The sequence below is a fragment of the Gavia stellata genome, chromosome 30 (genome assembly GCF_030936135.1).
Source record: "Gavia stellata isolate bGavSte3 chromosome 30, bGavSte3.hap2, whole genome shotgun sequence".
NCBI lineage: Eukaryota > Metazoa > Chordata > Aves > Gaviiformes > Gaviidae > Gavia > Gavia stellata.
The window spans coordinates 2,195,579-2,256,526 of NC_082623.1; the positions used below are offsets into that span (position 1 = coordinate 2,195,579).

Consider the following 60,948-nt stretch of genomic DNA (forward strand, 5'->3'; position numbering starts at 1 on the left):
AGCCTCCTGATTCTGCTGAGTGACACCGGCGGCGTGACCCTGGGGTCTGTGGGCAGCTACTGGAACAGCCACCCCTGTGTCCCAGGTGTCCCCAGCACGCTGTCCCGGCACATGGCCACAGGGCACGGCACAGGGATGGCGGGGCGGGGGGGACACAGCCACCCACGGCGGGGATGTCCCTCTCAGCGTGACATGGAGTGTGTGCCCTCCCCAGGCACTGGGAAAGGCAGAAGGAAAAGGATGGATGGTGGGGGTGTTCATCAGCTCCCCAGCATGTAGGTTTGGGGGTTTCTTAAGTTAAAGGATGGGCTGGTCAAGACAAATTACAGCTCCTGCATGTTGTACTGAGCATTTACCCCGAATCCTCCCCAAATCCCAGATCTTGAGGGAAGCCAAGTTGTAGCTGCATGCATTCAGCCTGCAAGGGCAAATTATTCTAAACCCTTTTCTAAGGATAACCTACCCTTCCATCCCCCCATCACCTGCACAAATCGATGTCCTCTCCCTTGCTGGGGAAAGGAGTTGACCTTATTTCCAGCTGTCCCTCCTCCAGAGCAATGAGGAAGGTGACACAGTTTGGAGATCCAGCTGTGGCATGCAGCGTATGCGCTGGTGCTTTGGGCTCCGTTAGAGCATCCTGCAAGATGCTCTAATCTAGGAAGGGTGAAATTTTCAGCACCCATTGTCTTCTGCAATGAGCTCTTCTAAAAAGCTGACTTGCTATTAAAGCACCCAAAAAGAGCTTCACGCTATTAAAAATTCTTGCCCCTGGTAAAAGACTGCTCTGAAATACCGAGAGCCTAAGTTTAGCCATTTCTTGGGAAATGTCCCCCAAACCGTGTCCCCAAGGCACAGACTAAATCCATTCTTGTTTGACAAAGAGTTTAAGAAAATGATCTGGGCTCCCCCACATCTGGTTCAGTGTCTGTACAAAACACAGATTTAAAGGCCAGCAGGAAGGCTTTCCATTGTGTTAAAACAACTTCTTGCCCTGTAATTCCCACATCAAGCCTGGTTTGCAGCAGAGCTGGAGGAGATGTTTAATGTTACACCTCAACTCAGCGCAAAATTTCCACTACTTTTTCCATTCCCTCTTTACTCCACGGCTGAGTTTATTTGCTACATCCTACAGACACTCCCATAAAGAGCCCTGTAACTGCTGCAGAAGACAGTCTTTGAACTGCAAATCTTAAGGCCTCAGCTCAAAACATGATGGAAATGGAGCCACCATTTAAAAGAAGGAGAGAAGAGGAGGAGCATCTCCCTGCCAAGTATTTTAGCACTTGAGCCTGCCGGATAGAGACACACGGCTTAGCCCAGCTTTATATTAATTCTTTTTGAGATGCAGATTTTGAATGAAAAATGCAATTTTGCTTAGGAACAAAACTTTATCTCCGCAAGCCAGCCAAGGGAGACACTGTGCCACAGCCCTCAGCACCATCCTGGAGCAAACACAGCAATCGAGCACGGCCATCTGAGGTCGAAGAGTTTGTTTCTTATCCTATTTTAACACCAACTGGATCCAGGTGGTGGAAAGGCAGAACAAATGCAGTTGGTCAAAGCTGTTGATTTAATTTCTATTTGTCTCCTTCAGTTTTGTTGGCTGCTGAATCTATTACTTTTGATACATCCCACGAAGACGTTGCACTGCTCTTCTCAGGAAGCGCTTCTCTGCATTATCCAAGCAGAGCAAGCTCAGCAGTGGCCAAATCCTTTCTGGTTCTGGCATTAATCCCCACTCTCTCCATTTTACCCAATAATCTCTGTGTTGCTCTATTTATACTGCTCTGCTGACCTCCAGCTACACAGGCTCTCCTGCACTCCCCGTCTACGAAAGCCAGGGATTAGGCTTGTGAATTTTTCAGTCGTGCAGGCGTACACCCAGGTGATGTGTTAAAAATCCTGGCTTCAGATTCATAATCTCATTTGTCCCTTTTTTTTTTCCTGTTTTCTGAGACAGTGAAAAATTGTGTGAGCTGTGGGGTTTGGGGGACAAACTGCCACAGTGGCTCCCAGCCCCATCTGCAAAGGTGGGCACCCAGGAGCGATGCTGGGGACAAAGACCTGAGGATCCCCAGCGTGGCCTTTTCGCTCCTCATCTCAGACTGACCCGACCATAAATATATGCAGAGAAAATAAGAGGAAAAAAGACTATTTTTAGCTATCACTGGGCGGATGGGAAGGTTTACTTCTGAGGCTCAAAGACCAGCCTTTGTGGATCTAGGGACTGGAGCTCAGCTGAGCGTAACGGGTTCATCCAGAAAACCTGCTGCCCTTGGTTATTAGCTCTGCTTTAATACAGATGCTACAGGACTCGGCTCTCTGCCTTGCTGGTCAGGAAGTCTGTCCTCGGGGAGGCTGTGAAGACACAGAGACACCCAGCCTGGTCCCTTGACCTGCACATTTAGACACCTCCCTACACACACACACGATCCCCATCTCCTTCTCTGAAGCAACATGCAGAGCCCAAACGCCTCTCGACTTCTGCTCATGTGCCTGGGGGGGGGGTGTGCGTGACAAGCATGGAGATGTTTTCCAGAAAGCAGAAAACCTCACAGATTTCCCCAAGTCTTCCCCCAGCCGCCTTCAGCTCCCAACCAGACTCTCTTACAGAGCCGCATGCATTAAAATCAGATGCAAATCTCCCCGCTGCAGAAATATTCGACTGATACGAGCCTTTGTTCCTTCCCAGGCATAATTGCAATTTGAGGAATGCTCTCCTCTAAGAGAAATGTCTATTTAACCTCCGCATTATCTAGAGGTGGTTAAACTCCATATGTCCATCTGCAGCAGCTGATAGGGAAACACTGAAGGAAGCTGATACCATCTTTCATTTCTCATCGGTAACCCCATGGCTAGCCTGCTGCCAGCCGCCTTATTTTCCATTGTACAATGCACCAGCTGCTTCCTTCCGGGTCCTAACAGCCCACTTTTATATCTGTTCAAAGCCTGTCATTTCTACCAACATCATTAACGACAAGATTTGGGACAAAACGTTTTGCACCTTGGGTTTTTGTCTGTTTTATAGTCACAGCTGAGAGAAGGAGGCTTGTTTTTTGCTTTGCAAAGGAAGCTGCTAGGAGAATGACAAGCCTTTGTTCTTCCTAGGGCGCTCGGAGAATTGGCACTTCCAGAATTCAAGTCCTTAGGAGGCCATTCAGACCCAAGGCTGTTAAGAAAATTGATTATGAATTCCATTAAGCAAGTCAAGACGAACCGAAGCTGGCACCGTTGATTGCCAGCCCTGCTTGCCTCGAACCAACACTCCCAAAAGCCTGAGAGATCCAGGCACCAGCTTTGAGAAAAACCCTTTCTGCAAAGTTCAGCAGAATAGCTCCGACACAGAAACGCAGGGCCAAGCCTTTGGCTCCCGCATCTGTGATACGTCTATGATAGTCATGCAGTGTCAGGCAGCCTGGCTGTGGTAGAGCCTCCACCCAAACTCATTTATCCCTTCCCAGATTAACAAAACATCTTGTAAACTCTCTAGCAAGAGCTGGAAAATGAAGGGCAGCAAACAAGCAAACCCACCACCCCCGTCCTCAGTAGCAAGTCTGGCACTGGGATGAAGATGGGGCACTGAATGGCATAAACTGACTGCAGCGGAGGCCCCAAGCTCCTGCCATGGACCCCACCCCGAGGAGAGGTTGTCCCTCCTTGCCGCAGGTCCTGGCTGACCACGACATGTGCCCATAACTGCTGGAGAGCTTTTCTGGAGAGCTTGGAAAGCACTGCATCACCGCCAGCATCCAACATGCATCCCTAGCATGGTAAGGAGACACCTCTGGGCCTTTTACCAGTCCTGCATGCAATGGGACAACCTCTTCTTCTGTGGGCTGACGATGGTAACCCCCACCACAGGAACAGCAGAGCGTATCCACCCTTACTCCATACCCAAAAGCCCTCCAACAGGCTCTGCCACCCACTGGGTCAGGTCGTGCCTACACACCTACTGAAAGACCACTTTTCTTCCAAAAAGCTACAGTTGAAAGCGCTAACCTTGCTTCAGAGATAGGAAATTGAGGCACAAGGTTTCCTCCAGCAGCCTTATCTCAGGCACTACGAGCAGATCTCTCGCATCTGACCTCCATGTCCCTGCCACTAAACCACGGGCACTTCTCAGCCCAGCAAGGCACACGCTTACAGCTGCCAGTGGAGCTGAACAGCGGCTCGTTTTGGTTGCCTTTGCACAAGGATGGCTGGATTCTCCCCACTTCCATTGCTCATGCTGCAGCAGGATCTATTCCCAACCCAAGCGCCTGGCCAACATCATCTCACCAGGTGAGATGTGATGGGGGATGTGTGACGCACCAGCATGCCTCTATTTTAAGGTGCTGCTGTGCAACTGCTGGAGAGGTGTTTTTCTTTCTCCAAATCCTCAGCGGTGTGAACATGGCATCAGGGAGAAAGTGGAGACGGCCACCCCATCAGAGTGCAGTCACGCGTTTAGCTGTGCAACAGGAACAATGCTTACATTTTCAACCTGAGTCATCACAGACACACAGAGAAAGCAGCCTTCCCTTCCCATCCCATCCCATTCCATCCCATCCCATTCCATCCCATCCCATCCCATCCCATCCCATCCCATCCCATCCCATCCCATCAAGCCTGGGGTGTGGAGAAGAGCTTGGGATGGGAGAGCTGATGATTTCTCAGGGGTGAGAGAAGCGAGTGCCCAGTAACATGCAAACCTCCAACACCCCTCAGTGTCACCGGTGCCTGATGACAGCATCTTCAACCACTTCTATCCCTGGAGATCACCACCCAAAACTGCTCGCTAGGCAAGAGCAGATCTCAGTGCCCAGCTCGGAGGTGACTGCTCCCATCCCCGTTCCAGCGGCTCTGTTTGTCTTTCTACCCACCCTGCCAACTTACACACCCGGGCGCACAGCTGAACTCACGGAGGGGAAAGGTATGTACCCCACCAGCGCTGCCATGAGAAGACACATTGTGCTCAGCTCCCTCCTGGCCGGGAGTTATTTGCCTTCTGGCATTTGGGAGGGTTATTAATACAGAAGCAAAACTAAGCAGACAATAAACCCACAGTGCCAGAGCAGCAGCACATGTTGTTTCAGGAAACTTAAAAATCCTGTCAACAGAGACTTCAGCCCAGCAGTGGCTAACCCTGGTCTGTTAAGCATGGTTGTGTTTATTTTTAATGATAATTCTTCTATTAAATCTGCAGTGATTGGGGATTGCGGAGACAGGAAAGTAAAAAAAGGGGACATTGAACCTGGAAGCCCAGGCAGGGATCTCTGCTGTTTTCCTTATCCTCATCAAAATAATCCTAAGAACAAGAAAAATCTTGTCTCCCCGGCAGCCCATCCTTTCATTTGCGGGCGGGAATCTACATACCCTTTGGCAGACCCGGCACAGCTAAGGAGAAAGCCCTATACACTGACCTGCCTCTAATAACTAAGTAAAACCCCATTTATGGGATTAGCTCAGCTAATCCCCGGTAAATGCAGTTTTGTTGCACTGTTTGGATTCAGACAACAACCAAGCATAAAAACCAGGACAAAAAGCAGAAGTCCCAACAGGGAGAGGCTGGGAGAGCAGGTGACGGTAAACACTAAAATCCAGCAAGCAACTAAAAATTGAGCCTAGGGGAGTATCGGTGGTAGCTGAAGGTAGTTGAGGGAAGGTGTCAGGGTTATTGCCTTTACATCTCGTTGTGCATTTAACTCTGTGACACCCTCACAGAGCAAGAGAAATGGATCTGAGGGCTTCATTCTAGCTTGGACTGGAGCCAAAGCCCACCAGAAATAAGTCAGATGGGGCTGTTGCACATAACGATATGCTTCCCCACCTCTTCGTGGCACACTTCGATGGCAAAACCCAGCAACGCTCAGTAGCCCTGGTGCAGCTGCTGCTGCTAGTGAGAATGAAGTGAACAACTTGGCTGACGGACCAGACACGCCGGGGATGTCTCCAGTCCCCCTCTACATGCTCCAACGCCTCCTGCTCCCTGCCGTACCCCAAGACGCGCTTCCCCCGTAAGGAAACCCGCAGCAACGGGTGCTCCTTCCCCATCTCAACACCCAGAGTCTCAAAATGGAAAGAGCGTGACGCCATCCAGTGCAGCCGCGGCCACATGAAGAATGCAAATCCCTTCCGCAGGCACGGCTGAACGTGTTTCAAACCCCACGAGACCTCACGCCAGACAGTGCTTTCCTTTCAGGCCTGCGGCAACTGATTCTCTTGCTTTAATGTGAACTGACATAATTTTTTTTTTTCCCCAGGTACACTGCCTGTCTTTTCCTCTCTCTTTCTGGTTTCTTGATCGTTGCAAAGCTGTCAGCCTCATCCCGCTCCGCGCCAGGGGCTGGCCCAGCTGTTTGGGGAGAGCAGAGCTCTGCAATACCAGGGCATATGGGGGATTTTCATAGGAGGGAGAGCTACAAGGTGCTGTTTTCTTCCCTTTAATTGCAAGAGGGGAGTCATCCCCTGCTCCCTTCTTTCCCACAGTGACAGCTTTTCATGGGGACTATGTATTTCCATAGCACCTTGCACAGGGACACCACGAATCACAGCTAGATCCAAAAACAAATCCAGACCCTACAGATTTTAATGCAAAATAGGGTGCTGAATAGCGGAGAGACACTGCAATACTCTGCTGTTGCAGCTGTGGAGGTGCAGGGCTACACACAACAACCCAAGACTCATGACCTGTACGGCTTGAGATTTATTTTGAAGACAAACACCTCTCCCAGCTCCCATCCTCTGTGCCACGTCCCTTCTCAGCAGCAACAGCCTGGTGAGCTCAGACTCAGCATGCCAGATGGAGGACCTTCAGGCGAGCAAGCATGGTTGGATTTAATGTGCTGAACAACCGTGTAGAAATCCTGGGCCCAGATCCTACATCTGCTCTGGTAGCCCAACAGTGCCTGCAGCCAGCCTCCGCAGGGTTCCCTGCATGTAGGGAATCCTGGCACGACACCGATACCCAGGGTGGCAAGAGAAAACAGAGCTCGGGCAGAGAAATCAAGCTATTCCCCTAAAAACACCTTGGGGACGTACTATCGTAGCCTTGGAGCTGATTTAAGTGACACGTGGGGCCACCAGCCAACATCAAGGCCATAAAACAGGGCTGGGTTGCTGCTCTGCTCTGGCAGAGGCTGCGTATCAGCGCTGCGACACAGGTGGCACAGCCAGGCTTGGATAAGGCTAAAATAGCCCCGTGCTCCTCACCCTGCTTTATGGCAGTGTGCCGCAGACCCCCCAAACCACACCTGCAGCACCAGCGAGCATCCGAGCCACCACCAACACCTGCGTTTTTGTGCTCTATGTATACATTTTCTAGTCCACTGCAGCAGGGCAGAAAAGTCCCAGGAACTCCAGGTCTGGCGTCCTTCCAGCGCGCCGGGAGACCCGTCGCGAAGGGAGGGCAATGGAGTTGCTGTGGATGCCGAGCGTGGCAGGATCCTTGATGCAAGCTACAGCGTGCTATCTTTAGAAGGAACACATGCTACACTCAATTCCTTCTGCTCTATTTCCTCCATGAAACCCTTCATGGTGCACGCTCGCAGGGGCGCAGAGGGAGGAGGGGGCTCTCCGTGTCCCACAGCTAGTGCTAACAAGACCAGTCAATGAGCACCAGGCAGGTTGGCATTTAAGCTACGATACCGTAATGCATCTCCTCCTGCTGAGGAATTTATCATCACTTTACCGTGAGCCACGGGAACACGTCATTCCAGTGGGGCACGGAACAGAGCAGCCTTCTGCGCAGCCACCCTCACCACCCACGGCCAGCTCCGGGGGCAGGAAGACTGGTGTAAGCCCTGGTGCAAAGAGTATATAGGATCCATCCTCAAACTCATAGTCCAGCATCCAGACTCATCCAAGTCTAGGAGCTGGTGACTTCCATCCTTTTATATGCTCACAAATGTCAACCTTTTAGTAACACCTATACAAGCGTGCCCTACGGAAGTCTGTAGGGTCAGTAGGTCTCTGCATGAAAGAACTTCCCAGGAAATCATATCATCAGCTTGGGGTGGGTGCCATTAAGTGAGGTCCTTCCAGCAAGTTTCTACATCCTTGGTAGAGATGCGTTTCAACACCCTTCGGCTGGGGTCCAACCTCTGCTTCCTGGCGGAGTGTTTTCACTGCTAGACTTTGCTATAAATGGGACAAAAGGGTATTGCCTGCCTTGCAGAGCCTGCAGGAAAAGTGCTGATGGTTTTTGTGGGATTTGGGTGTGATCACAGCCTTCTACCTCATGGTCCTCCTGAGAGTTAGTCATACAGTGCCCTGGTTTACAAACCCCAAAGAGGTCAATGCAACAGAGAAGCCCTGAGCTCAGACCAGCAAAGACAGCTTCACCATTTCCCCTAGATTTCACGGCTTCCACGCTTTATGGGAATCTGTCCCCAAAACCCGTATCAAGAGTAAATGGCAAGCATTTGCACCACCTGGGAAGGGGGACAGGAAAAAGAAACTCCCTTCTGGGAGACAAATTAAACCCTAGTGCAGCCCCAAAGGAGAAACAGGAGTGAAGAGACACCCTGCCCACATGCTCCCATCTCTGAAAGTCTTCTCAGTCTGACCCCACCTCCAGGGGTTACAATCTAGCCAAACCACGTGAAGTAGAAAGAAAAATGTTTGGCAAGGAGTCGGAGGCTGCTCTTCTGGGCTGCCAAACCTCATCAGAGCTGCCTGCGGGCAAAGCGGGGCTCTGCCACCTCCGTGCAGCGTTGCACACAGCCACCCACCAGCCCCACCGCGGCTCCAGGGCAGGAGGAAAATAGGCTGCCAGATGAGGTGAGCAGAAACTGCCCAATACACTTGGCTCCTGATAGACCCAAGGCAGGATTTTTAACAGCAAGACCATTATCTCTATTTAAAAAAAAACTAAATAGAGAGACAGGTCATTTATTGTCTTCAGTGAATTTAAGCACAATCAATACCGCACTGGTGTGTGATTTATCAGAGGGGTGACAAGGCTGTCACCCGTAATAACCTTGCCCGTCGTGTGCTGACAGTCACCCAAGGCGGGAGCGAGCGTGCAACCCCTGCTCAGGCAGGGCTGGCGGACGCAAGGCTGACTGGCGAGGCAGCTCGGATGACTTCTGGGCCATTGCATCAGCAGAGGGGATGCAATCATGGGAGCTTATTGCAGTGAGAGAGCGGCTCGGCAGAGTTTAAACTCCTCTTCTGCAAGACGTTGCTCATTGCGAGGTGTCAGCTCCTGTTTACTTTGCAGGGGTTAAGTGAGGGGGAAGGCAGGAATCCTGTACATGGATCCAAACTGCCCCACTCTGGGGAAGGAGCAGCATCCATCCTCAGTCCTGGCCAAGAGGGAATTTGTCTCCTCTGCTCCCCAAAGTTGTGCACATAGAAGGAGTGCAGGGGGCTTAGCAGTTCTCCTGCTCTCTGGGCATCTGGAGCACAATACACCCCATTTCTCACTGAACCCAGGAGGGATGGAGAAAAGCACAAGGCTCCTTGCAGATATTTATTTTTCCTTTCTAAGAGGAACAAGAACAAAAAAGCCCCAGCAGTCTCCTGCAGCATGCAGCCCAGCAGACCCACTGGCCAGGCAAGCAATTAACACATTGTCAAGGAAGCAGGACAACAGCCCTAATGACTGCAACTGCAGAGCAGCCTCCGGCTTCTTCCCTTTTGTTTTGGAGCCAAAGGAAAACAGAGGAAGGAGTCACTCGCCCTGTAGGCCAAAGGTCCAATTCCACTTGACCCGCATCAACACAAAGCAGCCTGATGCACCCTGATCACCAAGCTGAAATGGATGTAAGGTGGTTGTGACCAGGCAGCTAGGGGCTAGAGGCATGAGGCTAGAGGAGCTCTCCTCTGTCTCTGCTCTGCCAGGGGATGTTAGAAAAGGCCACTCTGTCATCCCAAAATGTTCAGCTGTGCCTCCAGCCAAGCAGGGTTGCCCTGACATTTCTTGCAGCTTCCTCCACCCACCACCAGAACTCCAAAGGGATGAAAACAAAGTCTGAAGGTAGGAGGAGAGGAATCATTTCTCGAGGCAATTCTACTGAAAATTACTTAGGGAGTTCTGGTTTCAAATCTCTTCTGGCACTGCGGAAAGCAGACAGCAGACCTGTTCTCCTGGGGGATACCCAGCGCCTGCCAAAACTCTTTTTGCAGAAGGCATCTCGACCCACTTTGTTGCTGGTTTTAGTGCCACGACCCTGCTCCATCTGACACAGAAACCCAGCTGGGAATGGAGTTTCAAACTGTGATTTTCAATCTCTGCAGGAATAAAGAGATTTTGGACAGCTTTGCAGGGCCTCAGCACCATTTGCAGGCAACATCAGGAGCAGGATGAGGCAGGGCTCACACCAGGGCCGGTGCTCTGACCCTCTGCACCCCAGTAATAATAAAAATCAAAGAATTACAGAGCCACAGAGGGACGCGTTAAGCCACTGAGAGAGGGGAGGTCACAACCCAGGGCTGGCTTTTTAGATGGCACCGCAGCGAGTTTGGCTCCTTCTGCCCAGGAACGCACTTGAACTTGGCTGAAACAAGGAGGAGAAATGAAACAGGGGGGAGGGGGGTGCTTAATTAAATATTCATATGAAAAAGCATTACTCTCCTTCATAAATAACAAAAATGTGTTCCTCCTCAATTAATATGCATCACTACTAACTTCTCTAATGAAGCCAAGCTCTATCCCAGGAACCGAACACTAATGCTTTCTGTCAGCAACACGCAGCAGCACTCTGAGATTATTTTTCAGTCATTTTTTTCCTGATTTTCCTCCCAAGGTGGTAGTTCTCAGCTTGTGTCTGTCCTGAACAGCACAAGCTAAGGACCCATAGCCACAATATATAAGAACATCGCGCTAGAAATACAGGAGCAATCCCACTGCACCAGGCAGTGCTACCCGTCCCTGGTGGGTTGGGTTTTTTTCTTAACTAGAAGTATAAGCAATCCCTCTTGCTGGCCTATATTTGGATATGTACAGACATGAAAAGAGGAAGACACGGAAATCCCCCCGCGGGAAGAGGCTGATACCAGAAAAGATGATGGCTGAGGGTGGGCAAACGTACCCTGTATTTCCCTTTTTGCCAGCCTACGGGTGGATGATTAGAGGATGATGATACTGAAGTCCATACCCCGACACGGTGTAAACCACCTCAAGGCAGAGCTGAGCTCCACCTTGCACCACTCGAGACCCTTGCGGAGGGGGTCTTGGGACGCGCCCGGGGCAGTTGCGGGCCTGTACCTGAATGCAGATGGATTTTGCGGATTATGGTTCAGCTGAGACTCTGCTTCATGTCTCACTACAGGCCCTTCAGAAAGGTCCTTAACCAGTTGCTTGCTTGAATCCTTGCTCTGCATCTTCCACATTAGCTACACGGTCTCTCCCAGAGTCCTCTCTGATTGCGTGGTTCTGCCCTTTCACAAAAGGCTAGTACACTGTACTTGCTGCCTCTAGCAGCTCTTTGCCCCCACCACACAACACAGCCAGCCGACACCACCGTCTCTCACCTCCCTAGCTGCCGTATGTCACCGCCTGACTTCAATCACTGTCATTTGCAGCTTGTGCTAACGGGGCAGGCTGTGAACCGTGGCAGCGGGATGCAGACACGTGTGAGCACTAAGCTGTCCCTCCTGCAGGGACAGTCACCTCCAGGCAGCCAGAAAGGTAGCTCCTTCCAGAGCACCAGCAAGATTCAGCAGAGCTGGGCTGTCAAAGTCTTTAAGCCCTGGAGATCAGAGCTGCTCCACATAGGTTCATTGATGTCTCCTTAAACCACCCTAAAACCTCCCTGAGTGCAACTCGCAGGGAAAACTGCAGCATCTCTCCTGCCAGTCACAAATTCCCATTGCTTTGGCTGCAGGGAGTTGACTTTGACAGACATCAAGCCGGTAAGCCATGTCCAACAGCACACTGCCATCCTATCTCAGGGTCATTTGCTCTCCACTTCCATAGCTGTTCTGTCCACCCTCTCCAGAACCCCCAAAAACGATTGACATATGTGATTTTAATGACACATTCCTAGCTCCCCTCTGTGTCCAACTGCAGGCAGGAGGCAGAGCGCCAAATGCCAGCACTAATAGTCCTTCCAAAGGGGAAATCTGGGGTCTTTGTAGTCAAAGAGCAGATGATGGACCCCATGCAGCCTGAAGCCCATAAGCAACTTCTGAATCTGCCATGCTGGTGCCATCCTCCTCCTCTCTCAACTCCTGCCCCAGGGAGGAGAGCCACAAAGAGGGGGCAGAGAGGACTGCAGGAGCCAGACCAGCTCACAGCAGCTTTGGAGATGAGTATTTGAGTGAGTTTTCCCATTTAAACCCTCAAAATCAGGCTTGCGTAGCCAAAGAGTGAGGCACAAGCCTAACTCCTACTGACAGTGCACACTACATGGTGCTTACGACACCACAGTGCCAGAGATTGTACAAATAAACAAAAATATAGTCACTGGTTTAAAACCTCCTTACACAGGTCCCATTCAGGAGGGCCTGGAATTGATGGATCCTAAATTTTCTTTCACCAGGCTGACCAAACCGTTGTATCTGCTTGAGAGACGACGCGATGTTACACAGTAGAAGAGCCAAGAGCAATACTTCTAATCCTGCATTAACAAACATGACTCACCCATTTATTTTCACTGGTATGTTCATGGTTATTTTAAGCTTTGTCTAAAGAATGCCAGCTACTGTATAATAACTGGAATGAAAGATGGCAGTGTTTTTATTTTGCTTTACAACTAAAGATTTATTTTTAGTTCCTTTAAAAAAAACCTGAAAAGTGACACTGGCCTGTAAATTATTTTAAATGCTTTGGCACTGATTTCCTAAAGCAGATCCGCGTGAGCAAGTCCCACTCCAGGCTAGAGCCATTGCTGGGGAAAACTGGTGGCCCAGGTGCCACCAGACCTGGATCCAGCTCTGCGCTTCCCTGGGAGTTAACCTGGCTGCCAGGACATCCCAGGCAAATCCCACCTCACAGATGAGGGTTTAAGAGCTAAGACTTCGCTTTGCAGGATGCTTAGTTCGTGCCCAGGTCCAAAGAGCCCTGCTGCGTTTCCCCAGCCTCCTCCCAGCACTTAAGCAGGGTAAGATTAATGCTTGGCGTGCTGGATCCATCCTTGCACTGCTTGCCGTTGTGCTGGTTTGCAACCTGGAGTGCTCCCCGCACTGCCATGTGGGGTTACACCATAAGCTCATTTTGGGCAGTCATCTGCTCCCGTGGCGAGCAGGTGAGTGTTGTCTAGGGGTTACAGGCAACGGGGAGGATTCAAGTCAGGACTCCCACGCACTGTTCCTATAGACAAATCAATAGAGGGGAGCAAGAATATCCAGAGCCTGAGGTTGTCTCCTCCACTTCAAAAGTGGGGAAAAAAGGAAAACAACACAAAACACCCATCCCAGCCCCAGAGAAACCCATTACCAAGTAGTTAGAGCCCAAGGTTCAATGAGCTAGTTAGAGGAGTGAAAAATCAGCACTCACAGCTTCCTTCTCCTTGTCAAGATTCAAAGATGCTCACTTGACCCCTGGCGCTGGAAGAAGGGCTGCCTGGGGCTTGGTCACGGCCTGGAGGAGAGGACAAGCTGGGACTGCTGGCTGCTTCATCCTGTGGTGCCAGACTAAGGCCACAGCATCACTCTGTGCCTCAGTTTCACCAGCGAGGCTTGTTGCCCGGATGTCAGACGCTCGATACCTGTCTGACAGGAGCCAGAGAAACACGGGGTTAGGCGCCTGTTCGCATGGGTGATGACTTTAGTTCTGCACAATAAATTCCTCTTACGGCATCCTTGGTGCTGGTAAATGTGGAGCTCCCCAGGGCCAAGGCTGGTTGCTTTGACCTGGCCACAGCAGGGTTTTCCCTAGGTCAGATCTAAGCAAAGCAAAGAGCAGCGGTCCTGAGAGCCGCGGTGCACACGCGAGGTGATGGGTCTCCCTGGACACTCCCCCATGCACACCTGGTTGGTGCTCTGCATGCAGGTGTGAACATACACCTTCTCCCTCCATCACACCAATTTCCAGGCCAGTGCATTGGTGTAAGCTGCAATTCCTGTTTGGGAACTGCTGGAAACGGGAAAAGCAGCGTGTTTGGAACAAGAGGGGCTGAACTTCATTCGAGTGAGGGAACAGCTAGCCACACAACTGAGTCCAACCATCCCTTCTCCAACCTCCCACAACCTTGAGTAAACACCCTCCTTTCTCCTTTCCACCTTCCCCATACTTGTATCTGGAATAAATCCCCCTTTGCAATTGGGGATGGATCCTGGTGCGCTCCCCAGGAGACAGAGGGATGAGGGTAGCTGTGACTCTGCTCATACGAAATACACAACTGTTCACACAGGGTGCTCACAGCAGGGATGCTTCTCTTGTTTTTGCTCTCTGCTACATGTTTACGCCAGCTTTCCTGGCAAATCTGCAACACGCTTTTGCCTCCCAGCAGACCAGAGCATCCCTAAGAATTTTCCATCAGAAAGTCACTGTCAGGCTCCCAGAGCCACACACGTTTCCGCAGCTGTTTTCTGCCCTCTTGTGAAGCTCTGCAGAAATCCACGACTAGAGCTCTGCAAACCCACGCTCCCGTGCTAGCTTGTTTCCCGGGCAGAGACATGAAGAGATGGTGACTGTCCCCAACTTACATTGCTAAAGATTTCCTGAGCGTGAATGAAGGGCTTTAAGGACCATCACCTCTCCTTAAAAAGAGCATTGCTACCAGTTCTGCAACAACCCACACCAGGCTCAACCCCATTTTATCCTGCAATTGATCACTTTTTAAAGCCCTGAGCCAGGAGATTCCCCCTTGCGCTGCTGGCCTTGGCTGAGACAAAGCTCTTGCTCTCTCCATGCAGCCTAGCCCAGGGCTTCGCTAGGATCCCATGGGATTAAAGACTGATCAGTCCATTGATTATAAAAAGCCTGAGCATGTCTGTGTCCTCTTCCTACCAGGTGCACCAGCCAGCATTTTGCAGGGCTCATCCCTCCCTCCCCCTTTCATGACCTGATTTTGGGTATTGCCTTCACGGGACACCAGGATTTGGTGGCTTATCCCAGGGGATATGGCCGGGAAAGGGCAGGGATGCAGCAAGCAGCCTGGGGCTCGGCATGTTCCTGCCTGCTAAAGATGAAAAGTTATTTGTCCAGAAGGAGCAGGAACCTTTGGCTCTAATCCACATTTGGTGCCAGTGTGGGCTGTACCAGCATGGCCCAAATTTCCACTTCAAACCCATTTCTCTCCCATTGGCTGCATGCAGGGACAGAAGGGATGTGACTCATCCAGAAACCGAGACAAACCAGGGACAGAAGGGGAGCTGCGCTGCCTTGCTGTGCACATTGCCCTCCAAGCACACCCCCCTCCCCTCCACCTGAAACCCCACCGCCCCACCATCTGATCAACAAGTCATTTTCTTGTTCAGAGAAAATGGTACATCTTGCACCAACCCAGCCCAGCCAGATGGATCCCTCTGTAAATCCATAGCTGCAACTCCCCTTGTGCCTACAACCTGCAGTGCCCCTCCTTTACAACAGGGAAACTGAGGCACAAAAAGGGCTGTGACTTGAAAACACCGAGCCCTGTTAGAGACCAGAGGATTCACCACACGCCCTGGCTACAAAAGCCACCCCAGCTCAAACTCTGCACAGCAATTGGTATTCTCCTCCTTCCCAGAAGTGTCAGTGACAGATGCCAAAGTCTCCCTCGGGCCCCTTTCATCTTCCCAAGGCATTTAATGCTCTCATATAGATCGTTACTGGTCTTATCAATTACTTGACTTTAGCATGATGACGCAATACAAAATACATGTTGCAGAGCCCGCTGGCTTTTAAATGCCACAGACATAAGGAGAACAAACTCCATTTGGTCTCCTCCAATCATTTGTCACTGCCATTGCAGGACTGTTTCTTAAAATGTAGGGTTTTATTCTGGATTGTGTGATTGCTTCCAACGGCATGACACCACCGTGCCGAGTCTTTTCCCCTTCCAAGAGCTGCTTTTCATCGCTTGGGCTCTGAACCACGCAGGTGCTGCCGGGGAGCTGCTTGTATTGACACCGGACCCATCCCAAAAGCTGACAATCAGCACGATCCAGTGTGTCCGGAGCCACGCGCCAGATGGCACGGCCACCCCGCTCCATTCCCAGACAAACACTCAGCAACTTGCAGCCCAACCCGCTTTGACAAGTAAGACAGGAGGAAGGTCAAGCCATCTGTTTGCTGAGAGCTCAGTGCCATATTTAAGTACAAAGCATTTAAAGACTGGAAAGCTGATCTTAGACTTCCCTGTAATTGCTTTAGTCTTGCTTCTACAGAGTCTCCAGGAGCTTGCAATCGCTTTGAGTGCTAAAGCTGAACAGCCAGAACTAAGGAAGCACCCAACACCTACAACAAGCAGCAAGAGAGTTGTCCTTACCAAACTGATGCTCCCTCAGTGAAGCATTGTGCCACAAGATAGAGCCACACCTGACTGTATGCCCAGAACAGGAAAAAAGACTCAGTTATTTCTCATTATTTAAGTTTCTGAAGCCCTTATTTCTAAAATATTTTGAATTCTCCCTACAGTTTCCATCCTTCCCAGTGCAAAGCAGCTGGTGCCTTTCATCACAAGCAGCTGCATTTTGTAAGACTGCAACTCTTGCCAAGTGTTTCAGGGGAGCCCCAAGACACATGGGCCCATCTACTCAGGCTTATTAATTCCTCCTGCAAACAAGGAGACCTTACTTTTTGAAACCTAGAACTCCTACACACCTAAACCCTATCTTGAGTCCCCAGTTTGATGTCTTGGCTGACACTGCTTTGAAGAGGACAGCTGGACTACACAACCCTCCGCTGAGATCTCTCAGCGTGATTTTTCCTGCTTTCTGTTGTTTCTAGCTCTAAGTAAGAAAAACCCTAAGAAGCTGTTTCAGGCTTACAAGTCTGTTTGCTCATTTGCCATCAAGGAAAGCAGCTACAATATGCAGACAGCAGCTACAATACGCAGAGAAAGGTCAAGCAAAGCTTCCTTTGCTCCCCCAGGCCCTGCAGGCCCCTTGGTGTCCCTGGGACCCTCCAAGAGCTGATGCGCACCCCCGGCCTGCAGCTTGCCCTGCCCGCACCTGCTGCAGGGTGCTTCAGACTTACATCTCATTCTACCTACGATACACACAGAGCAGCCTAAGAGTAAGACCTGACATCTTAAAAAAAAAAAAGACAGAAAAAAAAGAGGAGACGAGGCCCAGCTCCACGGGCGCACACCCCCCGCCCACACGGCTCATCGCCTCAGCGAGGCGCGGCTGCCCCCGCCCGGCCCTTTATCCCGCGCGAGGGGGCGGGGCCTCCCGCGCTCACCCTTGCCCTTCTCCAACATGGCGTGCCCGGCAAACGCTGGCGTTGCGCATGCGCGCACCGGGAGCCTTTAAAAATGCGAGGGGAGGGGGTAGTGAGATTTTTTTGATACGAGTGGATTTTTTTGGCGTCGTATTTAATTCTCTCTGTGGGGTGATGTGGAGCTGGAAGGGGACGGGAAGGGGAAAAGGAGGGAGGTGTACTGGTGTGAGGGCTGCGTGACGTCAGTGCGGCAGGCGCGAGGCTGGGCGGGCGGTGTGTGAGGGAGGGGCGCGCGGAGGGCGGCCCCAGCCCGGCCGCTCCCCGCCAGGGGCGCGGGGCTGCCCGGCTCCTCCGGGGGCAGGCCGGGGACAGGCCTGGCCTCACACCGGGCCCGACTCTGTTAGTGCGCTGAGGCGGGGCCCTCACCCCTCCATCGGGTTGTGCCGCTGAGCTGCGCCCTGAGGGCCCCTTCAGCGGTCTCGGCCCTTGGAGGGGGTTAACTGACCCCTCAGTCAGTCCTGGGCGGGCGGCTCTGAGGTACCCGCAAGTGCCAGGTCACAAATCACAGAATCACTAAGATTGGAAAAGACCTGTAAGATCATCAAGTCCAACCATCACCCCAACACCACCATGCCCACTAAACCATGTCCTGCAGTGCCACGTCCACACGTTCCTTGAACACCTCCAGTGATGGTGACTCCACCACCTCCCTGGGCAGCCTCTTCCGGTGCTTCACCACTCTCCCAGTAAAGACATTTTTCCTAATATCCAGCCTGAACCTCCCCTGGTGCAACTTGAGGCCATTTCCTCTTGTTCTGTCACTCTTCACTTGGGAGAAGAGACCAACACCCACCTCACCACAACCCCCTTTCAGGCAGTTGTAGAGATCGATGAGGTCTCCCCTCAGCCTCCTCTTCTCCAGACTGATCAACCCCAGCTCCCTCAGCCGCTCCTCATCAGACTTGTGCTCCAGACCCCTCACCAGCTCCATCGCCCTTCTCTGGACATGCTCCAGCACCTCAATGTCCTTCTTGGAGTGAGGGGCCCAAAACTGAACACAGCATTCGAGGTGCGGCCTCACCAGCGCCGAGTACAGAGGCACGATCACCTCCCTACTCCTGCTGCCCACACCATTTCTGATACAGGCCAGGATGCCGTTGGCCTTCTTGGCCACCTGGGCACACTGCTGGCTCATATTCAGCCGGCTGTTGACCAACACCCCCAGGTCCTTTTCTGTGGAGCAGCTTTCCAGCCACTCGTCCCCAAACCTGTAGCGCTGCATGGGGTTGTTGTGACCAAAGTGCAGGACCCGGCACTTGGCCTTGTTGAACCTCATACAATTGACCTCCATCCTAGACTGTGTCTGAGGCAAATGTCAAAGCAAAAGGTCTCGTCACTAATGCCCACCATGTGCTGGTGCTCCCAAATCATGGAGGAGTTCGGGTGTCCTGATTTCTTGGCTTCTTTCTTAAACGGCTGCCATTGTTGGCAGAACATGCGAAATGCCCCAGTAAAGATGAGGAGGGTTTTCTGCAAGTTGTGGTTTTTCTCTTCAGAGCTTGAGATACCCTTTTTGTTAAACTGCCTGCGTCAGATGTTCAGAGTCTGCCTCAGGGCCTGTAGGTTTCTGCATTTTTGCACTGATGAGGGTCTTTAAACTTCTAAGTGGCAAAGTCTACCTTTTCCTTGGGCTTTTCGCCTTCGTGTGGCTGCTGCCCTGCTGTCCTGGGTGGCAATAGCAATCCTACAGCCAAGAGCGCTGAAAAGCTCCTTAGCGGTGTGGGCATAAGCGCAAGAGGATGAACACATCAGAAAGGTTGAGTGTGACTCTGGCTGCCTTTTGATGGGGAAGCAGCTCTTCCCAGGTCTTGTCCCCTGCCTAAAAAGAGGGGATGATGTCACCTTGCTCTGATATCATGTAACATCTACTACTAAGGTATCTTACTAGTGTAACAGGGTGATCTTACGGGTGTGCTAAGGCTAAAGAATCTCTGCTAGCCTGACATGAAGCAGTGCCTGCCCTAACTTCCTCAGACTGGAGAAGATCTGCTTCAAACATCTTGTCCTCAAAGCCCCATGTGGACAGGGAAAAGATCTACAACAGACTCAGTCTCGCTGCAGCGGTCCGTTCGTCTGCAAGCACCATTTGCTACAGCCTTTGCCTGCAGCCGTAGGACACCTGTGAAGTCAGTGGTTTTCATCACGATTAGGACAGTTCATCTGGCTGCTCTAGACAGTGACGTCATGTCATGTGCCTGGATGAGATACTTGTCACATGAACAGGGGAAGGGTTTCTCTAATGGTAAACATAGTATAGACTGAAGGTTTGTATGCCACATTCCTGTTATAAGGAAAAAAAATGCAAGTTGGGGTACATCTGGGAGCTGCTAAAGTCACAGAAATACCAATGTTAAGGCAAGGTCTAGGATGGATCATTAATCCTTTTGTTTTCCCTTTCCTACTTATAATAAAGGCTGTCGGTGAAATCAGTAGCAAAAATGTTGATCATGTCAATCCTGGTAAAACCAGTGTTTTGGAAGGAGGGCAGGCAGATGGGAGCATGGTCTCTGGGACCCCTGTCAGCCTTTTCTGGTGAAGCAGTGAGTGATTTGTTTTCAAGTCAGTGCTGTGTGCTGATACAACACTTGAGCTGGCTAAGAGGTAGGCGAGGTACGCAGGGTGAGCAAGGCACATGTTGCCAAGCTGGGAGAAACAGCATTTCCCCCAACATGGGCAAGTTCAGACCACTGTCAGAGCCACACCTTTTGTTCGTTGTCTTGTTTTAGTGCACTAAGCTGGGGAGGTGCCAAGGAAACTCCTTGATTTATCACTTTACAGACTGTTTAGATGCAAATAAACAAAAAAATGTTCAGCTTCCATGAAGGTGAAAAAGAGACACTGATTTTTGCCAAGATTAGACTCTTAGATGAGAATATTTCAACCCAAAATAAAACTGTTATCTTGAATTTCTACTGTGATTTCTTTCTCCACCCCAATCCTTTAATTTTTCTCCCGCTGTAGCTGTAGGGAATGCCCAGTTTCCCTGTTTTGGACCCTACGGCATCACAGGTTGCTTCTGATTATTCACAGAAGCAGCAAGGCAATGGAGCATAGGCTTGCATGTGGGGAAGCGGGACACAAGCTGTAGGCAAGGCTGATGAATCCTTTGGTGTTGGGACGGTCTTGCTAATGTAAATGTTAAACCAAAGCCAGAACTTGCACCCTTTTGTCCAGAAGTGTGAGCAGAGGATACAGCCTCGGCTAGTCCCCACTGACCCCAAGAGAGAGGAGTCTGTCCCTGTTCTGGAAATCTTGCAGGAGCTTTGCTTTACTGGCAAGCCATGAGCCCTCTCTAGCTCAACATCTTGCAGTCAATAAAAGTGCCTTTTGCTTCAAGGTTCAAAATTCTTCATGGTCCTGCACAGGGTTTGTCCCTGCCAGGGATCTTCCAACTGTCATGGGGCTTTTAGATTAGAGTTGGGCACTGCTACAAGTGTAGCTGCATTAGGAAATTTTGGGAGGTGACTCAGTGCACAGCTTGGATGCACTCAGCCCCTCCTGACCTCTGCCTCTTACCCTGAACATCCTGCCTAGCTAAAAGCTTCCTCATCCAGGGTGATGCGTTTAGAGTAGCCAGACACTGCCGTCTAAGGGGAATGAATTTGTGTTATACATGGCTGAGTGAAAAAACATTCAGGACATGGCTTTTCCTTTTTTTCTCAGTTGCTGGAGATGATATTTCTGGACGTCCAGTGGTCTGTGTGGGAAGCAACACACCTACAACTCACAGCTAGTTAAATCCCGTAAGGCACAGCAGTTCCAGCTCTTCTGCTGCACATGTAATGTAATGTGTCGACATACCTGCTAGTGCTTGACAAGCCTGACAAATTGCACATCTGATTCAAAGCAGTGAGGTGGTTCATTGTCACACAGAAATTAATTCCTCAAAGTCTTTCTCTTGAAATGACTTGCATATCACCGTATGTGGGTTAGGAACACCACTGGATTCCCAGAACAGTGCAGCCCTGAGGTCACAGCTTTGTCATTCCAGAAGATCTGTGAAAGAAACGTTTTGGTCTGGTGTCAGCACAACACCAAAATATGCTACTTCGGGGAGTCCAGATAATGTCTTGGCATCTGTCAGCCTGTTCCCTGCTGTGTCCTTACTAGGCTGCTGGGTCAGCTTCTGGTTCATTTTAATGCCATAGGAGGAAAATCCTATTTTGGGTATTGCCCTGTATTGTCAGTCATTTTGCGAATGCACATGGATTCCTTTGTTTCATTTGGCTGCTTGAAGTGGTGCTTCAAACTGGCCCACCCTGGATGGCCAGTTTGCTCAAGGCCAAGCTTGGCTTTGTCCAAAGCTGGGATGAAGAACTGAGAGACAAACGAGCAGGGTCCCTCTGCTAGGAGCTGTTTCTGACCCAGTGACGGAGACATGACACATGCCAAAGAGTATGAGGGTGTTTGGCCTGGTAAAACAACAGACCTAAAACTCAGAGCATCGTGCAAGGGTGCACACGATCTGTATCCCATCCCAGTGCAGGGTAGAGAAGGGCCGAGAAACAGCTTATGCGTTTCCACAGCAGGATTTTGCAATTACTGTTTATGCCATCTGGGTCACTCCTTTCCATATCACCTGGATTTCTCATCCATTGGTGAGGCCTGGATACCTCTCACTCTGACACAAAGCCCACCCACGGCTGTGTAAACAGGTTTGCAATTTATTTTTTTGCTCCTTCCTCCTTTTGAAAGACACCAGGGACAGTTTGAGGGTTTGAAAGAGAGGGAGTACAGTACAGTACTGACAGTACCTGCTAGTGATGGAGTAAGCAGGTGGAGACTTGGCTTCTCTTAACTTTTCCACTATAAACATTATTTACTTCTTGGTGCTACAAGATTGGGTAAGAAGTTAAACCAAATGGATTTAGAAACTATCTCAATAATGCCGAGATGCGATTACGACTAAAACATAGCCTGTGTGGCCTGATCCGTGGTTTTGGCTTGCTATTTGAGTAATACAGTTGTCTAGCTGTGTTTGGAAAGCAGCGCAATCATGTGTCCCATTTCTAGCTCCCTGCCCATGCTGCTGGCTGAGGGGAGGAGGGTTTGAACCCAAGGCTTGAAGCAGTGGGAATGTTGCTGCTTCTGCAAGGCTGGCTCTATTTTTTTGCCCTTGTCCTGGAGTTGGGCGTCAAAGTTTCCCTTAATCTCAAGAGCTTCCTTTGCATGGTTCACCTGTGGGTTTCAAATGCCACATCCCTCTTGCACCCGATAAACAACACAGAGCAGCTTCTGGAATTGACTCTTCTCATTGCAGTTCATTCTTAGGGGTTCCTTACAGTAAAGGAAAATTATTTCCAGTGCATTTGTTCTCTTGACTAAGCGCAGAATATGTTTATTCCTCTCTTCTTGAGTATTCAGTTTTTCTTTCCTCTTTTTCCTTTGCAGTTCAGCAGTGGTATCTGCAACACTTATGCAAGGTGTGCACAAGGCACTTAGTGGCTTGACTTCTGGGTGGAGCTGGGTGGTGACATACACTGCTCCCACGTGGAATTGTGTCTGGATTAACACTGTGCCAATGGTGCTCAGACAACAAGAGTTTGGGGTTTAGTGGAGACTACAGCACTGTAAGCAGCAGCATGTCCAGCACAGCTGCTACCTGATCACCAGGGTTGCTTTTCAGCCCCCTTGCACAGATCAGGGCTGCATCCAGCCACAAAACTCACCCAGCACTACCTCAACACACAGCAAGAGGGAGAGAAGCATCTTCTAGGTGGTTCTGGAAGCCCTTTTACCTGAAGACATTGGGTAGATTTCCGTGTATCTCAGAGAAATATGTCCAAGTTCTTACTGTTTGCGTTGGACAGCTGTTTCTGCTCTTGCCCAGCTTTCAGTGCTGCTTTTCCCTGTAGCGGTTTCCCAATGTCTCCCCTAGCTGCGAGGCTAAGAAGGTTTTGCGTTTCAGGATGGATAATCAATAGATCACTGTGTTAGACTTTTTTCCCCCTCTTTACTCCTTTATTGACCTGTTGCTCTACTGAAACCTCAGCCATTTAGGAAGCAGATTAAGTCACGAGTTGTTACCTGGACTCTGTATTTTTACCCTTTTGTAAGCAAACTCAAACCCTGAAATTGTGAAACTAGGAGAACAACTTGGGTTGTGATTTCTTTAATAATCCGATCACCTTCTCCACTGCCTGGGATGGGGTTTTGTAACCTGTAACAAATGGGGCAAGACAATTTTGAGCAGCATCTTGCAAGACTCTTGTATACCGGGGAATATTTGCTGATTCCTACCTCCCAAGAGGCTGGAAACTTAGGCTGGGACCCCAGGGTACCACTAAAGCAGGTCACCAGCTTGGGGAAGTAGCTTTTCTCACTTCTGAGGCCCTGCTGACCGACCCTGGGCTGCTTCCCCAACACATCAGTGTGACATGTGGCCCTCACATTGCCTGGGACTTCAGCAACTAAGAAGCACACCTTAGAAACACACTGCAATGTAGTAATTTTATTTTAATGAGTGGCCTTGGGTATTAAGACATCACGTCATCCACTTCTGCCCACTGCTGTAGTTTCACTGGACGTTTGGGTTAGAGATCAATGTCAAACAGAGATATAAGGCAGCAAGAGTGTGGTCAGAAACAGAAGCGGGTTGGGAACAGCCACAGCTAAGTGTTGGCTGGCTGCAGAAAAAACCTCCAAACCTGTCCTGGGCAGCTGCTTTCTTGTGGCTTGAGTGCTTGGTGCTAGCAGAGGTGATGAAGATAAATGGGAATGAGCGAAGACCTTTGTCTATCCTGTTTAGAGGCTGCGGTTTTTTGCTAGTATATGAATCTGGAGTGTTAGCTGCTTTGCGGGAATTGTCGCCTGGCATACTGAACTCTGCATCCAAGATCTATGGGGCATCTTCAGGATCGGTTCTAGCTACATTTGCATTGTGTGAGTGTGATATAGGTAAGGGCTATGTGCTTCCATTTATTCTGTGTCTAAAGAGATTGAATGTCTAGAAATTTTGGAGTTGCAATAGATCATTTTCTTAATTATCTTTCATCAGTGGTTAATTCCTTAGAATTTTACTTTATTGACTTCTTTAAGAGTGGAAAACATGGGTAAATTAATCAGCACAGAGAAAATAGACTAGATATAGTTATTAAATAAGTCACTGCATCTTATTAATTTGAATTAATGGTAGGCATATCTAATATAAGAAGCAGAAGTTCCCTCCCTAATAAGGCATTTGTGGCTGTTGGCAGATTCCCAAAACACAGAGGGGAAAGAAAATATTGAATATGGAGAGGATCAGTGTTGCTGTTGTATGAACTAAAAATATAATCACAGAGCTGAGAAATACATTAGGGGCCATAGATGCAGAGTCAACAGGAGGAAATGTTACGCAAAGACTTCCTGTCAATTTTCCCCCATATCTCCAAAAATTTTTAAGACATCTTGTGGAAGAAATTGAGAGAAATGGGAGAGGAAAAGAAGATATTTTTGCTTCCTACAATATTGAAGGTCCTTGGAAAATCTGGGTCCACCCATGAGAGCTTCAGCCCTCATCAAAATAATGGCTTTTTATGAGCATTTACCAGCATGGTAAAATGCCCCTTTACCAGGTGGAAGTGCAGCCCACAAAGTACATAAATAATAATATAAGGGATGTGGAATGATTGCTTTGCTTTGCTTTAGAGGAGATGAAGCTGTCCATCATCAGTGCTCTGCAAACCTCTTCCTGGGGGTTTTGTCTCCTTGGACGAAAAATCTTTAAAGCCTTAAAGGAGGTCTTAAACAAACATCTGCCTATGAACGCTCACCAGCTGGTATCTGGAAGGCTGCATGTTATCCTCACCCGTGTGCATGACTGGAGAAGCGTGACGGTTTCAGAGTTCGACTCAAGGGAGGACCTCATTCAGGTGAGAGCAGCCACAGCCACCCTGCGAGGGGAGGACCTGCATGAGATTTACTGCCCGTCTGTGCCCCACAGCATCCAGGTGAAGCCTGGGGGCCTCACAGTAGTCCATGCCATGATTTCTGTCCTTGCCACCCTCTGAAGCCAGACAGGGTTCACAAGCTGAAAATAATTTAAAAATCAGCCCTTTTCCATTGCTGGCTGAATTATCTACAGGGCCTGAGCAGGGAGCAAAATGAGGCATTTCACAGGTTGCCTTCCTATTTCTCCAACCCTGGCTGTGGATATCAGATATGGTCTGGTCCACAATAGACAGTGGTGCCCAAGAACCCAGCCATGGGTCCCCATTTTGACATTCACAGATGAGCCACCGCAACAGGTTTTTGTGGCTCTTTGCTCACCTCCGTGCTTTCCATCTCACCCACAGGCTGTGCTGTGCAGCTGCTTCGTACCTCTGTATTTTGGATTTTTACCTCCTATGTACCATGGGGTGGTGAGTAGCCTTGTGGTCTGGAAACCCTATCCCGGGTCAGGCCAAGGGCCCATCTAACCTGTGTCCTTTCTCCAGTGGTAGCATTAAGCATGTTTATACCTATGTTTGCCATCAAAGTTGCTTAGTGCTGTGTTCACACAATGTCTGCAGAGGTAAGAACTGAACCCAAGTGCCCCACAATCTCAACTCACTGCAGACAGAACTGACCTTCTCACAAAAGTGTCCATCCTCACCCTGTCCATGGAGTTAGTGCAACTCCTTTCTGCTGCACTTTCCCCTAATTTCATTAAAGAGTAGGTTTTTGGCTGGAAGAGAGAAGGTGGTAGGTGTAGACCTGGAGCACATGGGACCAGTGGTCAGGGCTGTTCCCTGGAAGGGGATCTCTGTAGCCCCAGTACCTCAGTCTAGTTTGGGCCTGGGTGGGGAAGAAACCCCAAATGCATGCACATGCGATTCAGCACTCTTCTCTCTGAAAAGAGGAAGGCTCAGGGTTCTTTGTTTTCTCTCCTAGCGTTACATTGATGGGGAACTCGGCATGTGGCGGGCCAACTTCGTGTCCCGGACCATGATCACCGTGTCTCCTTTTGCTGGCGAATACGACATCTGTCCCAAAGATTGCCCAGCTGCCTTCTTCACTTTCCATCTCTCTGATTGTACTTTACAGATATCAAAAATAAACATCCACCGCTTTAAGTATATTTTTGAGCTTCCCACAAATCAAGTGAGCTGCTTCTACAGGTACCCAAAGCCATGAGGCCCCTGTAGCTGGGCCATCTGCTCTGACTGCCACCTCCCTCCTGCAGGTTATGGACCAGCTTTATAACAATGGCTACCAGGACGCAGTCTCCTTCTTAAAAAGACTGAGTAAGTGATTGGGAGTGAGGAGCAGGTATGTCGGGTGCTTCTCTTACAACGTTGTTTTGCTGACAGAAGGTAAGAGATGCTGCCAGAGCTTCTAGAGTGACCAGGGCAGAGAGATCCCTGCATCCCTGGCATTGCCAGGATTGCTTGAGACCCACCCTCTCTGTGGCCTCTCCTGAAGCTCCCTGTTCACCCCTTCCCTGCTGCTGATGTTAGGTCCCCTCTTCTCTGCCACACTGCGCATGGTATAGATTTCCAGGGAACGCAGGTGCCCAGGACCTAGGCAGGAGAAGCGTAGGCTCGGGTGCCCTGTGTGGTGTTAGACCAATAACCCCTTGATGCACAAAGCAGCCACGTTTGGTGATCCCTGACCTAGAAACCCAGCTCAGATTAGCCATGCACTGTGGTCACCAGTCGCCGTATTTTCCAGTCAACCCTGGTCATGCCTCACATTGCTGGAGACCTGGTGGTTGAGCAACAAGCAGTGAGAGCTGGATTCTTTTCCCACCAGGTGAATTTGGTATCAATTACCTTGATGAGGACTTTATGCTTTCATTGGCCAATGAATCATGTCAGAAAGGTGAAGGGACCCTGTACGAGAAGCCAGAAACAAGAGTACTTCACTCCAGAGCCACAGACCTTGAGGATGCCACCGAAGAGAATCCAGGGACCGTCCAGGCAGCAGATGAAGTGGAAGAGGAAGCCCCACACCACCTTCTCCACCATCAGAAAGGTAGAGGACCAGCACTTCCTTTACCCCATCAGTTTTCATCAGCTAAGTGACACTTGCCCAGGGCTCTCACTGCCAAAAGAGGCTGTCTGGGTTTTTGCAGGCTCCAGTAGATGAGAACATCAGGAATGGGAGAGAGTGCCCTCTTGGGTCAATGGTTATTAGTGAAGCCTCATGCTGAACTTGTTTTGGGTGAGGTTTGAGGACTTAGGCTGTGGCCTGGTCAGAAGGGCTCTTTGGAGAAGTAGCTCTTTCTATGAGGAAAGCCATTAACTCACCTTGCAAGGTAATAACAGGTTCTACCCACGTATCATTTCATTAAGGACGCAGGAAGGAGCAGTGTCTTAATGGTTAGAGCTGGGTTTGCTGTGCCAGTCAAATCAAAATTTCTGCTTAGTTACTTTGGTGTGCAGGCATGTGTAAATAAAAAAAAAAAAAATGCAAGAAATGCTTATTAGACCTGCAGGTAAACCTCTACCTGTATTGTTTTTAAGCAACATAAGGCAGGTTGAAATACAAAACTTCTAGCTTTGTGCAATCCTATGCAAAATAATGCCCTCTCCCATTTCAGTTTTGACATGGAAAACCGGTGAACCCTCAGCATTTTGGATTCCAGTTTGTCTTATTGTTACTAGCGCAATACAAAGAAGTATGTGCTGGAGTGCAGTATTTCTTTCAAGTTTATTTTTTATTTTCTTTTTCTTTCTGAGTCTTTCAACATTTCAGAATTTGTCAGCTTAGGAAAAATTACACCGCTTTTCCAACGTGGTGATGGTTTAAAATGTTGCCACATAAATTAAAGAAATAATGAAAAAAGACCCAAATATTGTTCTAGTATATCTATGAGGACCATGCCAAATGAGGAATATAAAGGGGAAAGAACAGGACCATTACCATTGCACATCTAAAAATAAAAGCTTGGAAAACATAAAATAAAAGCAAAGAAGACATTTCCATTGAAAACAAAACAACTCTACCTATGGGAAGAGACCCACTGTAGAAGTGCAGGACACAGTGTTAGGCTGTACAGTTTGCTTCTATGCTTGCTTTTTTTAAAAGGCTTCATCAGTCCAAACTACGTGGAGCTTTTGAAAGCAACATAGTAGGAACTAAGTTTCTTTGGAGGCTGGGCAGGCTCTGGGCTATAAGGAGTCTCTTGGTCTCTGGTTTGCAGCTGGGCTGCAACATTTTGCACCAACCTAAGGTCATCTGTGGAAGGAACCAAGACTCATTTGTTAGGCCAGAGAGCAACCGAGAGGTAAGTCAGGGCTCTCAGTCTCCAGGGGAGAAGTACATTGGATTTTTCAGGTCTGAGAAGGAAAAGCCCTGATGATTTAGGCCAGGAAAAGGCTGTTTTGCTGTTTATCTGTACAATAGTATAATATTGTTGATGTTACCAAGTAAGCAAGGATATAAACCAGCGAACAACTTGCACCTGTTTTCCTGAATAAGTCCGGATATCTCCAAAGGGCTACTGCTGCAGTAGTGCCTGCACACCAGCAAGGCTCGGGCTGGATTAGCAGGTTAACCACAAAGATTTGCCTCTCTATCCACGTATCCACCAAGACAGTTACACGACGAGTTACACTCTCCTTAGTATCTAGACTAGAAGCAGAGTCTGGCATAAAGTACCTGCAGCCAACAGCCAGCGGCACAGGCAGGATTAGACATGTTTGTTTTCATTTGGCTCAGTTGCATGGATCAGGGCCCAGGACTCCCCTTCCCACCGGATCTGCAGTGGGACCTAGCTTTAGAGAAAGCTCCTGCTCACTTGGGTTGTCTCCAAACTCTCATCCCATCCACCTCAGGCTTCACATCTCTGAGTTCCATGCAGACCAGGACAAGCAACAGGACAGCGGTATGGGGGCAATATTTTAAGGATCTCAAAACCTGCTTATCTCATTACCCTGTAGATGACAGGAGGGAGGGACACAGCCCTGGTCAGTTATTTGAATGCAGTTTGTCTCACAAGAACTGCCAGAAGTGTCTGTCAGATTGACCAATGTGGTTTTACTCCCTTTAGGGCCATGCCAGCCACAGAAGAGCGTTTCTGACCCCGCTGCTGACTTTGGCCCCAGTTCATGTTTTAAAGAGAGAGAGAGCAACTCGCAACCCAGCCTGCAGACAGACATCAAGACACACTGAAGAGCACGCTGTGGCAGCAATGTCACCAGCGCAGGCAGGGCCACAACCACCCTCCTATCCCCCCCAGATCCCAGGTGATTTCCATCACCCACCTTTAAAGGAGGCATTTCAGGCTGAAGACAGGATCTACTGCAGCTGGTTGGAACTGCGTGCAGCTGGGTTTCCCCGGTTGCTTCCCTAGGGGGAAACAAGCTGCTTGAGAGCCTAGAGATGCCAAACTTTGCCTCTATCCGTTGCCTCTGGCAGAGCCTCCTTTTGCCATTAACTCTGAGCTTATGCAGAAGACAGCATCAGTTGTGCTTGCTTGACAAGGTGGGGGATTAATAAAGCAAAAGACAGCTAATTTGAATGAAGAGTCATGAAATACTTGTATCTTAGCACATCTCTGCAGATTTAGAGCAGGAGGGTTCTGTGCTGTGACCATTTTGGTTTAGGTGTTCCTTGTAGGCTTTTTTTTGTTAAAGTTCTACTAACTTTTTATAATCAAGCACTGTGCCATGTTAGGGCAGGTGGGATGCACTGGGTAGGTCAAAATATGCTCCTGTTTGGGGCTGAGATTTGCAGACAAATTTAGTGGATTTGGATGTCCAGTTCCTATATAGGAATTTTCTTTTGGGGATTTTAATTACCATTTGAATAGGGATAGTGTAACTGCCTGAGGCTGACTGAAATGGTTATATCCTGCCTGGAGGTGGTGGTGCTTGCTAGGAAGACCAGAGGCTTGGTAGAAGGGCTGTTGCAGAAGTGGGGCTGTCTGCCTGGGAGGGAAAGCAGAAGTGCGATATGAGCAAAAGCCAATGATGGGCTGACTGGCCCTGCTTGTGCCCAGGGAGCAGTGGGTGTCTCTGCGCCCTCTCTACTTTGACCTGTGGCAGGAACATAGTCACAGTTTGCAAGCTGGTTTTGAGCAGCCCAGCTTTGGCTGCAAGGGTTGAGAGATGTAAATCCATCCAGGATGGAAGGGAAACAGGAGTAGGTTTTGATGGATCCAATGCAAATAAGCATCCAGGTTTCTTTTAGCAAGCTCATTGCAGAGAAAGTATTCCCAGGTCATTGATTTCAACCCGAGATAGCAGAACGTGTTGTATTAATCTTTCACTGAGCATTCGTAGTTAACTTTGAATCTGTTTACATCAATGCAGCCTTCAGCTATTCCCCACATTCATGCCTGCAGTCTCCAGAGCGCTTCGGATGAAACTTCCCTCTGTACCATTTCCCTTTGTGCAATTAAACAAGCTGTTTATTCAAATAAACAGCTTGTGCTGTTGTGATCCATTTGTTGCCCATCGGGAACCAACAAACGGGGGAGACAGCTGGGGTGCAGCCAATCCATCAGCCTCTGCTGTGCAAGTTGTATTTGGGATGATAAGAGCGCCGATTCATTCTGCATACAGACCAGCAACACGAGGTGTGTTTGCCTGGACCATACACTGTTCATAGCAGTGAGTTACAGAATATCGCACGGAAAGACCTAATGCATTTGTGAAATGTCAGCTCTCGCGGTGCGATCAGAGATGTAGTCTGCAAGACTGTGGTACTTTGAAGTAGGGGGAGGTTAATCTTTAGGTTTCTCCATCCTCCTCCACAGCTGCAAATTCAGAGGGGTCCAAATGTGCGCCTACCTCCACTGTCAGAAGCAGGCCTCCGAGGGTGTATGAAGCTTAAGAATACGTAATTGGTAAAATAACTTCAGGAAACTGGATAAAAATGAGTTCCTGCCCAGTGTGATGCTCCCTAAGGCTTCTCCCTCTCTCTGTTTTCTGTTGATGAATGTCTCTGAAAGTTTTTGAGTGGGAGGCAAACACTCAAAATGTGACATCTGGCAAATGTCTGCCCTGTCATCTGCATTAAAGCAGGGGGAGGGATGCTGCTGGTGATCGGCAAGCGGAGTGGCTGGGGAAACCGGCAGCTGGGCTGTACACGTATGCAAGTAAAGATGCCCAATCTCCCCTGCGCAGACTGCGGTTCGGCCATCATGTTAAAGCAGATCAGGCCTGGGCAGGGAGACTGCAGCAGCAGCCCTGGAACAAAATCAGCTGGTTTCCCCAAGTGAAAAAACCCACCCCCAAAATACTCCATGAAAAACAGCAGCCGTGCCGCTGTGTGAAATGAGCTCCGGTGTCGTCCACCGCTTCCTGGGGCAGCAGAATCGCACGATGTCGGACACCCCCAGGGCCCATCTGGGATGGTTACCTAAGGGAACAAACCGGCAGTCAGTTGAGCCAGGGTCAATGATCCAACAGGGACGAGCAGCCTCAGGGACTTTTGATACTGAAGGGCTTTTTCATGGCTGAGGAATTCTGTAGCTGCCTGCAGTACGAAATCATTCTGGTCAAGTCTTTTCGCCAGCTGCACGTGAAGTAACTTGCAAGCAGGTTTTAGGGAGGTATGGCTTAAAAGCTATCAGTGTGACAAGTTAAATGCCTTGAATCCTTGAGAGTTTAGTGCCAAAACACCTCTCAGGATCTTGGTGAGCAAGCCTGATGTCCTGCTAGGACAGAGCCCAGCAGATAAATGCTCTGGAACAATAATATGTTGCCATAGGGAAGCGGCGCTAAGCTACTTCATAGCTTCTCTTAGATGTCACTAAATAAATAATATCATGGGGACAAAAATTAGCTACTTTTAATGTGGGGTACCCCAGATTTGGAATTTTTAGCCACGCTCAGCATCAGTGACCCATGGGTGAAGTTCCCCCTGGTTTCTCTGTACCCTGCCCTCCTCTACTAAGGGTTTGCATCCCCCGAGCACCTCACCTCCTGGCCACGGCTGTCTTAGGCAAACCAAGCACCACAGTTTGGAGGAGCTTCTGGAACTGTTTTACCATGGAGCTGATACCTTCCAGCAGCCCCCACACCTTCTTCATCCTGCAAAAATGAAATAAACAGGCAGGTTTTAATGACTGGTAAATGCAGCAAAAGGGGGCGGGGGGCGGTATTAATGGGAAATGCACGCTGTAATACTCTTTTTCATAACCAAGCAATGCTATGGTGTTCCTGCTAGCCACACCCACTCTCCCTGAGAGCTTGCCTTCAGGGAATACCAAATCCTCCTGGAGAGGAATGGGACACTGCTAAGCCTGTTTATGCAGTAGATGTGCATCAGCTTGCCCTGGTCTGTAGAAAAGGATGGACTCGCCACCGGCCCGCACTGCCCCGGCGGCTGCCCCGTGTGTTTCCCGTGGAGCTGCCGTCTGAAGGATGCTACAGCCCATCACACGCCCCGACGCCGGGCTTGCAGGGACACCTGCATGCCTTGTGCTAATCTTGTGCCGTGTCCCTTCGGCTGTCTCGCTACTGCTGAAGGCTGGTTTCCGTATCACTCTCAGCTTCGATGCCTCTATCAAGAAGTTCTTACCCCTTCCTCACAAAAGCTGGCAGCCTGTATGGCTGCAACAGGAACTTTGACAGTGGATCCTGCAGTCCGGTCACCTGCTGCTTCTTCCACAGAGCCAAGCCTGTGCCCATGAATGACAACACAGAAGTAGATAAAGACCAGTAATTAGAAATAACGCAATAAATGCAATAATTCCTCTTGTTCAGCAACTCTTGCTGCAGCTCAGCCTGTAGGTACTGAAGCCCAGGCCAGGATCCAGCCTGAGCCACTCTTACAAAGCCTCTTTGCAAACGACTACTGCAGATATAGAAATATTTACTGTAACAAATACCTTAGTGATGCCTTAAATATAATACTTCTCCGCTCAGAGGCCGCAGTAGCCCTCAGTGGCCCCAGCCACCCCCAAAACCCAAGATCAGTACCCCAAATCCTCTACCTGGCAGGAAGCAAGGAGCCAGACACTGCGGTACCCTTTTGCATAGGCCGGTGAATGCCCCGTTGGATTGTGCAGAGTCGTTCTTCCCACACATGGTGGCAAAGCGGAAATTGCCGTCGAAGTAGTTAAAGCCAAAGGCATCTGTGAGACATGAAAAGAAAGGACTGATGTTTGTTACATCGGCCATGCAATGCCGATGGGCAGTGGGTCACGCTTCTAGGCTGCCTTTTGGGTCTTGGGGTAAGACTTACTGTTCCTGTACAGGAAAAGGGCAGTGTCCTGGTACCCTTGGGAGAAAATGTCATTCAAGACCTGCAAGGAGAAACACCTGAGGTCACTAAAAAGTCCTCCATCCAGGCACCGGCAGGATCTATCCAAAGCGGTTTGACCGTGGAAGGTTGGGATGGCCCATTTGGGAAGGCAACAAGCACAGCCTGGTTTCCAACCACCAAAGCACTGGTCCTTTGCAGGTTGTCAAACCAGGGTGGACCCCATCCCAGGTTGGCCACCCATCAGCAGTGTCCACCCAAAAAATGCCCTTACCTTGAAATCTGATTAATTAACAGTGGAGATTGAGCTGAACCTTAAAGCTTGGGAAGGGGTCCAGCATTAATTTGTTTTAACCAAAACAAAGCTGGGAAGGAGACCCGGTGTGCTTACCATGGTGCTGGGCGGAAAGAGAGCGTAGCTAATCCTGCAGAGGTTTTCAATCGAGATCTGAATGCTGCCGTTGAAGATCTGGAAGCAGAAGAAGATAGCGGGACAATCCCGCGGACAGATATCGAGTTCTCCCGTGAATGGGGACACAGTGATCACGGCTTCCTCCAGGCTGGAAACAGGCTGCAGGCCGGTGAATCCTCCATCAATGTATCGCTGAGGGGGAATAGCAGAGGGAGGGTTTGCTTTGAGGATTGCTACAGCGCGCGTGTGCGGGCAGCGTCACCGAGAGGACAGTAAGCAGCTGCGAAGGCGACATTTCCTGCCACCAGCCAGTCCCAGCATGTCCTCTCTTCCCGCTTGCAACAGCGTCTCTTCCCACCCCTTGCTCTTTGTCCTGGCCTTTGCCAGCTCCTTCTGTTGCCCTGCCTACAGCCCCCAGCCGGCTCCTCAACCAGGTGCTGTAATCCACAGCAGTTATTAAAATAGAAAAATAATTATTTTAATTCACAGAACTTTGTAAAGTTGTTTTGGCAGTCATTAGCCAATTCAAACATCACTGAATTTACAGTGTCATATAAATTTCAAGTCCTGAGCTCAAGCAGTAGGGCTCCCGCATTTAATAATTGCCTGCAAATCCCTGGAGGATTACACACTGGGCAAGGAAAATGTCGTCTGCTATATTCCACAAGGAATCTGAATTTACCACCCACCTCAATGGGATTTGAGGTTGCAAGGACTGCAGGTGATCAAATTAAATGCTCATGAAATAACAGTGCAGAGGAGCCTCGCGCAGCAATGCTGCCGGGGTCCGGGTCCTGCGAACTTTGTGGACGAGCCTTGCAGCCCGGGGTATGCTGGAGATCTGACCTGACAGGCAGGCACAGATATCCAAGGACTAAATAGGTTCAGTCAGTGCAGACCAACAAGATTCTAGCACCATCCCAGCTGCAAGTCTGGTATCGTGGCTTTGTGAGCTTTGACACACAAGCGGGTCACGATCCACTGGCTGCTCCGTGGTCCATCTGTGCATGCTTCACCACCACGCTGCTGTGCTCCTCCTTCACTGAGGGTTAGCAACAAGCTGGCCCAAATTTGTTGACTTCACTGCAGTGTTTCACAGAGTACGAATACGCACGTGGTTGGGGGAGGATCCTCCCACAAATTTTCAACGTTTCAGCCAGGCAAGTCTGCACCTGAGCTAATGGAGACATCTGCACTGCAGACAGATCCTACCCAGGATAACTGGATTGTGTGTCAAAGTCCCAAGTGTGGGCGTCCTCTCATCTCACTTTGGAGATCTGCAAGGCAAGATCTAGTCATCCAGGCTCTGTCTGTAGGCAAAGCAGGAGAGGGCTCTCCAGATGGCAATTCCACCCAGCTATCATCTTGGGATGGGATGAAGAACAAGCTAACAGGCTTTATCATCCCCCATTAACTAAAGAAGAAGCCTAGACCTATATATCCCTCTCTGCTCAAGGGAATTTGAAGTTCAAGCCCAAGAACATACTGCTGGGAGCGTGTGTTTTATTGGAAATACCACTCACCACACCACGGTAGGTTGGAGGGATGAATCCACAGTAGATAGGAAGAAAGCAGCTGCAGAGGAGAGCCTGGGGGAGGAGAGGGATTGCAGAAGTGAATGTTCCTGTCAAAGTTCTGGACAAAAGCTGTTGGCTGGGTGCCTGCAAATTCAGGCCTGATAAATCGTCTGGAGCCAGGCTGTCGGTGCCACCTGGACTTTGCATGTGGCTGTGTCAAGAAGAAAGGTTCCAAGAAGGGGAAAACATCTCATTTCAATAAAGTTGAAACACTTCTCTTGAGAAGGGCATAGCACTTCGTTTTTTATTTTTATAGATGCCAGCAATATTAGAGTTGTATATCTATATATCACTGTCCAAACACTGCCTTTTGACGGTGGCAAGGTGAAGCTTTGGGGTTGTTTTTCATATTTGTGGGTTTTTGGACAAACCCAAGACATCTTCACAATGCATTTCCATTCTGCTGGGATTTGTCAACAATAAAGCCACTGCTGGGCCGTTTGCAACCATTTTCCACTGATCTCATCAGCTGGGAATGAGCATCCCGGACTCCTGTGTTGACCTCGGGCAGGCACCACGGGGTGGACTCCATGGACTTGCCATCCTCTACTGTGTCCCTGGGACAAGCAAGGCCACAACCTCATGGTCAGCTCTGTTAGGGTTTTACCCTAGGATTCTTTCCCCAGCAGCTAATTTACTCGTTAATCAGCTGCTTGTTGTTTGGCAGCACAGATGCTTTGTCCAGCTCTTTCCTCTCAGGAAAGTGCTGAGGCAACAAGGAAAATTACTGCCAACGGGACTTGGCCGAGGAGAGACCTGTCCAGAAAGCTGAGAGTTCATGTTAGCATTAACACAGCTCTATGCAAAGAGTCATTAGCGCTTATTAGAGCTGGCCAACATGTCAGCATCAGCTTTTTGAGGCTGGAACAAACCTTCTGCTTTTTTAGAATGATTTATTCCTGTCTGACTCTGGAGCTAACAACACCTTTCTCCCTCCCTCCAAGCCTCATGGAGCTCACTGTGGTGGGAGCACGGCTCTGGCAGAGCTTCCTGACACTCTCCCCATCTTGGGTAGAAAACAGTGCGGTTAAAGCCATCAACGCTTAGGTACCTTCACCCCAAGCAGTAGGTAGAGATCCTCCTATGACATCAGAGGAAGGTCCCTTTACCTGAATGAGCTCCTCTTTTGAGCTGAACTCCGAGGCCATGACATTTTGGCCGTCCATCACCCGCGTGAGCGAGATATGCAGCCGCCCCGAAGCCAGCTGGTAGGAGTCCTCTGGTAGCATCTGCTGCAAAACAGTCTTCATATTCGTCAGCAAGCTGCACTTGGGAGAGAGAGGGCCCAGGATGGTTTTCCTGACTTCCTTTGCCATGGCAAAGAAAAGTTCCTTTAGGTCATCTGACAGAGAGAGAGGGAAGGGGAAAGAGAGGGAGAAAGTTAATATCCCTGCTGCCCTAACAGTTATATTTTTAATCCTATTTTTAAGACTCCTCACAATTAAAGCCTCTTGCAGCCCTTGTGCATGACCCCAGATGATACTGCTGCTACAATGGGGGACATTGTGGCAGGACAGAAAGGGGGAGATCGCCCCCATGATGTCCTCAAAGGACAAGGCATTGCTGAGCATAACCCCACTGGTGAAATCCCCGTCTGCACCAGAGACGGGTGCTCAAGGTGTGCCTGGCCGGGGATTAGGGAAAGGCTCCAAAGAGCCCTGGGAAGGGGGACGCAGGTGCAGACACCGAGTTATTGGTGCCAATGTGACTTGCACAACACGTTCCTGCCTCCCACCTCTGATTTTGCACGTGGGCAGACCCAGGCTTCATGGGGAAGCTGGGGCAGCTCAAAGGTGAGGACAAAGGGCAGACCCCCACCTCCTCTGCTTAGGACTTCCCTGCGAGCCAGGCACCCTGGCTGGGTGCTGGGGCTCCCCGCTCATCTGAGCTCCCCCAGTGACCTCCCAGCCAGTGTTAATAGTCATTACACGCGTCTGCACATCCCAGAAGCTGGATTAAAGGAGCAGAACTGCAGAGCCCTGGCCGAGGGCTCAGGAGACACCGAGCTGTAAAGGCTGCGCAGTGACGGGGGGGAAGAGGCGTGCAGCAAACCCTGCGGTCATCCTGATCCCGGGAAGGGAGCTTGGTCCCTCTGCTGAAACAGGGAGCTCGCTTGCGGGAATACCCCACCTTGGGCGGTTAAACGCTTGCAGCAAAAAGCTCATCTGGCTCCCCAATGCTGCAAAGAGCCATCTTTGCGCCCAGGTGGGCTCCCCAGGACCCTGCACCGGCACAAAGCCGCGGGCTTGCCTTAGCACCACAGCTTTGTAGGGGAAAAGGTTTCCGGGCTGTCTCGTGAGGTTGCTTTAAAAGCACGGACAAACAGATGGATTAGATGGAGTGTCCCGAAGGCAACTGGAGCAACACAGGTATTAAGAGGGGTTATAAATGTTTGAGCAGATGTTCAGGTCACGTGGCACAATAATTAATGCTCAGCAGGTTCACACAGGGTCCTCAGGGATGCCAAAAGAGCCAGAGACACCTCAGGCAGGTGATGCACCCACTGGGCACAGTCCAGCTGCTCTGTGTCCTGGAAATGGGGGAAAACCTGGAAAAACTGCCTGCAAGCTGCTGGGTAGGAGGTGAGAGCCAACCCCAGCTTTGAGGGCTTTGGCTCTGGACAGGGCTTTGACTCGTGGTGAGCCAGGGATGACCCTGGCATGCAATGCTGTGACTGTCCCCACCTGCACCAGCTTGCTGGTGACAAGCATGTGCCCAGGAGGTGACCTGTGGGGTGGCAGAGGACAGCCTGACCCGGAGAGCTCAGAGCTCCTCACCCAGCCCGGGTCAGGGCAGGGGCTGCGTACATGACCGCAGCCACCCCATGGGGCACCCCACCAGGAGCCAAGCACACCCTTCACCCTCTTTTTGCCCCAATCCTCCCCAATGTGAATTTGACAGTGTTTGTGCCACATTTGTTTTCCTTATTTGAAACCCAACCAGAGTCATCACTACTCAAAAGGTCTTTTCTTTCCCTGGGGAGGATGTTTTGGGCACAAGATCATCTCAGCATCTCTAAGTGGATGGTGCCTACCACCCCCAGTGAAGCAGACCCCCATTTCAGCACTGGTGCCCACAGCAAGAGCAGTTACCAAACTGATTTATACCTGCTGGACAGCCCCAGCTCCATCCAGTTACACCAGCATAAGGAATCGGAGAAGAAAGTTTTGCTGCAAAAGTCTAACTGCCCAAGGTGGGGTATTCCCCCAAGCGAGCTCCCCATTTCAGCAAAGGGACCAAGCTCCCTCCCTGGCCCCTTGCTGATTTGTAGAGGAGTTCATCCCCATATGGTCAGAAGGGTTCCTTTCTGCTTTGTCTAAATATGTTTGCCAAAGTTTTGAATTATTTTTAGCTCCAGCAGTGTGGTTCTAGCATCCACCAGAGGTTTCAGGAACTGCGTGTTTCCCCCCTGCTTCTTCTGTCATTATTTGGACCCTAAACCCCCCTAAAACCCTAAAACTAAATGTCCCCATTGCTTGAAGCGGGGTTTGGATCAGCCTTCGAAGACTTAAGCCTTCTGTACACTTGTTTACACATGGACAGTAATTGGAAATATGGGAGGATGTGATTATTAAAAGTGGATTAACTGCTCTGAATTAATTCTACACATAGATGATCTTATTTCGGGGGGGGGCTGTTTCCCCATTGTCTAAAGAGGTTCAGAGTAAAACCTCTTTTGCAGGAATAAGAGAAACCCCAGCCCCGGGCTGGAGCAGGGACTGCTGTTCCCCCGGGCATGTCCCGCTGACGAGCCCTTGAGCTTTTGCCAAGGGGAAGGGTGCTCCACTATCTGGACATGGGAATGATGCCACATCTTCCCTTGTGCTGGGAAGGTGGAGTGGGATAACCCAAAGCAACAGGCAAAAACAGGGCTGTCAGCTCTATAGATATCTATGATGTGACTCGTGTCCCTCCGTAGCTAAGGATGCCAAGGGACCTGATCTATAGGGGACAAGGGGGCTTTACATGGGCATAGCTGCCCACCGTGGCCACGTAGACTTGCTTTGGGACACATCTCAGCACTCCTTAGACCTCATGGCAGAAAAGAACGAGGTCTGCACCTTCAGCAGGAGCAGAAAAATGAGCCAATAAAATACAGGTACATCCATATTTACCCATGCAGTATCTACCCAACCATCTGAAATAACATTCACAGAATCACAGAATCACTAAGGTTGGAAAAGACCTGTAAGATCATCAAGTCCAACCGTCAACCCAACACCACCATGCCCACCAAACCATGTCCCACGATGCCATGTCCACACGTTCCTTGAACACCTCCCGTGAGGGTGACTCAGACAGCAATAACCAGCTTCTTCAGCTTACACCACCCAAAATTGCTCCAGGGTGTCTGACAAATGTGGCAACATGTGCAGATTTCTTTTATGCCTTGTGAGTGATAGGATTGCACCAGTATCGCATCCCCACTGGTGCTTCAAGGCATTAGCTCCTCTATTTCTATTTTGAAATCAAAAATTTATAGTAAGGAAATCTAGGCAATAATTGTCTTACCGAGGCTGATGCCACACACCACGGCGGCAGCGATGATCGAGCCGGCAGACGACCCATAGACCTTGCACGCGGACTTGAGGAGTTCGGGAGCCAGCTCCAGGAGGGACTGCACCACCCCAACCTGGTACAGGGCGAGAAAGCCACTGCCCGAAAAGGAGAGCGAGAAACGGGTGCTCGAACCCCGGAGATCCTCCTCAGCCATCTTGAGATCAAAGTGGCGTATCCAGCTGGATGTCTTGGGTTGTGATTTTTCACCGGGTGGACCTCAAGCTCTCTTCTCTTCTTTCTCCAGGCTCATCTCTGGCTACAGAGGAGTCCAGAAGATGGATTTTCTACCTCCTTTTATGACAGCTCCCCGAGGTGTTTAGATTCAGGAGCTATTTTAATTGCTGCCTGTGCTAAAAACAGAATTTTTCCCCTGATCAAAACAGCTCTTGTAATCCTCAACCACAGCCAGCTCAGATGCTCAGGGCTGAATCAAGGCTCCTCTTTTATACCAAGTGATCCGAAGTGCCCTGGGAGCCCTCCTGGAGACCGTCCCTGCATTACTGTGCCGTCACACTTGGAAACATCCATGCAAAATTTCCTCTTTGCTTTGTGCTTTCTTCATCGAGGGTGTTTTCCTAAATAGGATTCTCCATCAATCCCGGCTTAGGCACAGCTCAGTACTGAGTGAGCAAAGGCTTGTGTAAGACACTTAAAGCCAGAGGGTGTTACACAAGGGGTGGATGAGGGCGTTACACTGCGTTAGGTTTGGAAAAATTGCTTATATCTGCTCCCTACTGGAAGGGTTTTGTCCTTGACTGACTCTTGGATACCCTTTGGAGGGGAAAAACAAGGAGCTGGATTTGCATTTCTCTCCCCCCCAGCACTGTGCTCTATAAGGCCCCAGAAGGATGCCCGCAGCAGCACCGTGTTCCCCAAAGCTGGGGTTACTGAACCAAAATCAAACTGCCTTCGGGCTGTCTTTATTGGCTGGGTGATAGGTAAAAAATAGGGAGAAATTCAGTGGATTTCTGGTGTCTTTTCAGCCTTAATAACCTAATGCTGCTGCCAACATGCAGAATAAAAATTGCCATTTTAAGCAGATGCGTTTATTAAATATTACCAAATACTGTGGAGCTGATGCTGTCCAAATACATATAGCATGCACACTATAGAATGAATATTACATAAGTTACATTCAAGGTTGTATATATACATTCATAACGTATAATGACAGGCTGAAGGAGAGAGCTCTCATTCCCCACGTCGGTGCAGCAGCCCAGCCAGGACAGTACAAGAAAAGAGAGGGTGGTCCCAGCATCCTGATACGACCTTTGCAATGCTGTTTCACCCCAAATTTTCATATGTTTTTCCTCGGCCTCTCCAGCCATCGCTGGGTCCCCACGACGAGAGTGGTGTCCTGTGTGGTACCTGGGGGCAGAGACCCCCACCTCGATGTGCAAAATGTCCCTGGGTTGACGTTTCGCTGAGAGCTGCCCATCAGCAGGTCAACGTTGCCTGCAAATCCCCCCAGATAAAGGTCACTTGGCATGGCCAAGCTGTCCTCAACGGCTGCTGCCTGGATGACAGGGCAAGCAGGAGCACGTTGACAGCTCAAAGCTATATTGAAAAATTATCTATACTGTCCTGGAACAACAACTGCTTGAATTAAGGCATGTGACGTGGCCACAGGCAGATACACAGCATTACTGGATTGGGTCTTCTCATTTCTTGTCTTTCCAGTGTTTGATGTTGTTTTTACATTATCCGCTCGTTGGGTGAGTCTCCCACACGTTCCAGCCTTCTGGTGAGATCTGAGCTTGGATCTGCATGATTCATGCCACTGTCTCCTCCAGCCCTTGGGAAAGCAAATTCCTTCATTTAAAGGACTTTCTTCCAGCACTGGCAAATATCTGCACGTAGAGGAAGGGCAAAAAGTATCATCTCTCACTGCGACTGGTCCGAACACGCAAGTGCATTGGAAGCGCATGGGTGTTTGCACGCAGGAAGAAATTGTGTCCGTGTTCTCTGTGCATTAACTCTGCCAATTAAGTGCATCAGGCCCCCAGGGGATTCAACAGGCACTGCATGGAAGAGGCGTAGGGTGCTCCTGCTTCACTCAGCGCTTGCACCTCCTTGGTCGAGCCCAGCCCCAGCTGCCAAGCTTCGGGAAAGCTGTGAACGATCCCATGGGACCTGCAGGAACACGGTCCTCCGTTCAGCACATGGCACGAGGACGGTTTCCTCGTAGGAGCTGGACTTACTACAAAACGTGGTGCTCCAGGAGCACCTTCTGAGTGCAAACCACAACCGAGCTGAGCCGGGAGATGTTCTTCCCCCAGGCTCTCCTTTGGGCATCTTGCAATAGTTTCTTCCCTTGCAGCTGCCATGAAGTAAGGTATTAAATGGGATTTTCCATTCCCAGAGCCAGATGATGAAGGGCAATGAGGCGGCCATAAAAAAGCCATTATCCCTGCAAGAGACGAGTGAGTAGCTCCGTGGGGAGGTGGACGGTGAATGCAAGAAGGTCCCTAACAAGAAGAAAGCCCAGCAGACAGCACAGCTCCACGCTGAGGCAGGGCCAGCCCCAGGAGACAGGCAGGGGAGGCAAGGCAGGACGGACAAGAGGACGAGTGTCCATGCACAGAGAAGGACAGGAGACGTCTGACCTGGCAAGGGGAGGGCAGCACCCCAAAAGTCGGCAGCTCAGACCTGCGAGGACTTCACGGCATGCTCAGATACCCCAGGCTCCCCTTGGGATCCTCAAAGCCCAAAAGGAGCTGGGCTTTGGGGACACACCTTGGGGGTCTGACAGCTGAGGGGGTGCACAGCCACATCGCAGCATTTCCCACAAATCGCCCTGTCCTGCAATGAATTACCCAGGGGGCTTCTCAAGGCAGGGCGGGATACAAAATCTGCCCTGCACCCTCACCCGCTGCAAACACCAAAGCCGCGGCACAGCATCCCAGGAGCCAGCGTCCTCCCTGGCCCAGTGCCACGCTCCCGTGAGATGAAACCTTGTCATCATCCTCTTAGTGACAGCGAATTTTGCATTAATTGGCTCATTAAGTGCTGGGCTGATTTTTTTAAGCCACCCTCCCCCACCTACCACTCAGCAAAGCAGGATTAGCGAGGACTAACGACATCGGAGATGCAAGATCCCAGAAGCAGCCTGAGATGCTTTCAGGAGAAGCCCCCCCCCCAGTTCGCGTTGAGCTCCGGGCGGGCAGGAGGCTGTGCGGGGTGCGGGGCTGCTTTCTGCCTGGGCAGGATCAGTGCCCAGATGGCCGGTGTCCGTGATCCCAGGGATTTTCGGGCAAGGTGATTGCTTTAGCTGTTTGAAGACACGGCAGGGCGTTTAGGGAAGGATGAAGGTAATACCAAGTGTTGGAAACTGATCAAAACCCCGGGGCTAATACTTTGCCCTTCTTTAATACCTTCTTAATATCTTCAGTGGCCACAGGCAATCGGGGTCTCAATTTTATAACTAAGAGATTAAGCCAAGGCGCTGGAGTCGCTCATGAGAAGGGACCTGGGCTCCAAGAGCCACCAGCCCTGGGGTGCTGCGGTAACGGCAGCCATAGCTGCTCCCGTCCTCATCCCACCGTGCCGCGCTGGAGCAGCATTCCTGCTTTGGGTTGGGTTATTTGGGACCAGGAGCCAGTTGCGGCTGTGCAGGTTTTGCTCCTTGTTTCCCCGGCGCTGCTGCCCCGATGGGTGGGGAAAGGTCCAGTGACCACAGAAGGAGGATGTTTGGTTCAGCCGTGATATCAGGAAAAGCATGGGAGGAGGGAGTGGGGGAGATGAGTTGTTTTTCTCACCGGTGTTTTGCCTGGCAGGCACATCCCACGTGCCGAGGGAAGATGATGTCCTCCAGGAAGCCAGCGAGGAGACAAAACCCTCTTCTGCTCCATGCAAATCCCAACCCACACCCGGCACCGCATGAGCTCAGACATGAAACGAATAGGGAAGTGGCATGATCCTCCCCCCAGGTCCCCACCGTGTCCCCGACAGCAGCTCGCCCTGCCCCGGTCACAGCCCCAGCACAGTCCCCGGGGCTCCGGGCAGGGGACAGGCACATCGTGAGGGTGTGCAAATAGGCAAGAGTGGTTTCCGTTTCTCCTGCAGTAAAAGTCTCCCAGCTTGGTTCCCGGCCAAAAGAAAACACCGTGTTGGCGCTGTGCTTGTGGCTGGCATCGCCGGGCAGGACCCAGGAGTGGGATTTGATATTTTTCACAGTCCTAATTACCCTGGGCTGAACTAGACGGAGCCCCTGCAAGGTATCTGCCCTCCTTGGGGCTTTTCAACACTCCGCAGCTCTATCAAACATTTCCTTAAAGGTTTTGCAAACAGGGAGTGTTGATCTGCGTGGGGAAGGTCTGCTTCCTTCTTATGAGGGCTCTGCTTCCCCATTTTGTTTTACTTAGGGTTTTAAAAGGACTGAAAAGATCAGATCCTTCAGGAGAGGAGGTGCTGGGCAGACACGGGCTCTCACCAGTGGCCCACGGAGGACTGTCAGCCCATGCATGGCACTGACCCAGACCCACAGGTTTGTTTGCCACCACCGTCACCTTCGTCACCTTCAACCCAATAGATCATCCCATCTCTTGCATGCTGCATGCCCCAAAATTTTGTCCCTTTCACCCCAGGCTGGGTCCAACCCTGGCAAGGGAGATGCTCTTGCTCGTGGCACCACGCTGAGCGCTGGCAATCCCCTCCAGCCCCAAGCTGCCTTAATCCGTGGCCCTACTTAGGGGTCTGGGCAAAGATTAGATGGGAACATTACCAGTGATTAGGGTTTAATCGCTTTGACATTTCACGTCTTCTTCGACCTCATAGGCGAGACCCCAGCAGCTGTAAATCCCCTCGGTCCTCGAGGGAGCGACAGCAAGGGCAGCTCCTACGCCACTCGGGAACAAGCTTTACCCAGCTCTTGGTGTCAGATCAAGCTGCTTTGGCTAATAAATCTCCTTCTGCTGGAAAGAGAATGGCTATAAATAGTAAAAAATAGCAGGTCTGCACCGTGTATCTGCTGTAAGACTCCCTTTGTGCCACTTTGCATCTGGCTTGAAAGGAGCAGCCCACAACAGCTGTAGCAAAGAAAACGTTATTCCATGTAAAATGTCTGTACACATCACCCGTTAGACAAGCCTGGCTGTCATTTAGGGAGCAATTTATTTGGGTTTTAGGGGTTTTTTTCCTGAACTGGATGCTTGGCTGACAGCATAAAGCTACAAAAATTATGTTGTACATTCACAGATATGAATAGAAAAGCAGGTAAATAAATACACATACACGAACACAAACAAACCATGAGGTTCAACACATGCACTTGGTGAGAGCAAAAATGCAAACAGAGGGTGAAATTTGGGCTTTGTTTGATTTACAGTCTCTTTGCCCCCAGGCAGGTGGGATTTAAGCATTTCATGCTGCTCTGGCTATCCCTGTGATTTTCCTTAGAAGATTTTAAATCCGTAGCTCAGAAAAATCACCCCACATCCAGGTCACCAACGGGGACGGTCCCCCCCATCACTAAATCTGCAGCCTTGGGTTCCCAGGCACCGCAGGCCCTTCGGAGCAGCCAGTGTCAGTCCGGGCTCTCGCAGTTGTCTGTGCTGAACTTTTCTCTGTCCTGCTGAGACAGAAGGAAACATCCATGAGGTCCCTTCCCAAACTGAGCTGGTGCTATTGGTCTTCGAGATGGCTTGAGGAGGAAATCCTCCCCGAGGAAAGCTGCGGTTACACCAGGTTGCAGCAATGCCACGCACTGCGGGGCAGCTCCCGGCTGCATCTCCGCAGGCAAAGCAAGTCCTGCTGCTGGTGTGTGCATGGGCCAGGCTCATGCTGGAGAAAGGCAAAGGCAGCCCAAACAGCACAGGGCAAGATCCAGCACCCGGTCACCCCCCCAGTATAAGCCAGCATGACTGCTACCCACCCAGGTCTATCGATCACCCTAAAATTACACCACTTGCCCTAACTTGCTGCTGGAAGCTCAGCCTCGGACTCAGTCCTCCTCCCCACCTGGAGAATTTTGCTGTAGGACAAGGGTGCAAATGAATCTTCCAGGTAGCGGGTGCCGAAGCCCATGATCCTGTTCACTGCCTGGTTGCAGATGCCTGCCACCTTGGCAGTGAGGTGCACAGCGAAGGCAAACTGGATCTCTTGGGGGTTGACATCGGGTCTGCTGGCCGTCATTTCCCTGCGGACGTAGGCATCGGCCAAGTTCTTGAAGGAGCTGTAGGACATGTCTCTGAAGAACATCCGTAGCCGTGCGTCTTCCTTCACCTGGTTAAGAAGCAAGTGAATACACACGTTACAAGCGAATAACTCGGTGTGTCATCCTTGTGTTGATGCCTTCACTCCACGCTAGGATTGCAGTCGAGGGAGGACAGACAGACAGACAGCCACGATCACACCCAGTCGGAGAATTAAAAGATGCCATTTCCTTGATTTTACTGGGCTTTTCCCTGCCCCAGGGAATCGGTGGTGGTGTCCTCTTTTACAGCAGTATAGAGCTTGGCCCAAATTTCCTTGACCCCACTGCAACTCTCCTCTTACCTGCCTGTCCAGCTCATCTCCTGCACTCTGGAGCAGGGCAACGATTCTCCTGATGGCTTCATCTGCAGAGAGAGGTCCCACATTATCTCCAGCCCTTTCTCCAAGCCCCACACCCAAACGCTCTAAGGGCAGCACTACCTGTTTAGCCCCCCTGAAAAATTCTCTAAGCACCGTGCATCCACCACCATCCCTCCAAAACCCATTTCAGCCTATTGCCAAGTGCCTTGTTATCCTCAGACAGCAAAAACACCCTCCTGCCTTTGAATTTCTCTCTCCCCAAATCAAGCCCTGATGCTGAAAATCTCCCCCAAAGTCTTCATATGACTGTTTGGGTCACGTAAGCCCCTGGGACAGGACTGAAGCAGGGTTTGGGTCCCATGCAGGCTCTGCATGGGGACAAGTCTCATGCACATATGTTTTCTATATGTGCCGGCGATGAAGAGCTCGCAAGGGCAACACTCACCGACCCCATCGGCACTGGCCAGCCGTGGTGGCTCCTCAAGGCCACATTCTCTGCTCCCCTGGCTCTCGCTGCCCTGCACGATCAGCCCGATCTCTTCCGAGACTCGTGTGTAGTAACCGTCAGGCTGCTCCACATCTGCTGGAAGAAAAACACGTATTCAGAACCGAGGATTTTTTATATTTTTTTGGCCAGGGAAAAGCAGCTGCAGCAGTGACTGCATCCACATGATGCTCGTGCCCACCCTGGATTAGTGCATACCGCCGGTGAACAACGGGGCTGCGCTCTCCAAACCGTAACTGAGCGGTTGCGACTTGCCCCGAATCCGCCGAAGCTTTGCAGAAATCTCCTCGCCGGCTTTTCGGCAGGGGAAGGGCTGGGGCGGGGATGGGGGTGTCCTGCAGGCTCTGCCCGCCATGCCACGGCAGCGGCAGCCGGCTGCCCACACCCTTCCCCGCAGCAAATCAAAAGCAGCTTAACATTGGCCCGAGAGTGGCTTAAGATTTAACCTCAGGTCTTGAATGCACCAAGATTTAATCTCAGGTCTTGAAACCACCATGTCCCTCATTTGCCAGAGGGGGAAAACCTGTGCTTGGATGGTTACTGCAGAGCAGCCGGCTCGGGGTAACTTGCTGCGCTCACAAGTCAGAGCAATGATGTGTGCTCAATGCATGGGCAGATTGACCCTTTCCTGGGGCAGCAGGTTGAGACCAGAGTCCCCAAAACCTATCCCAGACCCCAGAAAGCACCGGGAGGGCGATGCTTAGGTTAGAAAGCAGCACTAAACGCTATAGCTTTCCCAAAAGAAACCCAACGGAGGTCGCGTTGGCAGTAGGGTTGGGTTAGGGTCGGGTTAGGGGTGGGGGGGGTCCCACCTGACGTGGCCGGCACCTGGATGTGCCGCAGGGGAAGGCAGCTGGGCCGCTTGGTCCTCGCCCCGGTTGCCACCTCTCCCCGCTCCTCCTCCGCATGCTTCTTGAAGGAGAAAACCTTCTTGAGGCTGGGTCTCCTCTTTGGGGCTCTGCCCAGTGGCGGGGACGTGCTCGAGTCCCCTCCGGGTCTTTTAGCCCCTTCTGATTTGGAGCTGCGAGGAGCTTTGGCATCTTTCTCCTTTGCTTTTTGCCCTGCATTTTCCTTCTGGTCCTCAGGGCTCTTCTTGAAGAGGAAATTTAAGAAACTTTTGAACCAGGTCCGTTGGGTTTTGCCCTGGGAAGAGTTTTTTGTGCTTTTCCTCTTGGGCTCCGGCTCCTCTTTAGGGACCTCCCCAGGAGCTTTGTTCTCATCATCCAGAGCCTCATCCAGGTCCAATGCTTTGGGTCCCTCCTTCTGGTCCTTCCTGGGGCTGAGTTTGGCACACGAATATTTGCAGAAGTCGCTTTTTGACCGTTGCAGCCCATCTGCCTTCCTCCCTCGCCTTCTAGCTCCCTCCTGAAGCCTCTTCTTGGCCACCAGTGAGTTTTCGCAGCAGCTCAGCGAGCGCCTGACGTAGATCTCCAGCACTTTCTTGGCCCCTTGCCTGTCCAGCGAGAGGATCTTGCCCGGTGGCTGCCTCCCCGCATCCCATGGAAGCTTCTCCACAGCCAGAGCCTGCACGTTGCTGTAGGGGAAAACAACATTCTCAGCCTGGTTTTTGCTTTCCCCAGGATGGCGCATGGTCAGGTTGGGCACGATGGAAATCACCCCCATTTTGGCTAACGCTGGGGCCCAAGGGTGTTCTGCATGTCCAAGACTGTTTATGTTCCCAGTAAATGATCAACCCCTTTTACAGTTGTTATCTGAGTGCTCCTTACACGGACTGCACACACGGGGTTTTATGATGGGCTATAGACACCGCTGATAAAGGAAGCGAAACTGCGGGGAGCGGGGAGACAAGCTGGGGACATCTGGGAGGGAGAGCCTGGTTATCATCCAGAGGGTTTGATCCAGCAAGGGTATCATCCAGATACCGTGGTGCTGTATCTTCCTATTGTAATGTATTCCCACACTATGATGGAAAACTACACACCAGGAGCACCATCCCCCCAAGGAATCGCAGAACCCAGATTTTTTAGTATCTTCCCTTGAAGTATTGGCTGATAAAATAACCAAAAACATTCCCCAGCAAGGCTGGGTGCTTCCAGCCCTTGGAGGAGCCAAGGGCAACGTGGGCTCTTGCAAATATACTCAGTCACTACCAATACTGGCTGAGCACCTTGCGATGATTCGGCCCTTTCACGAGCTCTCATCAGCGTAGGGCTGCAGCCGGAGCTCGGAGAACTCAGTCCCCACCTTTCCCATCACCCTTTTCCTCTATGTTTTCAAGCAAAATTAAACAGGAGATGCTACTATTGAAAAAACAGAGAGCTGTGCCTGTGCCTCATGCTGGCTCTACTTCCGAAACTAATTTCACCCTTCAGAGAACCAGACCCAAGCCAGACTTTCTCCACCACTGAACAGGGAGTGGGAAGCCAGCACCAAAATCCACCATGCTCGGGCGTACAAACCACCCTGAAGCCGGGCATCAGCCTCCGCTCAGTCTAGATGAGCATCATCACAACGCACAAGCACACCCACCCACCATAACTTGGCCTTTTTTTGAAGCAAGAAAGCAAGTTTCATTCACCCAAGCCATCACCAAAGCCATCCGACCACCCAATAACAAATCGTTCAATTAGATTTAATTACAGCAAAGCAACAACCCCCATCCTACTCCGATTGATTCCAGTGCATTGGCTGCATCATTCTTTATTTGCTCTTTTGGTATTTACCTTTCCATCAGTATTTCTGCCCTTCTGGACATATGTCAAGACAAGGTCGCGGCCACGGGCACTAAGGGTTGTCAGGCTCTCCTGGGAGGTGCCTTTTTTATACCCAGGGCCGGTGACTGGCTGAGTTAAGTCCTATTTTTAGCAGCCATTCAGGTAGGAGAGCGGCCAGTGCTTCCGCCTGGGATCCCCGCTATCACCTCCCTCATGGCAGAAAACCAGCGGGCGTGAGTTTCGCTGGAGGAGAAAACAATTTCCTTATGACAAATAGCAGCAAAACAGCGTAAAAATCACCTGTCACCTGGTGTAAGCGTTGGCCTTTGAAACCAGCTATCTAAGCCAGCTGCTTAGCGTTTGATTTGGGCTGTTTGTTTTTCTTTTTTTAATGGGTGTGATGCCATGTATGGGCTTTTCTGGGTTGTTTTTGTAAGGAGAAGTCATAACTTTCTCAGATAAATGGGGTTTCAATGCAGCAAGCAGATCACGCCGCTCACATCCCAGGAGCTTCCAGGAAAGTGGATGTCGTGGCTGTGGCAGGACCACAGACGCTCTGGGGCACGGTGCTATCAGGTTGTTCCCTAACCCTGAGCATGGCTGGGCTGCGACGTCTTTGAAACGCACCCTGGGGTCCCACAGACAGCCCGTGCACCCACCCTAAAGCATGAAACAGGACCAGCTCACGACCCGAATCCTTTGCACCCACATGGCTCCCACTCAGCCTTGCCCAGGGGCAGAGCATCTCCCAGAGCCGAACCCGCAAGACACAGATCTGCACGTCCCAACATCTACAACCTGCCCCTGGGCCAAACAAATCTCCAGCCTTTCTTCTTACACCAGAGATCCATTTGGCCCCACAGCCAGCCCCCTGCACCCTGTGCCTCTTGCACCGTCCCCCAGCCTGCTGCCTGCCATCCTCATTGCTGTTTTGCCATCTCATGGCAATATTTCGCACTGCACCTTGCAGGGATGGTGCTGGATGCGGATGCATTTGCCAGGCGGTGGCTGAGAGCACGCTGGCTTTGGAAAAACCCTCAGCAAGATTTCCACCCGAGCACTGCTGCATTTTCTCTAGTTTTCGGCTGGGATGATGTGCTGCCCAGGTCCCTCCCAGATAAAAATGGTCTTTTCCTGATAATGGGTTCAGCTTGCAATTGAACCAGGCCAGGATTATTTCCTTTCTGTTTCTACAAACTTTCTGTGCCATAATTTCCTATAATTGGGAGAGATCCAGTCCATTTCCCCCCGTTTCTCCTGACCCTACACTGATGAATCAGTCTGGTATTGATTAGGAATTACCTGGCTTTGTTTTTCAGCATCCCCATCTACTTCTGATAAATAATTAAACCATCCATCAGGAGCTCCATGCTGCTATCTAGCATATGACCATGTCCTTTCATAAGCAGGTTGATTCCAGTGGCAGAGAAAGAGTTTCACAATCAATTTTGTCGGTTTCTTTCTCTGCAACACCCATATAACAAAAAACCACATCCACCCTGGCAATGGGGCACACTTTGGCCATCTCCAGTTTGGAGACCTTGCTACTGGAGATCATCCAAGGCTGAATCCAAACACCGTCCCTGCTCATGGAAGACTTCTCAAGATTAAACTGGGAACCAGTGTTGACCTACGGCCTCTTGCAGACTTTTCCTCTTTGTAGGAGCATTTCTGGACATGGTCTGAAGATGGGTTACCCAAAGTGACTCCAGGAAAAATCTTGACCTGAATTGTGATTTTGGATCCAGACCTTTATCCAAGTTCAGGTCCCTTCTGGGATTTGGGCCGTGCTAAAACCTAATGGGAGAGAGGCATAAGAAACAGATGTTCGCAAGAGACCTGAGACAAACCAGAAGCCCATTGCCAGAGTTGGAGGAAGAGATCTGGATCCCAGTGTGCCCGCTTTTCTCATCAATACCAGGCAAGAATGAGGAAGCTGGTTGGAAACATGGTCACGTGGAGGAAGCACACAACGCCGAGGTTGGTATCTTCAGGCCAGCAACGTTGGAGGGGAAAGCAGAACTAAAAGCACAGGGACACAGCAGGGAGTATCTGGCCTATTTACAGAAACTTGCTCCAGAAGATGGAAAAAAACCAAGAGAGAGGTATTCCTCGCATGGAGCTGCGAGGTGCAATGGGTTACAATGGGCTCAGGAGAAGGCAGGAATCAAAACACCCAAATTTCTTGGGAACAAGACAGACAGGCCACAACTTGGGAGGCTGAGTTTGGACATCAGGAAAAGCCTCCTCTGCAGGAGGGTGGGACAATCTCAAATGGGTGTCCAGAGGGGTGGGGGATCGCCATCCCTGGAGGTCTTCAAGATTTGGCTAGCCAAAGCCACAGCCAACCTGACGGGGTGTTGGAGGCAGTTGTGTTTTAAGTGGACCAGAAAGGTCCCTTCGAGCCAACACCAACCAACTCGGCACAAAAATATCTGCAGTTTCAGATCTGAACTGTGACGGGGGTGTTGAGGGCAGCCACTGCTCCCCGCATCGGCCACGGTTTGGATGGACGGCACAGCCAACGTGTGGCCTCAATGGAGACCTCTTGGCCCAGTTGTGCAGTGCCTCTGATCCGAGAGGGTGGTGGGCACCAGCCCTCAAAGCAAATCCTCTTTTCCTCCAGCCCTGGGACTGATTTTAGCTGCTTCGCTCAGCAGATGAGCAGCGCAAGGCAGCAGTGGGCATGCACGAACATTTGCTGCTGTGCAACACCCTGCCCCAAACACTACCAGACCTGGTGCTGCTGAAGCAAGGATGATGACCTCCAGGGAACAAAGCACCTACAAACCTTCAGGAAAACCCACGTGGGGCACCCGTCTGCGTGCCACCGCCCCTGGACTTCAGCCATGGCAAAAGTCACCGGCTCCTGCACGCTCTCCCTCCCCATACACCCACGCCAAACACCCCGGCGCAAGCAGCAGTTACTCGGCTGTTTACCAAAAGGGATGGGTCGCCGTACCAGGAAAGCAGCAGGTTCACAGCCCTCCCACCTCTGTTTAATGCAGGGAAAAGAGACGCATCGCCCCAGGAAGGACACAAGGGCTTCCTGGGAGCATGGAAAGAGCTCATCATCGCAGCCCATCCTTGCAAAGGTGCCCTTTGATTTTTCACCCTCCGAGATACCTCCGGAGCCGTGGCAGCACGGCACGGCACAAGGAGGGTTGAGTGCTTTTGGCAGCTTCTCAACCAGGAGAGGAAATCCCCGTCCAAGTCCAACAGGATCCTTAGTCATTGCAGGAAAAACAGCTGAAGAGAGGGCATCTCGCACGCTCCCTGCGAGCACGGCACAAGCACCGGCGTCACCAACTGTCACCTGCTCCAACAAAACAAACCACACAGGCTGGAGGGGTGATGGGATGCTCAGGAGTCATCAGGGAGGTTTCCACAGCAAGAAAGCAGGGGGGACATCTTGTTAGGAGATCAGGAAAAATTCACCCATGGGTGTGTATCCCAAGAGCGACACAGAGCCAGGATGGGACGGTTGCCAAGGGAGGAAGTCTGCTTTCCCACCAAAGCTGTCCCTCAGGGCTGGGCAGGACTTACACTGACTCTCCGCTGGATTTCACCCCAAGAAAGATCTGGCTTTAGTCTTCTCTGGGACAAAAAGCACCTTTTGTGGGAGGAAGGATGACGTCTGGGTGCTTCACTGCACCTTCCCAGTATGGTGCATCCCCAAGCTGCAGCTTGGCTGGGTGCTGGGTAACCTCCAGCCCCCTTTCCAAGCAGAGATTTTGGCCTCCCTTCCTCCCAAAGTCTGTGATGCTATGCTCAGAAGCTCTACCCCACTAGAGCTTCTCATTTCCTTCTCCTCCATTGCTTGACTTATCAAGCACTTGCATTTTCCCAACAAGCTGGTGATTTTTTTTCTGGAAGTGAAACTTCTCAGCCAGCATTTCTGGAGATGTTGTACTGTTGACATTTTGCCCACCAGCCACCACGTGTCCCCACCACCATCTCTTCCTGGCTAGAGCCCACCAGCATCTCCAGGCTCCAGTTAATGGGTGTAAAGTAGTTTTGGAGGAGCGACGCCAGTTACAGCAAAAGGGACTGTAGTTTCAAGTTGGCAACAACCTGTTTTGGGGGAAACCTCAGTCACCAACCCTTGCCAAAGTTTTTCACAAGGCTGACAGTTCCCAAACCCATTCACAGCATTGCCGCCCCAAAAGCGGTGCCGATGCATTTCTGAGACAGCAGCTTGGGAAAGGTTCCAGAGCAAAGATACGAGGCAGGAGGATCATTTCTGCAGCAGTGCAAAACCGAGGTTGGAAGGAACTCACCTCTTCCTATCAGCCATGAAACACAATGCTGCTTCATGACCTGTATCTGTGCTTGTGCACATAGCTACAAAACACCACGTGTTTGCATTGCGTTCACCCCTCAGCTGTGGGGCAGCTCGCGCTGTTGCACTCTGGTTTAGGGGCTGCTGAGCTTGGGGACAAGATCTGGGTGCCCACAGGAGCTGGTTTTAAATGAGGAAGGCTTGGATGTCCCAGTTTCAGACCTTCAACCAGCAAGAAGTGGTATTTTCAACCTTACACAGTCACAGGATTTTATTTCCTCAATGAAAAGCAATCCGAAAATATCAGTGGATGTTTTCAGATTTAATACGTGCATTGTTCCCTCCAGGTCACTAACAGTGCCTGGGGGTGCAGGTATTCCAGCTTCGGACTCAAAGCAAATAACCACGTGTCTGACGATGAGTGTGGTCATAGTCATTACTGGCTTTGTTTCTTTTCACATGAGTCAGCTAATTACAAAAAGCATTACATGGAGGGAAAGGAGTTAAAAATCAGACCCAGCTTTGGGCATCTGTGGAGCCTGGAGCTCCAGCCAGGCCTGATCCAGGCAGATATTCCAGCACACTCCCACCCTTAATCACAGGAGCAACCCCACAGGAGACAGTGGGATTACAGTGTACAGCATATCTGCAATATAAGTCTGTTCTCGAATCAGGGAGATGGCTCAGATTCAGAGCAGCACGTTCCCATTTAGGGCCACTGCGCTCTGCAAAAGCACTTTGGTAGAGCTTTGACCAGGAGCACGTGCTCCGGTGCTCTCTGCTCAGCGTGCCTCGCTGTAAGAACGGAGCAGTCCTTACCAGCAAGTTTAAACCTTAAAAGACAAGCAGCAAAATTTACAGAGCAAAAATATCACATTCCCTCCCAGAGGACAGAAGAGAAGCGAGCAGAAGACCAGCCCACACATTCACCTGCCTTTTTGGGGCTGGGGGACAGTTTTGAGTGCGTTTTGTTAATGAAGCCCCAGAGACGTCACAGCTTTGGCTCAGGGCAGGTTTGGAAATCCAGGACCACCTCTGTGGCCTTCTGCCCAGGAGGTGTAAGAGACACCAGCACTTCCCAGCGGAGCACAAGTCTGTCTGCGATGCACTGCAAGTGCCACCTTCAAAGATTTCCTATGGTGAAACCTCGAGTGGGTCTTCTTTCAAATCCTCATGGTCCTCATTCTCCAGCTGCTCCAGTTTGCTGGATTTCTCATGGATGATCTCCCCAGGAGTCTTCAAAAACCTGCAGTATGTTTTTTAATGGCTTTAAGGGCATGTCCAAACTCAGCACCAAACCAGGCTGTAAATGCTGGAGCCCTTGTCCTCACCAGCTGAGCTCCGCAGCTCACCGGAGGGTATCTGCCACCCCCGGGCTTGGCTGAGGATCCCAGCTCTTGCTTTGCACCCGGGATGCACCAAGCCTGGGGAGACAAAGCTCAGGACTCACCAGCCTAGAGCTGGCATTTTAAGTCCAAACTAGTCCCAGGGAAGCAGCCAGCACTGAAAACAGGAGGCTCCTGACTTATTTCCACCCCTTCTTCTGTCTGGAGGTGAACTTCATACCTGGTGTCACTGGGGAACAGGAGGGACCTGTCCAGCTTGGGTGGGCTCAGGGACATTTCTACCAGCACCAGCTGGACCCCACGCAGGAGAGCGGATGGATGCTGGCCCTGGGGCGGATTGCTGGCCCACAGCCCTGGAAAGTGCATTGGATGGGACCCGGAGCCCAGGTGTCTCAGCTCCCAGCTTGTGCAGGACAGAGCCTGGACACAAACCCACCGGGGTGTTGCATTTGCAGGGAAGGATGAAAAGAAACAAACCAAAAAGCAACCACTGAGGTTTTGCAAAACTAAAACCAGCCCAGGTTTTTTTTTTTACGTCAACGTGAAGCAAAACTAAAACCAGCCCAGGTTTTTTTTACGTCAACGTGAAGGCTGATTACAACTCTCAGAGGTGCACACAGCCGCTGCAGGATGCCGGAGTCACAGGAGCACAGGGCCAGGCTGGGACCAGCCCCTGATCTCCCTTACAGCACCATAAACCCAGAGGACAGCCCACGTTCCTATGCATCACCCCAACAGACAGCGAAGATGATGCAACTTCAGCTCAGTCTGGACCATGAAGGATTCGGCAAGATGAAGCAGATGCCAACATCTGGAACCCACCACCTTCCCGTGCCCCATCCGCACTGTCCCAAGCGGCTCATTTCTCTGATCTGCTTCATCTCACCTGAACAACAGCTTCTGCCCCGGCACCTTTTTGATAATGTCGAGTTTGTAGTAATGTCTGAGTGCTCGTGACATCTTCTCATACGTCATGTTCATCCTGTTCTGGAAGGAGAAATGAATTGGGAGGGGTGAGTAAAAGCAAGCACCAACACCTGGTTTGGGTCTGTCTGCAGGAGGACCACATGTGGGACATATGAGGTGGTTCTTGGGCATTGCAAGAATGACAAAGTTGTTCTCAACTGCATTTACCTTGTGGTTCCCCCAGAGCTGGGCAAGTCCGTTTGGGTTAACGACCCGGAAGACCTTGGCTTCCTTATCTTCCCACTTGATGTAAGGCTCGTAGCGGCTGTCGGAGAGGAGCTGGTACACGTAATCCCACAGCAACCTGCAGTCTGAGTGTTGGCGGAGAATAAATAGTCACAGAGCTCCCACTAAGGCACCTATGCTCCAGCAAGGGTCAGTCAGCACCAGGATTGCACATGTTAGCAATGGTAATAAACATAAGAACAGCCCAGAGTTTTATTGCTAGATTTCAAAAGGCTAGCGGGAACTACAGTTTTTCAAGTGGGGAAACTGAGACAGGGAAGCACACACTGATATGTGGAATAAATAAAAGGAGGACAGATGGGCAGACAGGACAAAGCATAATCTCATTTCCCCAAGGAACTGGGCCTATAAATTCTTTTTTACCTGCGATTTTCCCATCTACTGGGGCCGACAGGGCTGTAGGAAAAGAGCAGATGGCATCTGCCCTGCAGCTGCCCTCCGAGCTGGGATGGGAGAGGTTCAGCGGCTCTGCGGGGCTGCAGGACACAGGCTGTTCTGCACAACCCAGGCAGAAGGAAACAGCAACCGGGGCAGCCTCAGCACTGCAGTCTGTCCCTGGAAAAAAAAAAATCCTATGGTGCATTATGGCAGGAGATCTTCTAAAGCCCTGAAACACAGGGGGAGAGACAGCCCAAGCCAGTTATCAGCCTAATAGCAGCCCAGCCAGAGGAGACAAGCCCAGGCTTTTCCTAAGGCAGGAGCAGCAGAAGGTCCAGGGGACCAGACGGAGATGCCAAGTAGGGTGAGGGTCAGATACAGAAAAAAAAAAGCTGGAAGAGGAGAACACACCAAAGTACAGGTACTCCCTTGTAAATTATTGCAGGGGCTTAAGATGTTCATCACCCTACACCTGAGCCAGAAGAGCTCAGGGAAGCACACCCAGATCCCCCTCACTGCAAAGCCAGCCACTGATCCCAATCCCATCCTAACTCCCACCTAGGCCCCCCGAGGGCACGAATAAGCCTCACTGGCCCTGACCAGCCTCACCTGGGGCCTCTCCCCACTCCACCCATTGGCCCAGGTGCTCTGTTTAAGCTCAGCCCTGGCCCCCAGTCCTTTCCTAGTTCAGCTGCAGGAAGACTAGTCTCCAGCCATGGCTGTGCCTTTGCCTGGCTGTTGATCCTCCCTGATCCAGATCTCAACTTGCAGATACACTTCCCAGTGTAGCCATGGCCTTGCTTGGTCACTATGGACCCACTCGGTGCTCTCTAGGCCTGATTCTGACCGGTCCTGCTTCATCACTACAAGCTTCCTTGATGACCTAGGCTTTGTTAGACCTGGCTGCCATCTCAAGGACTGTCCCACTTGCCTTGCTCAAGTAGTGTGGGATGGGTTCGGTTGGCTGAGCTTCAAACCCCAGATGTGCGCAACCCACTGTCGCTAAGGGCAGGCTCTGCTTGATGGACAGCTGCCATTCTTCATACCTTCCTCTGGGCTCCTGGCTTCCCTGAAGGGCGAGCTGAGCAAAGGGCTGCACACCAGAGCTCTTCTCTGAGTCTTAATGTACTGGAGGATTTCATATAACACATCACCTGCAGGGAAGGAAAGCCTGCTCAGGTGATTTTGTATTATAGCAGAGACTCTCAGTTGATGTTGTTGCTTAGATTTCTGTGCTCCACAGTTTATTCCCCATCTCAAAGCATTTGCAGTCCAGACGGACTAAAAGAAGGAAGAGGGTTGTCCTTGTCTCCAGCACTCCACTGGCCAGGCAGAGCTAAAGCCTGGTCTGCTGGGACCCATCCAGCCCCTCTCAGCAGACTACAGCTTGTGCTGCAGTTAGTCCTCAGAAACACCCTTGCGCTCGGTCTAACCTGAGCTCGGAGCTCGGTATCTGAAGTCATCCTTGGTGAGGATGCACAGGGCTTTGCCGTTCATTTCAAACTTGCTTTCGTCTGTTTGCCGAAGGGAATACTCTTTCTCAGCCCATCTTAGCCAGTGGATCACGTCGTCCTTGCTCCACAGCGAGGGCTGGATTCCTGAAACCAGGGGCAGCCTCTGAAACAACTCAATCTCCATCTTCAAAACTGCTGAGGGACAGGGTGGGATACTGGTCTTCTCCATCACCAAACTTTCCCTCTATATTAAGCACTCACAGGTCAAAAACACCCCAAAGAGAGGAAATGAACCCTGATGACTGGTCCCTCTTGTCCCCCTTGACAGCAGGGAATGGTCCCCAGGTGGGACACCACGGCTGTGCCCACCATGGCCCACCCTGTGGGAACTCCTTTTTTAAGCAGTGTTGACTTGCTCAACATCTACTCACTCAGCCTGCCTGGAAGCTTGAAGATCTGCCCCTTGCTGATGAGTGTGTGTCTGGCCTGGGACGGGGGTGCTAACGAAGCCGTGACAACGGGGCTGGAAGAGCTGACTGCCACTTTACCCTGGGGAAAAGAGATCAAACACATCAGTGGGGGAAAATTCCCAGCTCTGCCTTTGCTTTGGAGATGCTTCCACCGCAGTAAACGCTGCTCAGACAGTTTCTGACCGGTTTCTCACAGCAGCATGATGTGCTGTCTGCAGCTCTTCCACACTGGCTAAGGTCCTTTACCAGCCCCAGGATGAATCTCTGGTTGCCCAAGACAGCGTTAGCGGCCACAAATCCCCCTCTCTTTCTCCAGCTCTTTTCTTTAGCAGAGGTACCTGCTCTCATCCAGGCTCTGGACGTGGGTTATCCATCCCCACTGCCCCATGGCTGCAGGGAAGTAGAAGACGGAGCCAAGACTGGCAGAGCCTGCAGCACCCGTGCTGGCTCCCGCTTCCTGCGGGATCCTCAGGTGCTCGTTGGATGCCCAGGGTTTTGGGACAGCACTTCAATTCTTTAGAGTTGTGAAAATACAACTGGCAATAATGCTTAGATTTTTGTCTTAAAAACGTTGTATGAAGAGGTATCTCTAACTTTTTCCCCAGTATCATTGAGGCATAAGGGGAAATGGCCATCCCACCGTTTAGGAAGGTGTCCTCTCATCTTGCTCTCCAGCCACTAAGTCCCAACCTCTCAAGAATTACTCCTCCCTCTCGGTTGCTCGTGAAGGAGCCCCTCCAGCCTCACCGAACGGGTGGGGTGGTCAGTGCTGGGAGGAGAGGCAGCCCCAGCACCTCTGCTGCGCTGGGGGGTCAGCATCGCCTCCAGGCTCTCATCCAGAGCCCGTGAGCCAGAAGGGAGCTCGGCTTCTGCTTTCAGCCCCATCTAGATCTTGAAATATTACTGGCAGCCAAGCAGATGATGTTTCCCCTTAAAAATCTATTAACGTGAATCCCAACAATTTCTCAGCTTCATTCTCTGGAAAATTAACAGTTTTGCCTGCAAATAGTATTTTCTCAAGCGGTTGCCAACTCTGGGCGCTTCAGTACACCCTCAGGCAGATTTTCAGAGGTGGTTAGAGCAGCCAGCACTCCTCGACTGTGTGTGGGGCGGGTGGAGGAGCTGAGCCCCCCCTGAAAATCAGGGGTGAAGGAAAAAAATCACGGTGTGCACTGACAGAGCAGATGGTGGTTGGGCACATCTTAAATTCAAAGCTGATGGCCCCAAAACTGGGAGCGGTGGAGACGGGAACAAAGCGCTCCGTCCCTCCGCAGGAAAACGCTTCCCTGTGATCCGGGGGGAGTTACAGCGGGAGAAAGGCAGCAGTTTGGAGATGGGTGAGGGGGGTTTTTTTCACCAAAAGGATGAGTTTAACGATTTGTCTGCTAGTGGTGGAGTCATTGCTGGCCATCTCGGGGTTGTTGGTTTTAGCAAAGCAAGCAGCCGCGTAATATTGTCTGAGGAAACCAGAGAAACTCCAGTAGAAACTCTGAGCAGGCTTGATAGCGACGCAAAAGCGTCTTTCGCGTTCATTCTAAGCAATAAGCTACGGGGAAAAATAAAAGTGAAAGACATTAGCAGTGTATTTTGTCTAGAACTCCTCTAAAAAAGTATTTTAGTTTTCTCCCATCGGTGTGACTCTCTTACAGCAAGATTTACAGTAAAACCAGACCAAATGTGTGCTATTTTTCTTGCTCCTAAAGATTTCTAGGGCGTAAGAGACGCGTTCTGAATTTTTATTACTTTGGACCGATTTTCTGTTCTTGCTTTTGTTCTGCTTAGCTGCTTTCGCACACGTTTCTGAGACGGCATTTCCTTGCTTCAAGAGGAAATATTGGCCTCGGAGGGGTTCCAGTGGGAAAGCGAGAAAAGGGGGGGTGCAAAGCAAACCCCCGCCCTGCGAGAGCACCTTTCGGCTCAGTCCCGAACGGGGGGAACGGAGCCCCCCGCCTGCTCCGGGCTCCGTGAGGCCGTTTGGAGGCGGATGGGGGGTCACACCCCCCCGGGGCAGCAACTTCCAGCCCCTAATTGGGGGGGGGGGGACCGGGGGGGGCCGGGCTGGGGCGGGCGGCTCTTACCTGCATCCCCGGTGGCGGTGGGCGGCCGCTCCCCGCGGCCGTGCTCGGCGCTGCCCCCACCCCGCTGCGAC

At 50.8% G+C, this 60,948-nt stretch overlaps 2 protein-coding genes across 2 annotated transcripts; both read right to left on the bottom strand.

Moving 5' to 3' along the window:
• Positions 1-31,563: 31,563 nt before the first annotated feature.
• PNPLA1 (patatin like phospholipase domain containing 1) lies at positions 31,564-40,118 on the bottom strand. Its single transcript, XM_059831007.1, has 9 exons — positions 39,917-40,118; positions 36,514-36,746; positions 35,351-35,416; positions 33,807-34,019; positions 33,398-33,458; positions 33,147-33,287; positions 32,732-32,831; positions 32,131-32,241; positions 31,564-31,567 (listed from the first exon to the last, which is right to left on the bottom strand). Exons 1-9 carry the CDS (start codon positions 40,116-40,118, stop codon positions 31,564-31,566), a joined length of 1,131 nt encoding a protein of 376 aa, XP_059686990.1.
• A 14,168-nt stretch (positions 40,119-54,286) lies between these two features.
• On the bottom strand, positions 54,287-58,797 carry ETV7 (ETS variant transcription factor 7). Its single transcript, XM_059831224.1, is given in 8 exon segments — positions 54,287-54,989; positions 54,992-55,185; positions 56,172-56,272; positions 56,420-56,562; positions 56,861-57,052; positions 57,922-58,029; positions 58,309-58,473; positions 58,761-58,797. Coding segments are annotated over 7 exon segments (861 nt in total). The 5' UTR covers positions 58,373-58,473; positions 58,761-58,797; the 3' UTR covers positions 54,287-54,930.
• Between the last annotated feature and the right edge of the window lie 2,151 nt (positions 58,798-60,948).

Coding starts and splice junctions, on each gene's coding strand:
- PNPLA1 (XM_059831007.1), bottom strand. CDS start 40,118: ATGGCTGAGGAGGATCTCCGGGGTTCGAGCACCCGTTTCTCGCTCTCC. Junction 36,747..39,916: donor GGTGTGTGGCATCAGCCTCG/GTAAGACAATTA, acceptor TCTCTCTGTCAG/ATGACCTAAAGGAACTTTTC. Junction 34,020..35,350: donor CTCCAACCTACCGTGGTGTG/GTGAGTGGTATT, acceptor ATTCCCCCTCAG/CGATACATTGATGGAGGATT.